Source organism: Lepidochelys kempii, chromosome 19 (assembly GCF_965140265.1).
Source record: "Lepidochelys kempii isolate rLepKem1 chromosome 19, rLepKem1.hap2, whole genome shotgun sequence".
Lineage (NCBI taxonomy): Eukaryota > Metazoa > Chordata > Testudines > Cheloniidae > Lepidochelys > Lepidochelys kempii.
Window position 1 is genome coordinate 3290801 of NC_133274.1, and position 70932 is coordinate 3361732.

Below are 70932 nucleotides of genomic sequence, written 5' to 3' on the forward strand. Positions count from 1 at the left end.
TGGTGTGTTTCTGGTTTATTAAATAAATTAAATAAATACCTGATTTATTTTTTAATATGTAGCCCAGGCCTTTAATCTCACTGCTGGTTAGTTCAGAATGCAAACCAGGGTCTCAAGGATTAAGAATAGCAGATGCTAACTACCACTTGGAAACTGGCATGTGTCCAGTCCATTTTTTCAGTACTTTAGACCCATCCGTCTAAACAGGACCCACACCTGCAAACCTTAATCTCATGAATAGTCCTTTTGAAATTGCAAGATAAACACGTACTTTGGATTATGGTTTAGTAAAATAGATACAGCACATGGAAGTAGCAGGACAAAGATTTGTATGAGTACTTCAGAGGCATCCACTCAAAAATACACTGTAAAGCAACTGTTCCCTATGCTACGGCTTGACAGTTAGCAAGTAATTGCTTGTGTGGTTATTAGCAATCAAACACCTTATTTTAGAAAGGGCCTTACGTTATTCAAGAAGTCACAATTACAGCTCACCCACTAAATTCGGTTTTAAAAGTTATGTCAATACTTATAGACAGGGCAAACCACAACTAGCGCCGAGTGCCTCATTAAGAGATAAACTACCTACTTTCACAGACCCCAAGCACTAAGGTGCATTGCCCTTGGCTGTTGAGGGGATTAAGTAGTTCATAAAGAATTCTGAAAATGGAAAGTGCTAAATATTATGAAATGGCACAAATCTAGAGAATGAGATTACACATAGAAACCCACAGGAAGCCTGAAATCAGTTGTTAAAGCAGCTTGAAGCCAGTGATGTGGGATAAAAAAAATCTAGTGTATAGAATGCAGTGCAGCTAATTTCTGTCTTACCTGCATACTTAAATTGAAGGTCTCCCCTCTACCAAAACTTTGTTTGCCCAAGTAAGATGTGTGGCCCTGTTCTATCTGGCTGGACAATGTGGTTTCACTGTACACCTTCTGGAACTTACAGTTTGTAACAGTACAAGAAATAAAAAAAAATCGGCAGGAAGATGTAAATTACACAAATGGAAGGGAATTTCTAAGCCAAGGAACAAATATATTCAACTTAATATTTAAATATTATAGTATTCCCAAATTGGGTTTTGTAATTAAAGTCATAACAAAATCTACAGAACATGTATTTGCCTACATATTACCTGTCTGGAAACCATTAACGTATTGGGATCACAAGCCAAATAAGAATTCTGGAACAAGTTACCTTTCCAAAAACGTATACTGCTGTTTGATGTCTAATAACCTAGGAGTTTAAGTCCAACTGGAGTCAGCATTGCCCCAGAGAGAGGACACTTCTTTATTAATAAACTTGGATTAGTTACCACGTTCCAGGAAATTTTAAGAGAACTATTTGCACTGTTTTCCTCTCATGAAATTAAAACAGGCTGGAAACCAAGGAGACTTGTTACCCCTGCAGTATTTGATGTAATCCAAGTACAGCTGAGTGTTTTTGTTTGTACCTGAGCCCTTCTCGATTATGCTTCTATCACTTTGTATATGTGGTTTTCCCCAGGGGGTTCTCCCTGCATCTGACTCAGAAGTGTCACCCCAACATAACAACATTGCTTTTATTTATTAGGTCTCCTGCCAGCAGTTACAGAATCAGACACTGGGGACTGCAAAGTTAAAATTGCAAGCATAAATCAGAACCAAGGCAAAAAATCCACAGAAGCAATAAAGCAAAATATAAATACGGTGTTCTGGAACTCTTTAATTCATTTATTTTTTTTAAATAAAGAGCTGGTTATGTATTTTCTTTTGGCCTAATCCAAGGATATCATTACTCTTTACCAATCTTAATTCCCCTCATACAAAAATTGATATTCAACCTTTAAAATAGAAGCCATTATTTTCTTTACAAAGTAAGTTGTGCTGCTGCTTGTTTTTTTAATAAGTACTGTACATCAGCTGCTCATGTCTATTCAACAAACGGACCACACGAAGTTCAATCGAAAGCAAACACACAAACACAAGGAAAAGAAAAAAACAAAGCAAACAGAGTGTCTCGTGAACATCTATGTACAGTTCAACAATTGCTTGAATAAGGAGGTACAAAAGGGGTTAGAAACTGAACACAAAAGCACTGGAGTCCCCAACAGTTTTCTTTCACAAATATTTTGAAGTGCAAATCACAAGCACAAGATATGTATTTCACTTTTTTATTGCTGTTCTGCTGTCTCGATTCCCCTCCCCAAAAGGATCAACCCATTCTTCTATTTGCACTAATTTTCTAAAAAGAAAACTTCATTTTTGCAGTGTTGAACACTTGAGCTTATAAAGGTTCAAGCTTTTCAATACTAAGTATCAGAGCATCTCAGACTTGCAAATATCAGAACACCCTCTCTGTCCTCCTCCAAGTTCTTTTGAGGTATGTTCTGCCCTCGGACACCCCTAGTTGTTCAGATATAAGCATAATGTAAACAAGCTCATTAAGCAACTGACAGTTAAATTGAAGTTATTCCATCTCCCACAGAACTGCAAGCACTTGGCAATGTTTCCAGTTGTACAAGGGACGTGTGCATATTCAGAAAGTCACAGGAGCTGTCTGAGTTGCTTACATGGGATTTGTACCTAACTATAAATCGTGATATGTATATGGGTTAACACCTATCTGCCCTGGGCAGTAAAACACACAGCACCCCGACATGCAGTTACTTCTTTATACTTCAGACGCGAAAAGGGTAGAAATACAGAATACTGAAGCCATGTTAAAGGTACAGTGCATAATCCAATATACATAACATGCGGGTAAATCTAACCCATTGAAATGTCTTGGAAATGGAAACATGGTTCAGAGGGCAAAGCAACTACAAAATTTATTTCATTTTTTTATTGGTTTAAAATCCAATGTGCATGGGGTGAGATAAGGGCAGAACATGATCTGCAAAGTTTTCAGTGGAGCACTTCACGAGCTATGAAGCTTTTGTGTAGTTATAAGTTGTTAAAACCAGGTCCTCATCGGTGTGTCTTCATTCACAGTTCTCTATGAACAGCCACCTTACAAATGAGTGCAAATCTTAAGGTCCATGTTACATTTCAAGTCTTAGTTAAAAAATGTTTACAGAGCAACAGGCAGTTTCTGTAAATGCCCCCACACACTCCCTTCAAATGGTTAAAATGGCACGTGCTAGGCCACAGCTACTAAAAGACATTTCAGCATTCCAGACCCAACTAAAACAGTAACAAAAAATAAATCCTTTGACCTTACAACAGCAGCAAGGTACGTTCACTTGTAATGCTGGTGAATGAACTGAGTTTCAAAGAGAACCTCAACCTAAGCACAGATGTGGAGAACATGTGGAAAGACACACAACAATGTGTGACCTAAACTGAAACCCAATTTTTATCCTTAATTAGGAGCTTTCTACACTACAAGACTGGGTGGGTTTCTCCCCTCTGGGATCATCCTTTCAATGAATACCAAGCGGAGTTCTGGGAATGGAGTCGAGGGGTGCTGACTTCGTGTCACCATGCAGGCACTTCTATAAAGGAATGTAGGCTTCTCACTTAGTGTTGATGTATTCCCTACTCTCTAACCCCCGCTTGAGAGTTGGGTATCCAACCAACCATGACCACCACCCAGCCTCCTGCCTCTGCCCTGTGCAAACAAACAGAAGCAGAGTTTGATACAAGGTGGAAAGGAGACTATGATCCAAACACTCAAGTCTTGAAAAGCACAACTGTTCTAGATTTAGGTTCTTCACACAATGTGGCACTGGTGGGCTCAACAGTTAGTTTGCATAGCATACGGATCTTTTAACTCATAACAAACATGGTGCCCAATGTGTGAAGGGGGGAAGAGTACAAATAATTTATTGTATTAGAATAGAGTGTGATGGTGAACGTGATCTAAATTGATTTTATGAACTACTAGCAAGGCAAGTTTAAATATCAGAAGGTATGAAATAAAATGTGCTTATAGCAATGGGTATTGGTGGAGCACAGGGGTTGCTAGGCTTTTAAAACTGGTTTGCTTTGGCAGTAAAATCATAAGAGCTGCTCCCCTTGTCAGTCCAGGAACTGGATGGACAAAGCATTCCTTCTCCTGAAGGAAATCTGTGGTGCATGCTTAAATATTAAACTGGGATAACCTGCCCATTTATTATAACTAGTGAGTAGCTACCGCAGCTTTCCGTGCAGAAGGGTCATTCCACAGAGCAAAAGGAGTTTAAAATACCATCAGCGTGTTACTGTTGGGGGGAGGGGCAGGGAGGGGAACCCCATGCTTTTTCCTTTTATGAGCACAAATCAGTAGGAAATTCCCAGTGACAGTAAAACGCATTTCATTCTTCAGAATGATGAACAATCTGGCAGCATTTCAGATTTTAAAATCCCCGTGCATGAAACCAATAACATCTGTGGTACGAAGAGCAGTAATACCTAGCAGCGGAAACTACCACGACAGTTTGAACATGCTGGAGTCGGGCAGGTAGTAATTTAGAAAACAAACAGCCTATAAAGATGTGATGGATATACACGACACATGGGAGATACACAAGAACATTACAAAAGAATACCCCAACGCTGCATGGACTGCAGTTAGTAATGCACTCATTGGACAGGAAATACTATAAATTTCTGGCATGAACATACAGTCTCAGGAAGTGCAGGGATGTAAACTGACAATGTTAATGACTTGTGAATTTTGGCAACAGACTTCGTATCATATAAAAATAATGCTTAGTAAAAAAAATCCCGATGTGTCCATCATTGTAGAAATTCAGAAAAAAAAACTAATCTGGAGATTTCTGTCCTCATGGGATGAATGCCCCCATTTGTCAGAAATGCAGTTTTAAATAACAAAATAGTGTGCTGGAAACAAAAACGGGTCAGCAGCTATTAAACTTGTCCTATATGAAAGTGCACGTCTTTCAATGGAGTTTAACCATTGTGAGGTTGTGATCTAACACCACCTGTAACTTTATGAATATAAAATTAACTCCTTCAGATGGAAAGATGGACCACCACCAAGACAAGATTCCTAGTTTTTTCCTTACAAGATAAAAACGTTGAAATTTTGCAGCATCGTAGTAAGGCACTCACCCAAGGAAAAGTCTGTGACTGTTGCTTCAAATGGCAGCAGCTAACTAGCTTTTAACATAAGGAAGACAGATTTCATCAGTTCTGAGCTAAGTGCTAGGGTGCCTTACGTTACATGGGGGGGGGAAATGTTAGTGTTAGAATTTTTCTATAAACTAGTTTTTTTCCTTCACCCATTAAAGCATCTTGTATCCTAAAATATTAGTTTATAAATCTAGTCTTCTGTTTAAGGCTCTAAAAATCCCCCCACCCCACCCCCAAAATACCAACCAGCATCTGTTTGGCAATGGAGGACCAATTCCTTTGTTTTGCAGTCAGAAGTCTATAGTGTATTGCGTTTTAAAATTAAAACCTGTTTCTGTTTTATCCCTTCTTTAAACACCTTCATTGGAGGTGGAGATTTGCAAAACCAGAAAAATAATCAGTCTCTTCCCATACTATGAAGGTGTCTGGTGTCTCTCCTGCACATGGTGTTGGTCTCCTGCCTCAAGCGACGCTGCCTGCCCTGCAGTGATTCTCATTGGAACAAACAAGGTGTCTCAATGCTTCCTTTTTTGTATGGCTCCTACAAATCTGAAAGCTTTCTTGAGTGAGGTAAGAAAAGTTAGGCTTTCAAGCAAAGTACATGGTACGTAAAGTGTCCTGATGAACTTGCACAGCCTTTGCCAGCGCCTGCGGGTCTCTGCCATTGCTCTGTCCAGATATATGGCTGCCCTCTCCGCTGAAAGTGCAAAACACACAATTGGATCATTTAGCGTGTGCACTGTGGGAGCGTTGAGAACCTGTCAAGGGGCGAGCCCACCTCATGCAGCACAGAAGCCCCCAGGGCAGAGCAGGAAGGCTGAGGTAACTCTGACAGGCCCCCAGGGCTGTCTAGATTCAGCTGGCAGCCACTCCAACCCTCCGAGCAGCCCAGGATCAGGATGGCACAAAGGAAGACTTAAAGCCATTTTAGCACCCCGTCCTGGGGCTGAGAGCTCTGTGCACAGCCCAGAACTGCTCCCTAGGTCTGCTGCAGAGCAAAAACAGTACAGCCCCAGTCTACATGTGCTAAGACCCAAAGACCAGCTGGCTGCCTGTCCTAGCACGGGCATGAACCTATTACCGCCGCACTCTTCTCCTGCCCCTCCCCACACTTCCTACCCTGGAGGGGTCCTCTAGAGCAGTGCCGCTCAAAGTGGTGGTCCACGGACCAGTGCTGGTCCACGAGCCATCGGCTGCCGGTCTTCGCACACGTTGGGGAAAAAAACTGCCGGTCCCCCACATCAGATAGTGGGGGAGCGCTGCTCGAGAGGACACCTGGCAGACAGCGAAGATGGTGCCATGCAGCCCGGGAGCGCCTCTGTGCAGCGGCACCACTCACCTGTCGTGCTCTTTGTCCACTAGGTGGTACCGTGCCCTGAATGCCACCAATCTGGCATAATATGCTGGTGCTGGGATGGAGACTGAGCGGGTGCAGCGCACGTAGGTGTGGCAGAGCTGGTACGTGAGGATCTGCAGCTCGTCTGCTGTAAACCGGTTGTCGTCCCAGAGGACGTAGTAATGGGAAGGTCTGCTCGTACCCTGGGAAGGAGGAGAGGGGGAGGAGTTGGAGATGCCATCTGAGTGTGTCTCGTGATCAGAGCCAGAAGTGGGCCGCTGAAAGGACATACACGTGCACTCCCACCCACCTGATCTAACTGGGACCCTGGCCAAAAGTCTGAGCAGGAGAGACAGATCCAAAGGCTGCACGGAAAGATGCTTTCTGCATGGGAACAAGCTGCAGAGCTGACAAAACAGCTGGGGAAGCAGATGCCCCAGTATCAGCTCTCTCTTTACAGACCTGGCAGAGCTTCTGTGTATCATCTTGCTAAAGAAGAGAAAGCAATGTAGACTAGGAGTTAGATCAAGCCAAGGGGAGTCGGGGCTCCTGTGTTCTGTCCCTGAGACTTCCAGTGTCTGGACCAAGGCAGTTAACCCTTTGTGGCTTAAGTTCAGCCCCATCTGTAATATTTGCTTCCCTACTCACGGGCTGGAGAGTCAGCAGTCTTCAGAGGCAGTGAAGTGCTTGGTGATGGTTGGGTGAAGAAAGCTAAATGCAAAGGACTAACTGCAGCTGGCCAGTCCTTCCCCACCACACAGAGCCAGTGCATTGGTGGCAAGTCATTGCCATGGTGCCCAGGCTGGAATAACCTCCTGACCCTTCGCAACGTAAGCTGTATGCTAGTGTGTTTGACCAGTGGCTCCTCCCAGCTCCTCAGTAGCCAGGAGCCTCCTGTCCTTGGAGCGAGAGAAAGGAAGCCAAAAAGCCTCCCTCGTGGAAGCACCGGCGAAGTTACTGCAGCCTGCAGCACGCTCAGCTGCCAATGCAGCATCAGAATATTCATGGCCCCCTACAAACAGCTGCAGAGCAGACTCACTCTGCTTCAGCGGCTGCTAGAATGGCACTTTGCCTGCCCAGGCTCCATGCAAGGATGGGTTTCCAGGTCCCTCCTGACAATTAGGAGCATCAGCGGGAATTCAGAGCCAGAGAACTCAGGTGAGCCTGGGAAGCACAGAACCCTAGCTGAGGAGTTTTCCGCAGGGCTGGCACTTTGGGCTGCCTGTTTCCCAGGACATCCTAGGAAGGAGAGAACTAGAAACTGCAGGTTACTGCAAACCAGCTGCTACACAGTATTCTGCCCCCTTGGATAAACTGAAACCCCAAAGGCCAAGGACAAAGCTAAGCAATTAAGAATGGAGCACCCTTTGCTGCCCAGGACAGGTAGCCTCTATGGACAGAGCTATTAAGCAAGTCTCCCCTGAGATGGGTAAGGACCTCCTCCCCTCTACAGAAATATCCCACAGCAACCCTGCTCAGCAAGTGGGGAGAGAACAGAACCACCTCACCCCCACCACTGCACCAGTTGAAGCCACAGGGGGTGAGGGGGATTTCAACAGATTTCTTCCCACTGGAATCTGGCCAGGCCCTAGCGTTAACGGCCATATGCCGGGGAAAGGGAGGTTGGAATCTTTAATGAGGAGGACTGGACAAGGCAGGGAGACTGTAGCTGATCAGCTAAGGATGCTGGGCAGAGTCAGCAAACAATCTCTCAGGCTCCGAAGAAGGAAGCCCTGGATGGTGTTGCCTCGCTCAGGCTTGGGACGCAGTACCTGAATGCCTGCATGACTGCACAGGTAGAAGTCAAACTCGAACGGGTGGGTGATGTTCGTATCCACAGTTGTTCCAGCCGGGATGTTCCCGCTCTTGCCAATCTGCAGAGATTGAACAGAGACCCAAGCATTATATTCTCTGGTTACCTGAAGCGGCACAGCTCCGGGTCTGTCCCATACACCCCACCCACGCCAGCTCTGTCCGAGATGTATACTCCCCCAAGCCCTCTGTGCAAAGTTAAATAGCTTCATGCCTGGCAGGTTCCCAGCATGACCACTCATCTCAGCAAGAGCCAGGGACCATTGCTCTCCATGAATCCACAACAGCAGGTTTCTTCCATAGCAGCTCCGCCCTGTAGGGGCCCTTGGCACACTCCCCTTTCCCAGTTACAGAACAGGTCTCTGCAGTGCCCCGACAGGTGCTTCCTGCGTCCCCACCCCTGGTGGGAAATGGGAGAAAATCAGGCCCTCTGCACAGGGAGCAGTGAGGGTGGCAGGCTTGCTAGTGCTCTCTGCACACACGACACTGGAGGATAGTGCAAGGGGTGACGAGGTGGAAGCAGATGGGGAAAGAAGTGCCCCAATGTCTGCACACTCCTACTGCAGAAATGGACTTCCAGTGGCCAAAAATTCTAGGGGCTCTGCAGAGAGCTTCAATCACCCCATACCCAGGCGTCTCTGTCATGCACCCACACACCTTCTTATGCCAAGGTCAACAAAAGCCTCCCTTTCCCATATCTTCCCTCCGATGGGCCCGCTGCCAACTTCGGTTTGGCTCCAAATGTGGGTTTCACTTAGGAACCCTACTAGCAATAGGAGGGTTACCTGATTTTTTTTTTAAGTTAACCTCTTCCCTATGTCCTCCCCCTCACGCCCCCCCGGCTGTTCAGAACCCCATCACCGCAGCCAGCGCCAGGGGATGAGAGCTAGGAAGAGAAACTGAAGTCCAGCTTTTTGCATCTTGCTGCTTGTATGTTGAGAACAGCAGGGATCAAACACGTTTCCACAGTCCCTCTCTCTTAACCCTCTAGGCGATTTTAACCCCTCAGGTGAGGAAATGCTGAAAAATATTTTCAATCTGACACTTGCTCTTTAAACATCATCCCTAGAGACTCACCTCCTAGGAGCACATCATGCAAGTGACCTGTGCCTGGCCTCTCAAGCCAGCACAAGAGACTTTGCTACTGCAGCCAGGGTGAGGGTTGCAGGTTCTCCTGTCAGGACTGCTCCGTTGGTTAACGCTACGCTTTCCATGCAGGTTCTGTTCAACAGGGCTGGTGACTAATCAATCATCCCCACCCCCAAGACTACCTCCCACGCCCAGCCTCGACATCCTCACCCTTTCGTTCTTATCCGCACAGAAGAGGCGGGTGTGGTGCCGTTTCTGGACAACTATGTACGTGATGCCGGGCTGATAATCCTTCTCCAGTTTGATGCAGGCGTCTCGGATTGCCAGCAGCTCATAGTGAAGAATCTAGAGGAGACCGTGTATCGAATGAGTGACAACACACAGCTCTTCCCCTCCACTCTTTGGACAGAGCCAACACAGGGACCACCGCACCTTTACATGGCAGTGCCGGCAAGGCAGCAGCTAGTTTGCCAAGGGGCAGCTCCTTTACTGTATATTATTGGCCTAGCTTCCCTGGCACTAGCCTTCTCCAACCCAAGCAGGGAGAGGGAGCTTGGAACTGTGCTGCCTTACAGCCAACGGCACTGAAGTAAGGAGCTCAGTGCATATGTATCTCATTCACAAGGACAGATATTAAAAAGTCCCAGCTCATATACTGTGATCATTTCCCCTACTCTTGTCAGCAAACATGTAACTAGGACTGTTGGCAACTAGACAACTGCAGGTCTCATTTTTCAAACTCGTTCTCTAGACTTCTTTCCGGTGTAATTCAGCAACCACAGTAGGGAAACCAGAGCTCCCTGGGTCCCTCTTCAGCAGCTCTGCCCACAAACACCATTTCAGAGGCTCCCTCAGATCCCCAGTGCACCCAGTGACATCTGTTGCCTTTAGACCAGTGTTTCTCAACGGCCGGTCTGTGGGCCGGCACCAGTCCCTGAGATCTCCCTGACACAGGTTAGGGAGACAGCAAGCCTGATCCTGGTATCAAAAAGGGGGAGAAATGCTGCTTTAGAAAATTATTTGGGGGTGGGGAGAGGTGAGAGAGGCACTGCTCCCTGCCCTTCTGGCAGCTGTGACTCCTCACTGAGGAGTGTGCACTGTGGACACCGAAAAACAAAGAGGCACCATCAGTCCCTGGGCACTTCTCTATGCAGAGTAGGTAACAGCAGCCATGCACTTGAGCTCTTCACTTCTACAGACCCAAGTTCAAATCCAGCCTCAGTCGACAGGCCAAAGCCAATACAATGACTTCATCCCAGCCTGTCTGTTCTGCTCTACAAAACCATCCCGCCGCTCTGCGTCTGAGCGGAGACTGACAGATGTCCAGCACGCCAAGCATCAGAGGCTACTCCAGTTACGATTGAGAAGAGCTGGCAGAGGTGCCCATGCAGAGCTTGCCCAGCGCCATGGCTAGCTCTAGCCAGAGCATTAGCTCTGCCCTTCCACACAGACAAAAAGAATATCACGCACGTAACAAACAACTAACCCTGGGCTGTGAAATCTGAATGAGGCAAGTCTGGAGCTCCTCCTCTGAGTGAGTGCCAGCAAATTAACAGGGAAGCGTATGCAAGACGCCCCAGTGTAACTGCAGTGCAAGCAGCAACCAGCCCCGCTGACAGGTTCCTTACCTGTGGGAGTTGCCCCTCTGGAACCCCATCCCGGTAGAAGATGATCCTGGTGGGTTTGAAGCGGGTGGACTTGTAGAACTGGATGAGCAGCTCCCTCACCATGTAGGACAGGTCCTCAATGATCTCCTGCCGAGGGCGCTGGACCCGTACCGTGGCACAGTAACGGCTTGGGTGGGCATCCATGCTGCCCACAACCTGCAGTGACAAAGCAGACGGGCCACGCCGAGCCATTACAATGAAAAGGGAGAGGGGGAAGGACATGCCTGGCTTGTCATGCTGCCTTAATAGGGACGCCCATGACCAAGTCCCCTTGGTCAGAGCACCATCCCCTACTCCTGGAGCTCAGGGATGGAAGGAGGAGTATACAGAGAACCTATATCCAAAAGGAACCACTTCCAACAACCAACAACTGTGATTCCCCGATGCTGGTCCACGTCAGTACTGGGATCTCAGATCACTGCTGCCTCCCCTCCTTCCCACCATGGAGCCAAGGCTGCAAAGCATTCTTCAGAGGGACATCAAGGCTGGCTGGACTGAACATGGGACTGGGAGACAAAGGTTCCTGAGCTTCCATCCCAGGCTTTGCTGCCAAAGCCATATAGCAAGGAGAACATGCCATTCCCAGGAAAAGAAGTTCACAGATCCTTGCTAGGCATGCGCACCTGACAGCTCTGTTTGCCTGTTGCATTAATAGAAATAAGGGAGTGGAACAGCATGGACTGTGTTCCACATGGCCCTCCACAAGTGAATTTACTATAGTCACCCTCTTATTCCCAGTTTAAATCAATGCAACAAAAAAAACCCTCTGCAGAACCATCAAGCCCTGCAGATGGCTAGTCTGAGGAACTCGGGAACTTCCTGCAGTAACCATCATCTCTTCCCTGGGCAGCCTTCCTCACCCTCCCTTACTGGGCCAAGCGTAAAGGGGACGTGTGTTGAGTCGGGCAGAGTTGCCCATTTCCATGCCTTTAAGTGCTGGAACAAAACCGCCCCCTCTGAATGTAGGTAAGGACACTTACCCACTTTTGTAAAGTGCTTTGAAACCCACTGAGGGAAGCTGCACAATGCTACATATTGTGTTATCGGGCCAGGGGACAATGATTTCCAGAAAGACAGACCCAGGCTCTCTATTGAAATGCTGCTGCGTCAGGCTACATTGAAATTCCTGTTTAATGAACATCTGAGAGCTCGACTCTAGTTAGGTCCTTATCCCATGCCCATCACCATGGTATCAGAGCATCCTGGCAGCATTCTGAGCTGTCCAGGAATGACCAAAGGAAGCACTTCTGCCCAATAACCAACTCTTAGCTGGATAAATATTTTTAAAAGGCATCTGCAGGCTTGGACTCTGCTAACCCTCGGTGAACGGTCATTGAATGCACCCACTCAAGCTCAGAACTACAGAGCATCTCAGAGAGCCAGCAAAATCTGCCTCCACTGCTTGCTGCTCTTCTGGTTCCTAAGGAAGTGACGTGGGTCTGAGTCACCCTTCACTTTCCCCAGTTGCTAGGCAGCAGTCCTGGCCTGGGGTTCCTGCGGGAGTGGCAGGGGATTCAGCAAGAACATGCTCTGAAAAGGAGACCTTGAAAATGTCAGGGGCAGGAAGGCCAAGAGCAGCCGCACTCGACACTAACGCAGCCCTGAGTCACTGGAGATGAGTTTGTAACTAGAGAACAAAGCTGTCCGGAAAGGGACAGGGGGGAGGCTGCCTTGCCATTTATGCTGGAACGATTCCCTCCCCCTATCGTGAGGGAGCAGCTTCCACGTCAAGACTTCTCACCCAAAGAGCTTTTGACCCTCTTTCCAAAGGCTCTGAGGCTGCACCACTTGGGTAGGGATCAGCAGCATCAATCAGCTGGAGCAGGAGGTGCAATGTCCAGCTGGAGAAGACGCACCCACACTATCTCTGATCAACCTAGTGGACTAAAAGACGCAGGGCTGTGGAGGCATGAAGAACCGCCCGAGTATGTACCGAGGCTTGCAGATGGGATCCTATGCAGGGTGGTTAGCCCATCCCGGCACTTCCACCTTAGCCCCATCACAGCTAGCGTGGGTATGTCTACCTGCCCTGGAAATTACACTTCCAGCCTCCGGCTCAGACCCTAAAGTAGCCAGTGTCAAGAGGCCACTACTGGAGATAGATGTTCATTGCTACACTAGAGCTTGTTTTGGGATTCATGCCTCCAACCCACCACATCCTGCTGAAACAGACTGAATCCAATTCAGGGCACATATCCCCCGCTGTCCCCCAGGTTGGGAGGGAACGGCAAGCGCAGAAGTAGGGAATTATTTGATGGGAAAGGGGTTCGTAGGCAGGATGTGTTTTCCAGCTAAGTCAAGGGATTAGATAAGACCATTAGAAACAACTGGACTGAGTGGTCTGCCCAACATCCACAGTGATTTCTTCTATTTCTTTTCTACTCTTCCAGGTCCTGCCTACAAATGCAAAGAAACGGCCAAAAGCACTTGTTGCCCCGCCTCCTCCTAATTAAGAAGAGGGAAGGCTCCCAAAGATGATTTCACATGCCAAGGAAAACCTGAGCTCTGAATCCTGGAGGGCAAAGGGTTTATGACGAACACCCTGACATGCTCAGTTACAAATAGCGCTGCTCGAACCCCACAGCTTCCTCAGCTGGAACAAACACTGGGTGGGCATTATGTTACAATCCTGAGAAAGGGGCAAGCTGCACTGTCAGATTATTTCATCTTCTCTTCGTACCAGGCCAGCCCTGGTTGCCTCGGCCTACCAGGGGTGACTAGCATGGCAGGGAGGGTGCCTTCCTTCAGGTCTTGCTCAAGGTCAAGCCACGCCCCAGGCGCTTTATTAAACACCGCTGACTCCTCAGCAGGTGGTAGAAAAGAGGGCTCTGCTCCTCTTCCACAGGCAATATCTTCCTAGCTTGCTGCGACTGAAATTCACTTCTCCAGCCACATAAGCCCTGCTTGTACTCGAGCGGCAGATCTGCAAGGCAAGCCCAGGGGTGAAATGAAGTGGGGCTGGTGATTCTGGGGAAGGGCGGCTCTTCCCTTTGTTAGTACAGTTAATGCACTGGGTACTTCATGGACAACTAAGTCAGCAGGACAAGCTCCCCGCCTTGAAGAGCTGATACACGGAGCTTCTCTGCCCCGCCGACATTCTGCATAGGAAAGTGGGATAGGGCGACTGCTCTGAACACGGATGGACTCCAGTTACCCTGGATGAAAAGCCACCTTTGGACATCTCCAGAGACCTAGTGCAGCAAGCTAGCAGGTCTCTGAAAGATCAGCTCGATTCTTCCATCCCAGCCCCGCAGGGAACAGCAGAGACCAGACTCATGTGTCACAGGGTCAAGAGGATGCACTGACCTTTAGTTCACACTCAGCTCAGGGTGGTACCAAGCCCAAACCGTTAACCAGCTGGCTGCCTGTGAAAAGACCGGGGAGGTCTGGGGCCAGGGTCTGAGTCCCAAAACCACCCCGAGCAACGCTCGCCCACCCCCCTCGTTGGCAGGCGGCCAAGCACTGGCCAGGGACGGTGGGACTGTGCTCCCCGCTAACACCTAGAAGCGGCCCTGCTCCGTATCGGCACGTGGGTGAAGCATCTTCCCTGGGGCTGTCGGTTCAGCACTGCTCACTCCACCAGCACTAGCACTGGCTGGCACTCGGCACACGGGCCCCAGCTGCTGGTGGCTGCCAGAGCTCATTCACCTCTCCCCCAGGCTGGGAGCTCAGTCAGGCGCCAAGCTGGCACCTGGGATTCCCCTGGAGAGCAGTCAGCAAGAGCCAGAGGCCCGGGGGCCGGAATGCTAGAACAATGTTGACAGTGGCAGCAGTGGGGGGGCAGGGAGAGGGCTGAATGCCATTGAACCAAACTGTAATGCTTTCGGTTGCTACTATTACCTCGATCCAGAGATGCTGCCACACACCCAGCACTCCTCGTTCGAGCCCCTGAAGAGGGGCCGAGATCTAGCAGGGCAGCGAGACCCCCGAGCAGCCCCATGTGCTGCATAGCAGTCACCCGGAGAATCCCACGGCCAGGGTACCAACCTTGGGGTTTATCCCCATGGGGCCGGGCACGGCCAGTCACTTGCTCAGAAATTCCACACAGATCCTCCCCAGGACTCAGCCCATTTCAGCACCGCCACCATCCAAGCAGTGACATTCGCAGGGAGCAGAGACAAGCCTGGCCTCTGTCTACATGCCTCAAGGATTCTGGGCAAGCCTGCTCTGGCTGGACGGCATGAAGGGTCCAGCCGAAGCGCACAGCCTCGGCTTCGTGCGGACGCCAACCCTCCCCCCAGGGCACCAGAGCGGGGATGCGCTCCCAACCAGAAAGGCAACTTACAGCCGTTATGGAAGGCTTCTTCCCATCCCCCGCTGGTGGGTGAGTGACATCTGCACCCAGGAAGATCACTGGCTGCTGAAAGACCGCCGAGCTGATTGGAGAGAGGAGACAGGGGAAAGGTTTGCCGCTATTCCAGTCAGAGTCACCGACTGCGCTGGGGTTACTCACATTCGCAGCCACTGAGCTATAGGGAGAGGGCAGACTGCGGTGAGGAAACCCCTCTCTGAATTAGTCTGAAAAGGTCTCAGCCACTGCCTTTTCCTGTGGTTTGCACTGATCTTTGCTCATGGCATTGCAACCTCTCTCTACCCTGGCTTGGGGCACCCGCCCCCCCAAAGTGTCACAAATCAGCCACATTTCTAAGCTGTTTGGGTTTAGATGCATCTTTGCACCAGATCCCGGGGTGAGCAAGGGCAAACTAACAAGAAATACCGTGACATGCCCAAACCAAACATTTAGGCCCCAATCTTGTAAACACTCAGGCATGTGGTTAGCTTGACACACTGGGTAAAGTTAAGCGTGTGTTTCACATGTATGAAGTCACATATCTGCTTAAGTCTTTGCGTAACTGGGGCCTTAGTCTGAGTCATTTATCTAAGTGACAGAGAAAAATACAGACTCAGGACCTGCCAGGAATAGGGATTCCTTTTCAGAACAGAAGGGGAGGGATAGCTCAGTGGTTTGAGCATTGGCCTGCTAAACCCAGGGTTGTGAGTTCAATCCTTGAGGGGGCCATTTAGGGATCTGGGGCAAAAATTGGGGATTGGCCCTGCTTTGAGCAGGGGGTTGGACTAGATGACCTCCTGAGGTCCCTTCCAACCCTGATAGTCTATGATTCTATGAACAGATCCTGTACTAACTTTCTTCACCAGCTGCACAAGCTGCCTATATTGCAGAGTGGGAATTCTTTATTCACATAGAACATGGCTTCAAAGTTCTCTCCTTTTGACTCTTAGGAGATTAGACTGGTGGCCACAGCCTAGCTAGTGGCATATGCAGCAGCACATAGCTCAGGTGTCTCGCAGGGGAGGACTGGTGGCAGAGCATTCTCAGGGAGGGGCTTTTCGCTTTGCAATTCATTTCCTTGCCTCAATTTGGAGCCTAGATTCAGTGACCTTCAGGATACTTTGCAAGACTTCTATTTTTCCCTGGGGGATAGGAAGGGAGGAGTTCGTTCTGGGGTGGGAAAGGTTTTTTTTGAGGCCTGATCTGTTCCAGTGCCTTTTTGACATGTTTCAATCAGTGCTGGTCACTTGCCTAGTGACTCTAGCAATGGGGGAGGGGGCGTGTCCATGGCCATTTCTGCAGTTGACTCAGTTTCCAGGTTCATATACAAGGCAGCACCTGGGCTATATTTCATTCCTGCCCCTCTCCCCCCCCGCATCCCAGAGACAGACAGGGGATTTTAACAGCCACTTGCCAAGCTCTCCTACTGGTAAGGCCAGACAGAGAGAGGCTGGCACAGCAGGCTCTGCTGGGGACCCTGGTTTGGTCCCTTGATCCCAGCCCCACAGGAACAGAGCAGAAGCGGCGTGCTGGGAAACACGAGGGAGGAAAGCCCTGCATTACTCTCCAGCAGCAGCTCCCCTCCTGACCTCTTCACCAGGGCAGAAAGGCCTAAGAGGGAAAGAGCCCACAGGGATAAAGGGGAGGGGAAGATGTGCAAGGCATGGGGGGCAAGCCCATCCCACTGTCGCTGGGGCCCAAGGCGGGCAGGGGACTCGTACATACCGCTGGTGAGGCACGAGGATGTTGTTGATCCCACCCAGCTTGACGTTGATTTTGAGGCAGAGGTTGGACAGGGTTTGCGGGGAGGTTTTCACCACGTTCTTGACCTGAACGCACTGCGTGGCCATCCCCAGGAGCGTGTCTCCGACACGCTTCACCTCCGCTGCCAGCAGAGAGGTAGAGTGTTAATACAGCAGCCGCCGCGTACACCGCAGCTCGGAAAGAAGGCACCTAAAGTACGTGCATTTACATGGAGAGCTGGGGCCCCGAGTCAGGACTCCTGGGATCTACTCCCAGCTCAAACAGAGAGACCTCGGGCAAGTCACTTCACTGCACCTCAGGGCGCCCATCTGCGGAGCAGGGATAATTCTTCCCCACCACAGCGTTAAACTGAGAGATTTAATGCCTGTACAGCACCAACGCTCACAGACTCTTCAAGCCTTATGGCCACAGGCTCTACGTGGCAGGCTTTGCATGCAGAGGCAGATCATGAGTGGGAAGACGGGACACAGATTAAAGGCTGTTCTAGGAGCAGCTCTCTTTACCCGTGTTCCCAGGCGGCTCTTAACAATCCTAGACGCTTTTCACCATTTCTATTGCTCCCTTTTGCATTTCATCTCCATCTGCAGGTCAGCTGTTGCTGCACTCCTGAATCCCATGCTTATTCATAGAGTCTAAGGCCAAAAGGGCCCATTAAGAACCACCTGTCTGACCTCCTGCATGGCAGAGGCCAGAGATCCCCACCCAGCGATTTCTGCATTGAGCCCATAACTTCTAGTGGAGCTACTGCACCTCTTTTAGAAAGACATTAATTTGGGATGTAAAGACGTCAAATGAGGGAGAATCCACATGCTCCTAAGTCAGTCATCCCAATGGCTAACACGCAGTCACGGCTGGGATACAAATGCTGCTGAGGGGATGTCCCAATCCCACAAGAAGCTGCTTTCATCGGAATCCTTCTCTTTTTAGCATGAAACATTTCTAACCAACATTGGCATGGATCTCCCCTCATCCTGGCTCCAGAGCACGAGATGGGAATCAGCAGCTTGCAAGATCAGTTCTCAAATCGGGAGCGGATGGTTTCTGGGCGGAGCAGCTGACACAAGAGACTAAAGAATTTCTATGACAGCCCTCCCCACATGGATGTACCATACACAGGTGTTTTCCCTGGCAAGATGACGATGATGAGCTGGAGCCCGGAGTAGGTATTTTTAAGGTGTCGGAACATTGGCTCCACGCTGTCCGCACCCTGTGCATATTTGCAGAAACATGGCTGGCCTTGGATCGGCATCCCTGCATCCTTCGAAATCTTGCGCAGCTGGTCTGTGAAGTTCCTGTGCCAAGAGGGAAAGGAGAAGTCAGTCCCTATGCACATGTGGTTTCTCCTAAACACGGAGCACAGAGCCGCTAGCAGCTGGCGTGTGCAGCATGGAACGGGAAAGGCGCCCATTCCATTCCCACTACTTAGCGGGATACTGTGACACTGCAGCCTGACCGATCCCAAGAGGAATGGAGAAAGGGAGTCACTCCCCAGCCCTCAATCAACATGCCTTGTGACCAAGCACAGAATGACTGACACGTGTAACAGCTGAGCAGATCCAGTTTGGCAAAGATCTTGCCCATGCTGTGAGGAATTTATTTTGACGGGTGAAGTTACAAGCAACTTTTATTCATATAACAGGAAAGTGAGGGTGAGCAGATTTGCCTTGCAGGCTGGTGGGTTTCCATAGTTTTGGGAGCACTGATGTGACTCATTCATGTGTTGCCAAACTCGGGAGAAGTTAGCGTTCTGCATGTGATCAGCTCATCCAGTGGCTTTAGGCATCTTCCGTTTGAAGCAGACACACTCAAAAGCCTGGACTGGAAGCTCAGGATGGCTACTCTCGACCTGCTCTTTAGAGAGGTCACAAAAGACAGAACTTCCCTTCGACTAGCTGCAACTCAAGTAGCCAAGTGTCCCCAATAAACCTATTCAGAAATACCCCAATTGTCCCACCCAGTAGCCGTGTCTCATCTATGACTAAACAGTGCAAGGAGTTTAAGTGCAAGTGAGGCCAGAGGCAAATACACAGGGGGGATGGGAGCAACACTACCCAGAAGAGGATTTGATTCATCTGTGGGTTTGCTGAGAGTTTAAGATCCAAAGTCAGGGGTAACATTGCCAGACACCAAGCAGCCTCTCCCACGCCTCAGCTCCTCTCCGTTGTTTAACAGAGGACAAAACCCAGGTTCATCTATAAAAGCCTTTCCCAAGGACAAGAGTTAAGTGGCTGTCAGTCAATGGATAGGCTGTTCGAGCCATCTGACTGCTCGGTAATACACCAGAGGTAGGGTACCATTGCCAGCATAGCCATGCATGAGACACATGCTCCTCCAACCACCACCACCAAAGGGTTGAACGCCCTTAAGAGTAAGGAAAGTTCTCTGCCTTTTAAATTTAAGTTTGCTTCTCCCATTTGAAGAGAAAGCCAGAAGCAGCCACCTTAGCCTCTTACTCTGTAGGGCACAGAGCAGACAAACCATGTTTAGTGTTTATGCGTGGGTGGAGACAGCAGAGGGAGCTCCTGGGAACCAGAATCAGAGTCTGAGATGTGGGAGGGTGCAGATCTAATAAAGGAAACCAAGACTCTATATTAAATTCCAGCGTAAATCTGAAACGGGGGAAATAAACTCATGTTTGCCAGACAGAGGGTGACAAAAACGTCATACATTTCCGGGCCTCTGAGGGGGTGTCAGTGGAGAACAACATTACACTTAAAAGAGCTTCCAGCTCTTTACACAAAGCTGCCGTTTAAAAAAGCCAAGCAGATGTTTCAGTATGGGGCACTCAGATGCCAGACTCATCTCAGCCCCTGCTCTTCCCCCAGCCCCCACTGCAGGCTGCCCAATTCCTTACTTCAGCACCTCCTCTCGACACTGCTTCTGGGGGGCAAAGCAGGCGATAGCCCAGACTTTGATCTCGATCCCGTTGTAGAACTGCTTCCCCCGCATATCCCACACACCCTGGTTGGGAGTGGCGATCGCTCGGTTCTGCAAGGCAAGTAATCGGACAGAGGTCACCCCCACAGAGTCCAACCTGCCTGGCAATTTCCTTGCTAAAAGCCCCTTTTTACATGGGAGATCAAACTGGGGAAGAGAGCAAGGTCATCTGGAGCGTAATGGAAGGTGCTCCCAGATCCCACAGCTGCGAGGGCCAGGAACATACCTGGATAAAATGATCCATGCAATCATGTTGCAACGATCGTTTCTCCACTCCCACCCCACTACATTCCTTGGATGCAGGACAACAATCTAACTGCAGAAATCCCTCAGACACCCCCCCACCCCCCCTTCACAGGCTGTGGGGTTTAAACGTGCTGCTCAGAGGCTTGGTATTGCTACACAGAATCTTCCCTCTTCAGATGACTGGTTCTAACCCAACCTGGGCTGGTCATGATCCAGAGCTGTCCCATCTGACTGCTGAGTGGCCCCATGTGATATGGCTTTGGTGGTCTCAGTATTGGCTCCAGTGGCCCACATGAAATGGGTTTGGGAGACCCACTGGGCACAAAAATAAATGTCAGATTTGAATCAAGATCTGCAGAGGTGAAAGGCCAAAGAATCCACCCGCTGGGCCACCCAGCCCCACATGCCCCTCCATGCCACTGGGCTCTACCCAGCCCTGATTAAAGCAGCATTAATGCCCAGTTAGGGAAATACTCTATTCCAAAAGAAGTTAATAGAAAAGAAAACTGCAGACCCAATCTGCACCTCTTAAAAGTCCCCGTTGCAAGAAATTCTCTGTCCTCCCTTAAATAGGGGCCCTCTCTTTAGATGATATAGGCTGGGACTATCAAAGGGATTTATTATTTAACTCCCCAAGTCTCCTGTGGAAATCCCAGCCTTCAGGCACAAACTGAACATTTGAGTCTGTTCTGTTTTGGGCAGAGAACTGCAGGCTGTTGAACTTCCCAAGCCCCAGATTGCAATGTAATGACGTCGCCTTCGGTATGAAAACAGACAGGTGTCTGAGCGACAACACACTCCGGCTTACCCGGCCTCCATACTGCAAGATTGGTGCTGGAAGGACCCTCCCCGTCACTTCTGTCATGTCGTCCTTCACCTTTATCCCAAACTCCTGTATGTACGGATCCAGGTTGTAACTGGCATTCTTCATCTGGGGGAAAGATACCACTTCAGTTCCTTATGCTGCTCAGTAAATGGTGTGGTCTCCTTGGCCAACGTATGGGCAAAGCAGTGGTGGCATGAAACCCGAGCAGTAGCTCAGAGCTGGTTTGCAGCCTTGGGCAATGACCAAACTGACCCATTAAGAGTAGAATGGGCAAAGCAGATGCTGCTAGTCAGAGATGCCTGCACTGTGAGGTGCAGGAAGGTGACGACTTCCATCCGGATCTGGGACAGGCTGAAGGTAACAGGCACCATTCTAATTCTCTGTTGACATCGACATGGCAGGGATTTTAAAATTAAGGGCCAAACTCTGCTCTCAAAACTGCCCCCCCCCAGTGGAGCTAACTCTGGGTTTACACCAGTGCAGCTGAGACCAGAGTTTATTCCTAAGAATTAAAGCTTCACAGCAGAGATTCAGAGTGTCAAGAAACCCGTAGTAAGTATACCAGTAGAAAAATCAAACATCTCTGGCTTCTGGAGCCCAGAAACCTATGTTAGAGTAACGTACTAACTACCAACCCCTCACCACCAGCCATCTGGGCAAAGAGGAGTCTCCAGTCTCCTAGTACTCCCTGATTTTCCCCAAGAGCTTCCCCAGGCAGCTGCAGAGCATTAGGGCAGCCGGATGAGTGCCATGAGTAGCATGTCCCCTGAAGGGCTGGCGAGAAGTTTTCCTAGTGGTAGAAGGTCCTACTGGATCCCATTAATGATCCCTGCCCCATGGGTTCTCAGGGGTCAGGTTTATTTCTCTAGTCTTTGATTCTAGTTTTCGCTCTAGCTCTTTGGGTTGGGATTCCGCCAATAGCAAGGTTCCTGCACTGTGCACGTCAAGTTTGCATGGCCACAGAGGGAGCTGACTTTATTTGTGAGAGTTTTTATTTGTATATAAATACATAGGCTTATGAAAGGGGACTTCTAGTACCGTATGGCATTAGACTAATCAGATCATTATCCTCACTACGCTCTCCTGAATGGCTCATAGCACTCCCCAGTAACAGCAGAATGGCCGATTGCATGCGCCATACAAGCGAGTGAAGCATGACTTACTACAGCAGTTCTGTAGTAAGTGTGACATATACCATGTGACAGTCAGCTGCCATGCGGCTCAGAGTCCCGCATGGTTCTTGGGGAGGATGCTCCTCTTCCCCCCCCCCCAAAACCTCCTCCCAGAGGACAGGGACAAGTGCCACATACCAGTCGACTGATTTCCTCTTGTCTATCCGGGGCAGATCTCGCTGTTGCTTTTATCATGGTTGACGTCTGATTGTCCGTTAGCTTCTTGATGCACCGCTGGCCTGCCACAATGTTACATACCTACAGGGTAGGGCAGAGAGCGGGAGGCAGCAGCCAGAAGCATGTTAGAAGACCTACATGGTTAGCTGCCTTGAGCACCTGTAACCTACCCGTTCTATGTGGTGCTCTGGCCCCCTCTAGTGGTATCTGGGCCACAGACAGAAGTTGATGAGCCTGTCACAGCCCTATATGGAACAGAGCCACGGGTTCAATTCCTGCACCAGGAGACTTTGCTGGGAGGAGCTCTCTCAGTAACACTGCTCTGCTGAGGTACTCTGCAGTCCTTGCTTCCTGAAAGCAGCTCCCTTTAGACCCAATCGGGGGGCTCCCCTTAGCCTCAGCCCCTCCTGCTCTCTCCCTGCGGCGCACAGCGGTTTACTGTCCAGAGGGCTGTAATGCTCTGGTCTAATGTTGGTGGTTAGGCTTGGCATGCGGGTGCTGATGACACACAGGAGGTCAGACTAGATCTGGTGGTCTTCTCTGGCCACACACTCTAGGACATGGGCCAGGTTCTTTTGCTTCTTTGAGGTGCAAAACATTCACTCCCTGCTCACCGTGCATCTCTGCAAGCCAGCCAGTGCACCGAGGGGTTGGTACCTTCACTTCCAAGTTACCAGTTCAAGTCCAGCCCAGGTTGGACTAAGGGGGAAGGACGGCAGATTGACGAGCACATTGCAGTCTCCCCACCCCTCCCAAACAACAGTCACATGGAACTGGTCTCCCTGTGGGCAGCCTCAGCAGAGGCCAAGGAGCAAGGAGGCTGGGAGAAAACTTTAGGCCTTGGCAGCCCCGTTTAGTAGTGACTTCGAACTCACCTCCAAGGGCAGATATGTGTGCTTCTGTTCCTGGCCGACCTGCAGACATGGCAGGTGGGGGTATTTCAGCTGCAGGTTGTATTTCTGCTTGAAGTACTGAGCCACTGTACACTCCACTGTCTGGCCACTCTCCAGCTGCAGGGGGAACCTGGCAGATGAGGGGGATGCTCAGGATGCATCAACTTAAACAAGAAATCCTACACACTTCCCAAACCAGAGCACATACTCTTCTGCTTGGTGTGAGGGAACAGAGCAGCGTCCAAAGCACCTGCGCATGCAGGGCACACATACCCCAATTACAAATGAGGGAGAGAGAAAGCAAAGAGATGGCTGCACAGCAAGTCTGCACAGGAATATCCTGACCCTTGGGTTGCTCTGAGGTCCACAGATCAAGCACTGATTTCACAAGCTAATCAGGGAAATCATTTTCTTACAGAACACACTGCACATAATATTGCTGGGTACACAAATTGATGGCTACAGGGATTTATATTCGCTCGGTTGCCCTCTGCAGCAGCACAGCTGGGCTCAAGAGGAAAGTCACCAATTTATCCCTTCTTGCAACAGGACAGTGGCTCTTGAAGTGCTAAAGGGGTATGGGGAGGTGTGACACTTCAGAACCAGCGGAGAATTAACTCGTGCTGCTAAGCTGCACAGAATTAAATGATGCTGCCTGACCAATGGCAGGAATCCAGGACACACAAACTCCACCTGCACCAGTCGTTTCCCAACTCCATAAAGAGCTTCTGGAGAACCCGGAGACACCCCGACATTCTTAATGGGGTCATAATTAGAAAGCCAAACAAGCTACAAATGCCCCTGAGGAGACATCACATTATTTCACTACTGACTGTGCCCAAGACTTCCTTGGTCAAAATTTCAAATGAAAGTCCCTGGAAGGGGTTTTGGAATTAAGGATACTAAAGGAACAGGGGGAGGCAGATGGGAGCACTCAGTGCTGGGGAAGTAAAGCACTCTGAATTGCACTCTACAGCGGGTGCAGAAGGAACGCATGCAGCAATGCTTGGCCCAGGAGGCAAGTGTCCAGAAAGGGATTCCCTGAGCTAAAAGGGAGGCACAGGAGAGATCTGCTGGGGAACAAACTCCAACCCCTCCAAGGAGCCACTGCCTGCACTTGGATCTGTTCTTCCCACATATTTACCTGGGATGTTTCCAATTTACTGGTGAGCCCAACAAGTTTCAGAAACAGCCCCATGGCATCAGAACTATAACAAGGGCTGGCCCAAAAATGCTAATTATTTTTCAGAGGCAATCGTGAAATAAGTGTTTTTCCCACCAATGTTTCCAATGTTTTTTAAGTTTTGGTTTTCAAACATCATTCCGGTGAACAGATTTCAGTTTTCGAAAACCACAAAGATCTACCCAAATAAATCAGTTTATATTTTCATCACAAAATGTTTAAACAAAAATATTTTGAGCAGCTCTAGCTACAGTGCAGGGGACACCCTGGAGAAAGTGGCAACCAAAAGGCTGGTACAATTCCCATTTAACACATCACACACAGAAACCTGGACCAGCCACAGCTCATTCACTGCCAATTCCCAATCCACAGCTCCCACATCCGAGGATCTGTAGCAATCCTGGACTTCTGCAAGTGTCTCCTGGTGCATTTTACAGGTTACCGGGGAGTCCTAGAAAGGCTCTTTGAGGAAGGAACTGTCTCTACTTGTGTGCAACTCCCTCGCATGCTTATGGGCACACACAAATAATTTAAGGGATTAATTTACCTCCTGATTAAACCTTCTGTTCTCCAGTGTCTATTTTTGACCAAGTACAAAGCCGAATTCAAAGAGATGCAAACTGGGCAGGTTGACAGCGAGTTAACTCATGCAGTCTGCTGCATGCCTCCTAACATCATAAGAACCTCCTCTCAGCTCCCACTCCTCCTCTGCATCCTGCTCCTGTCATTTATAGCACACTACATGCAGCCATGTAAGTCCCTCTGTGCAGCACATCTGCAGAGAACTGAACACCAGAGCTCCCTTTACCGTCACATGCTATAGAGTTTGCCTTTTGTATCTCACTAATGCTACCAGCAGCTGCTAAATAACTAAGAGAATGGCTCAGATTTTTCCAAGGGCATTCCCCCCCGCCTTACGTCTGGTGACTGGCTGGTCGCCTGGTAACATTACACACTCGGTATTTCCTCTTCATCTGCCCACAGTGGGTCACCTCTACTTTCAAACCTAATGCAAGAGAGAGAGACAGCAAATCTCTGATCAATGTCAGGAACTCCACCAAGCATTTCACTGACCAGCTTCCTGTCTACTCCACATGTGCTTTAATTAAATCGTTAACCCTTTGGAGACTTGGCCTATCTACAAACATGCCCTCTGAAGTACATGTTTGTCTGCCAATGAGGAAGATGCCAGGGTGCTAAGGGTTAAAGAGTGCATCTGCAAAACCCTCATCAATCCTCCCTGTTTTACAGATGGCGGGGGAAGGGTTAAAGTGAATTCCCCAAGTTTGCAAGGCGATTGAGGCAGAGCTGGGATTAGAACCCAGGTCTCCCATGTTCCAGGTCAGAGTCTTCACCATAAGGCTATAGTAGGCAGAAAGTTGCTCTGTACCCTGGGATCTCAACACCCTCCCATCCACCCACAGGACATGAGACACTGCACACGCCCTTGCCGCCAGAGTGCCCCATCTCTTTACCTTTGATCTCCTTGGTGAAGCGCACCCTCTGCGAGTCCGTCAGGGGCTTTGGCTGCTCGTCGATGTTCCGGATATCCAGCACTTCGCACATGAACTCAATCACGGGCTGGGCTTTGTAGAAGGCGGTCGCCGACACTGCAGGGAAGGAGAGTGCGAGACGTGGAGATCTTTCCCTCTCTCTTTCAAGAGTACTAGGCACTCCCTGAGAGCAGGCGACATCTTGGGCCCTGCCCTAAGTCAACACTGAGTCATCACAACCTAGCACACGTTTTCCCCATGCTGCTGTGGTCAGTCTAGTGTCTATCATCCCAAGCAAATGGGCTTCCAGAGATGCCCCGGGGAGACAATTTGACAGCCTAACAAATCTTCTAGTGACCTACCTGAGAGTAGGACCAGACTCTCCACCTCCTTGCGCCACCCTACCCAGCCCTGCATCCACTGGACAAAACACGGAGTTGTGGAGACACATCACTTCTAATGAGAAGGGCAGCGCCAGTCAGGAGTGGGGCCCCACTGTGCTAGGCAGTGTCTGAACACCCACAAACCCACCCCTTGTCCCAAAGGGACAGTCAAAAGATTTGGCCTCTTCTAGTGCAGATCCTCGGCACTGGCTGCAGTACGAAGCGAAGCGTCAGACAGAAGCTGCATTTAGCATCCTCCTGGCCCTCACCTAGCTGTGCCCCTATTGAAGTCTCCTGGGAAGCGCCCACCAACTCAACGGGTTCAGTTAGGCCCGCACTGAGCCCTTCTGAAATGCCCACCCTCACCGCACAGTCCTTCCCACTGTAATCAGCAGATATTATGACACCCCTGTAACTAGTGCCTTGGGATACACGTCTCCGCCAGAGCCTCAGAGCCTGCAGACCTGGGTTTGCACTACAGCCCTAAAACCCGCTGTGCGGACGTTGCAGCTCAGCTTGGAGCTCAGGCTCTGAACCCCACCCGGCACCCCGGCTTCACAGCCCGAGCCACAACGTCCGCGTGGCTGATTTCAGCGCCACAGTGCAAGCCCCAGGAGCCTGTGGACCCAGGCTCTGAGACTCATTGCCGCTCCCTGCATAGATGCACCCTAAAAATGAATCCCACTTTGGCAGGCGAGCAGTGCCGACGTGCCTGAGTGGGACACATGGGGGGGGGGAGGGTGTACGTTAGCAGGTGAAGCTGGAGTCTGCCAGCACTGAAGGTGACTTACCGTCAATGTTGAGCATCATCTTCCACATGGCAGGCCTGACCGACTGGTGGAACCCAAACCAAACCTCCCTGCCTCCTCCTAGAGGGTGGTAGTAACCTTCAGGAGGGGAGAAAAAGGAACGGCCCACAGGGGTGTACCTGCAAACCAGGGAAACAAGGCTCATGTTATTCAAAGCAATGTCAGCAACTGACTGTGCAGAAACAGGGACTGCAAGTCAGCCTGCATGCCCACGGCAATGGCTTAAAAACTCTAACTTAGCCACCTACATCCATGTGGGTGCACCAAACTGAAATCCCATTACTTGTATCGTGGGAGTACCTAGGAGTCCCAGTTATGGGCCAGGACCCCACTGCGCTAGGCACTGTACCAAGAGAACAAAAAGAATGGTCCCTGCCCCAAATTGATTATGATCTACCTAAGCCACCAAGATTGGGGGCGCTCAGCCCCTCAGAAGACAAGTCAAGCCTGAAGTTAGGAGGCTAAATTCAGACCGCTGAGAAAAGCTAGGCTTTGGACATTCAAGTTTGGAAATTCCAGCCTCCCCAAACATCTCTGCCTCCTCACAGGGCTACGGCGAGGGCTAGCTAATGGATGTGCCGTGCCTAGAGAATGAGCACTGCGATGCTGACCCTTAGCATCTGCCCCCATCACTCAGCAGGGGGAAAGCACAAGGATGCAAAGCAGTAGACAGTTCTCTTTGAAACGTACCCACCAGACTCCTCAATCCCTCGCGTGCAAGGGCTGTCCTTGCAGCACTGAAGGCAGAGTGACGGCACAGGCCACCAACCCACATGCAAACCCCAGCAACCATAGAATCATAGAATATCAGGGTTGGAAGGGACCCCAGAAGGTCATCTAGTCCAACCCCCTGCTCGAAGCAGGACCAATTCCCAGTTAAATCATCCCACACCACAGTGAGACTGAAGGATCCCAGCCCACAGGAGACCAGGCTGTGCCCGGGCAGAGAACAGGAGAGACCGAGGTGCACCGGTGCCCAGGGAATTGCATTCATCGCTACCACACACACGCGCCATTCGCTCGTTTTGCAAGGCAGCAGATGTGTAACTGTTACCCGTGACCTGCCCTGGGAGATCTCAGCTCCTCTTGGCAACACTCCCAATGTCTCTCCAGCACACGCAGTTCCACTCCGATGAACGCTCGATTACGCCAGCTTTCCTCCGGACTCTGCTGCTCCTGCCCCGGACACATCACCCCATCCCAAGCGCCCAGGGGAGCAGATTACCTCATTGAGGCCAGATGTCTCATGGCAACATCTAGTGCCTGGACAGATTCCAGTGGGACGGGGATCTGCCCGCTCACCAGGGCCTCGTGGAGCATCCGCCAGCTCACAATCGCCATCCACTTGATGGAGACCTTAAATATCCTGTCTTTGCCTTCCCCTGGGATCGTTACCTCAAAGTCAACCTGAGGCAGGAGGGGAAGAGAGAGACATCATTAGAACACTGCTAGCCAGACTGCAGCAACATCTTCCCCTTCCAGCTGCATCACCTCTTTCCACCCACACCTCTTCCCCTTCAGGGCATGGAACTTTCTACCTTGAAAAAATCATAGCTAAGAAAAGCAGCACGGTCCAACAGACACAGCAGGGACCCCGAGTCCTGGGTCCACATTCCAGCTCTAGCACTGACCGGATGCATGACCTTGGGCAGTTGCTCTTGGCCTCCAATTTCCCCTCCCAGCCTTTGCGGGTAATCTGTTTAGACTATAAGCTCTACAGGGCAGGGATCACCTCCTGTACACAGCCTGATACAGCAGGACCCTGACGTGGCTGGTACCTCTAGCCACTAGTCTAGGCAATCTCTAGGAAGCACGCTTGGTTGACACTGCTAGGTAGTAACATAACACAAACCACCACCTCTGTGTCTTAGTCTCCTCATCAGCAAAATGACACAATGACACTTCCCTTGTATCATGAGCAGTCAGCCGCAAATATCTGCTCTGAGCTCACCCACTGGCCCCAGGAACTTAGAGCCCACGCATCCCCACATCTCTACCCATGGGCCGAACTTCTTGGCCACAGACTTGGGGAACAGGACCCCTCTCCCCATCCCCAAGCTCCTTTTGTTTTGTTTTCTAGACCCAGAACCACGCCCCCATTCAATCCTTCTGCATACTGTGCTCCCAGGAAGCACTGAGCACCGCTGGCTGGGCCACCCCCAGGAGGTTCTGCTCCCCGCTCTCACCCGTTCGTTTCCGATTGGCAGGGCAGTGACGGTGTAGATATTCTTTTTCCCGTCATACACCGGCTTCCGATCTCCAAAGATCTGAGGTTTGAAGTGCTGCACCATGTATTCCACAACCTCCCTACAGAGAACAGGGTGGCAAGAGAAAGGAAGAAGAAAAGGAGAGAAAAGCAAAGCTAACTGGATCATTTATTTGGCTGGTTGACTCCCAGCTTAGCCTCTCGGGACAGAGCAGGTCATATAAAAATTACTGTAACCTGGGCCATCTCCAGATCGGATAGCAGGACCTCAGGCAGGTCAGAAACAATACAGACAACCCTTCAGCCCCCAGATGAATGGGTGTGCGCCTTGCCCGGTATCTTGAAAAATCAGTGATGGTGTAACAGGGTTACAAGGCACATGGGAATGTGCACCTGTGCACTCGGAGCGGGTGGCAGCCCCGGGGAGCGTGCCACAAGGGCAGGGGAGAACGACAAGTGTCTACACAGACACAAGCTGCCAAATGGCCTGGGAACAATAGCAGCATCTGCTCACTGGTCTCCCAAGTTCTGAATTAAATATGCTGCTGGGGTCGGGCGGAGTAGGGGAGCAAGAACTTACACTGGCCCAGGATCTGGGGCTTTCTATTTTTAAGTCTGCATCTGTTGCCAAAATATCCCAGCTGCTCCGAGAGACCGGGGACAGTATTACGGTCCAATATCTCCTGAGCCATCAGGGCCAGGAACAAATGCTGAGCAGCACAGGAAAGCTGGGACTGTACAGGTCTGCGTGTCAGCTTGTGGGTCAGCCATCTGCGTAGCTAGAAGAATGCCCACATCACTCGGCTCAGGAAGGCTTGGGGCACATTGGACTGAGAGTGTACTAGCTCCATCCAAGAAGAAATACAGCTGTAGCTGGTATGTTCTCAGTGTCTAGAGCGAGCATGGATGCCATTAGACAGCCGTGCTAGTAGAATTCACTTTGCTGCCCCGGGCGGGCGCAGCACCACTCCGGAACAAAGCAATCCATGTGTCACAAGCCACACTGCAATTAGAGAGGAGTAAAACAATCACGGTGCAATCTGGAGCGCTTTGCATCTTGTTGCACATTCAAACCTGACCCTGTTTTCACACTGAATGGGACAGTGTTTGAAAAATTGGTTCTGCTGGGGAAAGGCGACGTTTCATGTTCTCACAGCCAGATCACATTATCCACTGAACTTCACAAAGGTGGCAAAAAGCTACAGGAGATTTTGCAAAGAGGTCCCAGAAGTTTCACGTGGTCTTGGGCACAAGCAGGAACAGCAGAAACTTCTCCACATTCTGTTCTACATCCCAGCGTGGGGAGGGAACAGAGATCACAGAAGCTTCATTCTGGTGCATCCCTGCACCACACACCTCCCGGAAAGGGAACAGCGTTCACGACCGCTGCTTCTGTACAAAGAAACTGAGTCAGGAAAGAGTTCTGAATCCTTTAATACTTGCCTTACCTGTTGACTCTGCGTGGACATTTATCGGGCTTGATATCCACTTCATAGTGATACACGTCAATCTTAGGAATGTCCACTTCAAAATAGTTGGCCAAGAGCTTGATAGGCTTCCCTACGGTTCCTATCCCAGGCCGACGTGGTGCTTGAAATACCTGCTGCAAGGGTGGCAGGTAAGTGCCTGCAGCTAGGGAACAAGAGACATTTGGAAGGTCAGAAGATCTGGAGAGACCACAATAAATAAGCAGCCAGGAACTGTGAAGCTGGAATTCCACAGAGAGCTTTTGGGGACAAGAGCCAGAGAAGCAGCACTCAATAGAGCTTCTAGTTATCAGATGACATGTTTGTTTTTTCTAATGCGTTATTTCTCCTTTGTTTCAGTCTCGCTGCAGTCCTGATGTGGTGCGGAGACGCGATTGCAAATAATTTTTTACAGAAGTTTACTAGGTTACAGCGTTGCAAGAGGTGCTTACAACTTCAGAACTAGGATCAGAGCAGCTAGAGATGGAAGAGGCTTCACCTGTTCTCTGCAAGTGCCAAGCCCAGTCAATGTATCAGATTATAACACTGACTTCTTCCCTTCTGTGGTGCCTTTCACCCATGCATCTGGAGCAGCTTGCACACAGGAAAACCGCCCACACAGTAGGCAAATATCCCCATTTTGCGAATGGGGAAACTGAGGCACCAAGGGGTAGCAACTTGTCCAGGATCACACAAGATGGTGACAGAACTGAGGCTGGAATCCTGGCTCCCAGCCATGTGCCCTGATCACAAGTACACTTAAAACATGAACCGCTGCTCAGACGTACAGAGCGAGAACCCAGGGTAGCACTCAGTTAACTCGGGGGCGAGAGGACCGGTTGTGCCCAATGCCTATTTTAAAAAGAGCCTGAAAGCAGCCAGTAATTTTCCCAAGCTGCATACTGATCTTTTCCACGCTGCACAGAAGAACTCATCATTATACTCAAGTAGCCAGCACTAGTAACAAAAAGCCCTCCTGGCACTACTTCTGGAAGATGGAACACTCTTCGGTGTTTGGAAGGTCAAGTGCAACCCTGCATTTCTGCCAAGAACCTTCTCTTTCCACAAGCCGCGGCACTGGCGACGAGCTGAGTGTTTGAGGCAGATGGGCATGTGGGATTACGGACATCTGACATTTAGATAAACTACAAAACTGGAAGGGCTGATACTTCACCACCCACCCCATCCTAATTTCCAGCGGGAAATTCTCCTGTTGGAATCTTTCCCTGAACCTCTCCGGTGATCCCATTCCATCAGATGGCACTCGCCGACACAGAAATGTAGAGAAGGCCAAACGCTGGCCTGCCTCTAGGGCATGTCTGCTCAGCTGCACGGAAGTGATGGTAAAGTTAAACATGATCCATGCTGGGCTATGACAAATGGAATGCTTTGTTATAAGGACAGCCCTATAAATAGACTCTGGTCCTGTCAACTCCCAAGCCAGGCACCGCGGCACAGAGGCAAAAGCCTTGATGGTTGTTAGAATGAGATGGAGGGAGACACTGTTTAGCATACCCTCCAGAAGTGGGCCCCATAAATAAATCCATCTTTGGCATCAGTATAAAGCTAGCAAGGGGCCTGCCTCTGGCAATGACAGAGGCCTGCTAGCGGAGCAGCATGCAAGCTTCAGGCTTTGCATCTGAAAGTTGTGTGGTCTCATGAGTAATTAAGTGGATGGATTAAATAAAAACAATCCCACGAGCTTTCAAGCCGGCCATCTGCACCCTGTTTCGCAGCAGGAGGACGTCACTGCAAGGGTTGAGGGACCACTGTGACTTCTGCACAAAACAAAGACCCTCTCCCACAGCCTGAAAGCAAACGGAACTTTTATCAGTCGGCCTCAGCACTGAATGCCAGTGCCCCAGAGAGGCGTCTTTATACACTCTCCAGACAAAGAGCAACAGATTTCAGCACCCTGCCACAGCAGAGATACTGCCCCAAGCTACATATGGAGATGGAAGGCATGGCAGGAACAGGTCTTTCAGAGACGGCCTGAAAACAGAAAGCCAGCTACCATTCCCTCCCCGCTCCCACCAGCCCAAACCGTAGTTTGCTTTGCCATGCATGTGGATTATCAAAGGCATTTGGCTTGTGGGGGTCCAGCAAAGGGCTAAGTGTATTGCTAGCAAGGAGCACCATGACGACAGACCTCTTCACAGAGCACGCACAGGCCACGGATACGCAAGGTCCCCCCATTACGTCCCATCGTCCCCACCCCCGCGTCAGCGTGCCTGAGTCAGGCTAGAAGAACCCACTGTAGGAGGGAAGATGGTCCATTCTCCCCCTTAGCTTCGCCACTTACATGGCCACCGAGAGGGATCTATCAGCAGCAACTGTGGTGGGGAATGTGTTTGACTTAGACACTTGCCACACGGGAAGCAGATAGGGACAGGAGCTTGGAGGCCCCTGAATAGATTTATACTTAAACGTTAGTAAAGCCTCTCCTTTCCCCAGCTCTCACATGAAGCCTAGATGCACAAGTGGCTGGATCCAAGTCAGTAAGCTCTGCAGGCCAGGGGCTGTCTCTCCACGTGTGTTTGTAAAGCACCTAGCACAATGGGGATCTTTGGGCACTGCTGTAACAAACACTATTAGCAGAAAGAAAAGGAGGACTAGTGGCACCTTAGAGACTAACCAATTTATTTATGCAACAATGCATCCGATGAAGTGAGCTGTAGCTCACGAAAGCTTATGCTCAAATAAATGGGTTAGTCTCTAAGGTGCCACAAGTCCTCCTTTTCTTTTTGCGAATACAGACTAACACGGCTGCTACTCTGAAACCTGTCACTATTAGCAAAAGTAATAGACTCAGACAACACTATCCTCTCGCCTGACCTCCTGCATGTTGCAGGCCACAGAATCTCACCAACCCACTCCTGTAATAGACCCGGAACCTCTGGCTGAGTTACTGAAGTCCTCCAATCATGATTTAATAATACTGATAACAACTAGAGATAAATACCAGTAATTACTGACAACTGTTCTTCAAGTTTTGAATGGTCAAGAGACATGGATGTTAGAGGATTAAGGGCAAATCCCCCTCCTTGTCTGGGTAAGGGGTTTGCCTCTGGGGAAAGAACTGCAGCAGCGGGAATGCAGAATAGTTACCAGCCACATTCATTGCTTTGATCCACTCCCACCCCTCACCCAGTAGCCTCAGGTGGAAGATAGAGGATGTTTTATAGCAAAAGAAAAGGAGATTGTCTCTCTCCGTGTCACATGTCGGGGTTTCAGAGTACAGGGCATTGGCAACATTTTACAGGTGAAAAGAGAAAAACTAAAGATATTTTAGTCCAGGCACGTTCCTCTCTTTAGGTTTTCAAATCACCAGGTTGAATATTTACTTGGGATCAAACATTTAACCCCTTGCCTGCTCCTGTGAACCGAGTTTGGGGGTGGATTCCCAGCCAGGTCACAGAGAGTTCAGTGTCAGAGTCACAGTGGAGAAAGCCTCATTGGCAATCCCCAGGGTAGCTCCCCACAGCACAACCAGCTATTGTCCCCTCCGAGCAGAGAGGAATCTGACGAGCCCCAATCTCCCAGAACCCTGTCCCCAGCCTGATTTACAAGCAAGAAGCACACACAATGGGGAAGGAACCCCGCTCTGGCAGACAGACACAAGAGGCTGGCCTGTGCTCCGAGGAACAGAAATGAGGGTCATTCTGGGAACTATTATTTAATAGCACCTAACAGCATGCTGGGCACTTGGCAGGACTCAAAGACAGACTCCAACAAACTCACAGTCTCAAAAGCAACCCCACTTTCCATTTATTTGCTCAGCATGACCATGTCTAATAATAAAGGCTAAAGCAACTATTCCACAGCCCTTCGCACACCCATGGTATACTGTGTCCATCATCTTGAGTATACAGACTTCCTGCATCAGACACAGAACTTAATCCATCTTGCCTAAGGCTTTACAGAGTCCACTGGGAAACTGGGATTAGAACCCAGGCAATCCCAATTTTAGTTCTTGTATTCAAAACTATGGCTCTCCGCAGCAGGCCTGTAGCGAAGCTGTTCCTTACACAGGTGGGAAGGACAAGCAAATTAGGGTCTCAAGTGACAATGCGCAGAAGATAAACACTCCTTAGCAGCTAATAGGAGGGGTGTGGCGGGGCTGTGTTAGGAGAAGGTATTAACCAGATGAGCCGCACTCCCCAGTGAAAAAACCAAGACATGCAAGTTTACTGTATAATGGATGAAACTACTGGCATAGATTTCCTGGCCATGATACAACATGACTAGCTAGCTCAACCTTCCGCAGCTCAGGGGCTACTTACTGTTCAGCTGACACTCTGATTTTGCTAGTTTTTTTACCTTGAGGTTTGTATCTTCTCCACTAGACGCTAGGTAAGAACGCAGCCACAAGCAGTAACTCTGCGTGGCAGAAAAAATCACATTTAGGCATATTTTTGCAACAATTACATTCTGATTTATTTGGATGCTGCCAACCTGGTACCTAGTGGAGAAGTTTAAAGGTGGTTTGAAGGTAAAGCACTTTGCCCTACATCTTCCCATGGGTTTCCAGTCACTGCTAGAAAGGAGCTATTTGGGAAAAGCAGGAAATCTCTTATGTAGAGAAATCATTAAAAAGGCAACAGTGGGTATAAAAAGAACCTCCTTCCTACCCCAAAGCCTCTACCAGCCAAAAAAGGAATTTAATAAAAATCTAAAAATAATGCCACCCCTCCCAGACTAAATCCCAGCTCCAAGCAGCATTTTAACCCCATAGAAGGAGAAGCACTAGGGACCCCATGAAGTTCACAATGGACTTTGCTATTGCTGTTGACTTTACACGGACAGTGCCCAGATACTCTAATGATGGGGAGGTAGTATGAAACCCTAGAAGAAAAGTGTGGTTTCTAAGCTAATGGCATCCCTGCACTCTGGTGCAGTTATAAAATATTACATGAAATAATGTCAACAACAGATATCACCCACCCCCCGCAAGAGGCTGCAGCCACAGATCCTGCCCACTCCTCTCACTGCCTTCCCACTTGGCTAACCTTCACCCAGCAGCCTCAACCCCCTGCTTCCCTATCTGTTTCCTGCAGTCTGGTCACGTCTGTAGCCAGCTGGGCCAGGTGTAAGGGACTGTGTTGCACTGGCTGGTCAGAGCTCTCAACTTGCATGATCCACTGGTGTCTATGTCAACTGGTCACAGAGAGCTGGAGCCGCCGTTCCAATTCCAGATCTGTAGGACATGGTGCTCTTAGCTCCAGTCTCTGCCCCCTACCCCTTCGCTCATATTCACTGACAGCCAGTCTCAGGTTCTACTTAAATCCAAATTTCAATTCCAGGCTGAAAATAGCAGCAGCAGAATAAGTAGGCAGAGCAATCTGAATTTCAAATTCACTTCTCAAATGTGCAATGGAATCTAATTTTTCAATTGCACACATCTTTACAAATGGTTTGATTTTAAAAAAAACAACATGCCAACGCGCTCCATAACTCTAACAAGGGCCCTTTCCTTTCCAGGTACTCACATGCTAAATTATCATTTTAATCTTAAGGGATCAACAACACCTTTGCAAATACTGTACTAAATACACTTTGCATTTTCATCCAAGCAACTTAAACTTTACAAATCACGTCGCATGAGGAAAGTATTTCCGTTTTACAGGCAGAAACCTGTGGCTCAGAGAAGTCTGGTGAATGAGCAGTAGAACAAGAAATAGAACCCAGGAATCCTACTCCCATACAGCAGGGCAAGTGCTGTAATCGGTTAAGGTCCCTGCAATTGCTGACTTTTGCAAACAAAAGTTACATCTTCTGTATTTTCCACAGTATGCATCCGATGAAGTGAGCTGTAGCTCACGAAAGCTTATGCTCAAATAAATTTGTTAGCCTCTAAGGTGCCACAAGTACTCCTTTTCTTTTTGCGAATACAGACTAACACGGCTGTTACTCTGAAACCTGTGGACAATGAAGCCCGACAGTTCCATCGAATCTGATTTTAAACTCACACTTCCCTGCTCTCTTACTTTCACCATGCTCTGTTAACAACTCTTGCAAAACTTCCAGGAGGGGGGAGGGGGATTCTCCTGCAGTTCCCTTCCAGAAAATTATTAAACTGTGCTGAAGCATTTCTTTAAAAAGTACATGCCATAGTTTGCAATTCCTAATATGCATCTCTGGCAATCCATTTGATACCAATGATAATCTCGGCAGGGAAAGGACATAACTTCCTCTGACTAACACTTTACCTTCCTTTTGCACTTGTCATCTGAGGATCTCAGGGCCTTTTACAACCATGAATCAAGCCCCACCAACCTCTTCCCATGAGGCAGGCATTACCTTAATTTTATATACAGGAAAACTGAGGCACAGAACTGGAAGTGACTTGCAAAATGCCACTCTACAAGTCAGTGGCAGAGCTGCAAAAAAGACTCAGGAATCTTGACCCCCCACTTGGTAAGGCAACTCCCATCTTTTCATATGCTGTGTATATATATCTCCCTACTGTATTTTCCACTCCATGCATCTGATGAAGTGGGTTTTAGCCCACGAAAGCCTATGCCCAAATACATTTGTTAGTCTCTAAAGTGCCACAAGGATTCCTCGTTGTTTTTGCTGATACAGACTAACACGGCTACCACTCAAACTTGTCTCCAAGTGTAACAGAGCCGTGGTCCGCGGACTCCTGGAGATCCGCAGACTATGTCTAGGGGTTCCACGCAATGCTGTTGTTACCACAGAACAGTTGTTTTCAACGTGTGGTTCACTGACCCCTGAGGGTCCACCGACTATGTCTAAGATTTCCAAAGGGGTCCCACCTCCATTCAAAATTTTTAGGGATCCACAAATGACAGAAGGGTGAGAACCACTGTTATAGAGTGACCCCAAAGTCAATCCATGTCATGGTTCTGAGAGAGAAACTCCCTGGATGAAAGCAACTTTTGAAAGTGCAGGCCCAGAGATACAGATGGGCAACATATGCATTGCTTGGAATCCCGACAACAAACCAATTTCTAAGGTGACGAGAGCTATTGAGAAGTCTGTCCTACAGGGGAGGAAAGAGCAAAAGCAGGGCTTCACATCCACAAGGGAGCCAAAGCAAATGGCCAGGCAACACACGCTGCATCAGATCCCACACGGCGCTGCTGGTGCAGCTCTGGTTCAGACATTTGCAGAACAAAATGAAATGAACACACTGCAGCTGTGAACATGGGACAAAAGAACCAAAATGTTATCTATTCCCAGGCACCACACTTTCCAGCATCTTCCTTCCCTCCCATTTCCCCACTGGCCACCTGTGATCCACTCTGCCAGTTACCCAATCCGCAGCTGCCACTGAAGTTAATGATAGCTGTTGCTTTTGTGTTAAAAGCAAACCTTGCACCTCTGTAGAAGAGGAGCCTTTCCAGAGCCTTCTCAATACAAAGAAAAAGCAATGCAAGAGCTAAAAATGGCTCTCAAAGCTCCCATGGTGTCAGGGCACTGCAACCCTAATGCCATACAGACTGGCTGATAAATAAGACTCTGCATTTACAAAGCCTTTCATCCAAGGACCTCAAAATGCTTTATGAACATTAAGCCTCATAATTAATTAAGACTGTGAATTAATACCACAGATTAAGCAGTTAGTTCTGACAACAGGATTTGGCTCAAGAATTATAGCTTGAACCACTAAGCAACAGTGACTGCAACAAAATTAAGTTCGACATCGTTGCTAGAGAGATGGTACCCAAAAATTAGCACTGTGACCAGTTGGAAAGGAGGGATTTCATAAGAGGAGAAAGCTAGGCTACGAGACTCTTCTGGCGGATGTGAGGAAGTTCAAATCCTTGGACCTGGTCTACACGACCAACTGATGTCGGTATAACTACATCACTCAGGGGTGTGGAAAGTCCATGCCCAAGTGACTGGGAGTCTGAAAACTTAAATTCTGCTCCCAGTGCTGGCACTGAGCTGTGGTGTGACTGTTGGCAAGTCATCTCCCACCCCAAGCTGTGCCACTTTGGCAAAATGGGGATAATTATTTTCCTTTCCAAAGTACTTTGAGATCTACAGGTGAAAAGCTGCTGTCATTTATTGTATTTGTTCAGTGCCTAGCATCATAACTAGTGAACTGTTATTCTACCCCATGGCAGGCAGAGTGTCAGCTGGAAATTCAGGGGTTTAAAGTGGAATACGAAGAGCAAATTGCCAGACAGCTACTTTTACACCTGCTAGCTAGACAGGGCCCACGAGCAGGGTCTGAGGGCACCACCCGGGGAGGAATCCCAGTATTACCCAGGCTTGGAGCAACCTCCAGCATAAACAAACCCAGGTCTAGATGAAGAGAACTCCATTAAACCAGTAGCTAAGGCATCTCTGGCCAGCAACAGTATTTGGGCACGAATATTTGTGCACTTGGTGGGCCATACACCTTGGGACAGGCTGAGCACCTGCAGCCTGCACTAGCTTCATTTTCACGTGCGCATGTGTGTCATCTGCTCACAGGATTTACACTTGCTACAAACCATCACCGTGCAAGTATGCAGGACTCTTGAACAAGATGCAAAACACTTCTCTTCCCCCCACCTTCACCCCCGGAAGAGGCACAGCAAATACAAATGGTTAAGACGAGCCATGAAGGGGGCATATGCATGGGAAGGAGGCAGCAACGGAATGTGTAAGTTTTGCCCTGGAAGAGAGAAGCTTGTTAGGAGTGACCCGTCTGCCTGGAGACAGGGGGTTCTCCCCGCATACCTCAACTCTCCATGGTAAAACTGCATAAACTCCCATTTTGTCATGTAAATGAGAGCGCTGAGGCACAGTAGTTTTGCTGGAGTACAATGCATTCAGTGAGCAGTATGAAATCTGCCTGCCATTATAAATTCAGCAGACTGGGAGGAATTGCAGACTTTAACACACAAAAGCAGGGCCCCAGAGCCATTAAGATAGAGGTGCGATGGGAGAGCTCTGATCACTTCGCACCAGAACCCCCCCCATGCTATGTACTTTCACACATGAAAAAACAGCCCCTCGTGAACTAACCAGCTCTTTTAGGAAGGGTTGTGTGTGTATGGGGTGCAACAGGAGTCAAGGTAAAAATCCACTTGGGGTTATTAGTGCTGAAAGACGCTTTGTTTATATATTTAGCGGAACAGCTGGCAAACACAACCAATTGACCAACAGCTGCCTGATGGGTGAGAACCTGTAATGTTTAGGAGGGCATGAAATTAACATGTCAATTTAAATCCTCTCCAAATGCTCTATTCAAAAAAAAAAAAAAAAAAAAAGACGGGCCACTGGAATTGGACAGACACACAAAAAGAAGTTTCTTTACACAGCAGAGTTTGTATAATAATCTCCCCTCACACACCTCACGCACACACCCTGTTCTTAAAAAATAAAGTTAGGAATCTGAGAAAATTATAAATGGGTTTTGAGGAAAAACCGGTTGCTTTACAAAAGCCTTGAGGGGACACATTTGGCTGTCACCAAGTGGCGTGTTAATAAACAGAGAAAGGCCATTAATCACCACTACCCCACGCTCACTTTAAACACCCTGAAAGATCTTCCACCCTGAATCAGTTCAATGAAACCTCTCATAAAAAGCCAGAGAGCAAGTGACAACACCAGATGAAGGACGATATATTCAGGTGGGGGGAGTTAACAGCCTGCACAGAATGAGATGGTCGTCTATTAACTTTGAGGGGACAAGGGCTGTATTTCTCTTTTGCACAGAGCCAAGCAAAATTACAAGAAAATATGGACATCTATTCCCAGGACATTGCTACTAATTAAATACAAGTCTTCTTCCTGCATTACCCAAACTAAGATCTCGGAACCTGCTGGACAATGCGTCCCATTAACACATTTGCTGGGTGAGGAGGATTTGCTCAGACCTCCTTGTCAGTTTAGCAGCTCACACACAAAAAAAGTCACAGCAGAAACACAGCTTCATCCACAGTCCCCTCACGTTCATTCTCAAGCCTATGATCAAAATTTAACTCTGGGAGAGAATCATCAGCACCTGTTTTCTTGAGTGTCTTGTTTTCCCTAATGCAGCAAATAGACTTAAAATAGCAAAATTTAATATCAGCTACTACTAAATAGCTAATTACAACTATGCAGTTTCATTTGCTGTAAAAGGCTGCACACCAGATGCAAAGAGGTTTCTGTGCTCTTAGGTTCACTTGAAGAGATTTTAATTTAAAAAGGTGGAAGATAAATTTCCCTATTGTTTCAGGATTAAGGATTTTCTCTTTCCAAACTAAATAAAAGCCTGTTGCCACCACTCCTGTCTGGTCTACCCTGGTGAGTGCACATTCATAGATGCCAAGGCCAGAAGGAACCATTGTGATCATCTAGTCGGACCTCCTGTATAAAACAGGCCAAGGAACTCCCACGCAATACTTAGAGAAGATCTTTTAAAAAAACATCCAACCTTGATCTGAAAATTATCGATGATGGAGAATCCACCACAACCCTTGGTAAATTGTTCCAATAATTACTCATTATTAAAAATGTGTGCCTTATTTCCAGTTTAAAACTAATTAATAGTGGGTTATACACTTCCCACCTCCAAGCTAACATTTTTAAATGCACAGAGGAAGACTTATTTGATACAGGGGACAGAAGAAAAATATATTCAGAGGTAGATTTATTAAAAACACTTTCCTTTACCTAATCTCTGCAGATTTGTACTCACTAACATTAATTCTCTATCACACAAGTTACTTTAACAGCAATTAGGTTAATACTGGCTGTAGTGGCTTTTTGGTTCAACACTAAACTGAGTATAATTAGAATATGACCACATGGCAGGCAGAGAGCTCAGACTGAAAACACTGATTCAAAGCATTAAATCTGTCAGCATGCTCCAGGGCCAGCCTTCTGGGGGAAAAACTGAATTGTCCAGCCACCCAAGTATTGCTTCTGGCCCGGGTCTTGGTAGCTGTGTCCAAGAAACGTGAAGAAATAGGCACTAATCTGTTTTACTATGGTATTTACTTCTGAAAGCAATTTAGCTCTTTGTAGACACTGCACAGAGAGCCTTAAACTGTAAAGCACATTGTTACGCAGTGTCAGGATCTCAGCTTTTAACTGGGAAATCAGAAGTGTCTAAATTGGAACTGCCAAATTAAAAACATCACCCACCCTTTGTCTGCACAGATCTGCATCTTGTCTGCACTAGCGTGGTTGCAAACTTCTGAGAGACACCCTAGACTCTTGCCAAGCTCTGTTCACAACTGGGAAACTCCTTGAGAGTCACTGGGTTTTGCAAATTAGCAATTTAGTGAGTGAAACGGAAAGCAAATGTACCATAAGATGTACTAGGCTCATTTAATTTGAGTTTAGGTTTAAAATTTCGAAGACTACTAGAAAACATAATGCAAGTGTATTTTGCACAAATCCCTCTTAGTAATATGAGACCTCAATACAGCACCTGCTAATAAAAACCAAGCTGGGGAGATACCACCAATTTTTTGGGGTGGATTTTAAGGAGGTTGTAATGAAACGAAATCTGCTGAATGATTTTATGACACCTGCCAAGTTAACTTAAAAAGAGATAATGGTTTTGTGACATGACAGATGAGTACAAGAAGCTGCAACTCCAGCCCTGTTCCCTTGTGCTCCCCATCTGTTTGTTACATCCATCTGTCATCTCTGGTCTAAAGTTGGAAACCCTTTTGGACAGAGGTCATCTGTGTGTTATGTTTGTACAGCTCCCAGCACTTGGCTGTTAAGTGCCATCACACTACCAATAAAATAATAATGATTATAGGCTCCAAGCAAAGTAACAATTCCATTATTTGCAATCGTGCAGAGGATTAATGTCTGGAATGAGTCTAGGAAAATGTCTCACTCTTCGCCTCCATTACTTTGCTTCCACCCCTCAAAGCACAGCACCCGCCTTACAAGTCTGGGAAGGGTCACCGAGATAAAATAGTCCCTCAAATACCTGGTCCATCTCCAGCCTCCTGTACAGCAGTGGAAGCAGACCCTGGTCTCTTGGCTCCAGAGTTTGTGCACAGCAGTCAAGTTTTTAAGATGTTTTAAAAGCACACTCTCCAGATAGCCACACACTTAACCCAATCCCAGACTATGATGCCTCACGCCACATAGCCAGAAGCCACATTTGCTGCTAGCAACTAGGAAAAAGCTTTGCTGTGCTCCTTGAAATATGGAGAACCATGAAGCACGGGAGTTTTCGGGAGCAGGGAAGGTGGGAAAGTTAGAGCCGTGACATTTATAAAACAGAAGCCCCACCACAGCGACAGGCTTTGCGGATTTCCAAGGCTGGCTCTTTTAACATCTGCTGAGGTGGAAACTGAATTCATTAAAGTCACTTTCACTTGTGAATTAGTCTAGGATCTGATTCCTGTCCTCCACAGATAGTAGCGTACTGCAGAACACAGGCTGATTACACTGTAACAAATAGAAAATATAGGAATTGCCAGACTGAATCAGATCCGGAGTCCATCTGGTCCAGTATCCTGTCTGACTGTGACCCAGTACCAGCTGCTTCAGCGAGAAGTACAGGAAACCCTGCAGTAGGCAGTACGGGACTATATATGGAAATATGTATTTGCTCACTGTATGGAAAAGGCCAGCAGTGTTTTGGAACGCTGGCTGCTTGCAAGATTCTCACAATATCTTCAATGTGGGTTGCTAATCCAGTCTTTTCAGTCATGGATCAGGAGTGTCAGATCTCTGCCTTCTCAGTGTCTAGAAGAGGCAAGAGATGCCCTTGCTACTATCGCTTGTTCCAGCCGCATTTTACACATATAGTCATCTAGAACTTCTACACAGAAGCCACTAAGCTGCAGATACATGGAACTGCAAACATTCGGACACTTGATTACTGTGTTCAAAAACACAGGACTAGGCAAAGAGACACTATTTCCTCCTTTTTAAGGATTCTACTGTAGTAGCATACAAAGTTACTCCCTATCAATGGAGCAGGCCCAAAGACTGGGATCTAAATGCCAGTTTCCTCCATGCTAAAATGATTTAAGTGTATGCACACAGCAGTGATTTACCAAAAAATTACTCTACAAACCATACAAGAGCATCCTTGCAGGATAATTTCAGTATGCTTATTTTCCTGATTTCTTTTAACATCTGCCATTTTAATCATTAGTCTCACATTTGCTTTTGTAGGTGTTGTAGCTACACAACAGAAAGCATTTAGAGATAAATCACATGTTATGTCTTGAGGCAAGGTGCTTCTCCCGCCTTTGTTGCATGAAATAATCCTGTCTAAGAAACACAGTAAATACCCAGACATGAATTCGTGTTTCCTGAAGATAAAAAAATCCTTTAGAATGAAACAGCTGCAGGTTTTTGTGGAGGTTAACACACAAAGACAACAGTTAATCTTAACGGTATTTAGGAAGTTTGTAAGGGATATAGAAGGTGCCAACTACAGGAGAGTGGGTTTAGTAGTTAAAACCACCATGCATGTATGTTTAGTTTCCTTTTTCCCCAAAACTTCCTTTCTTAACTGCATGTAATTTAAAAGCAGAAAGGGCTGAGTTCTTCTCTGCTGTCTTTCCACTCATTCTTATGTTCCACATATCTATATTAAGTTTTTCCATACACTGTACTATCGAATCAAAGATCAGGATTATGGTACTATTTGATGCAAGGTTTATCTGGCTGCTTAGGCTATAGCCAAAGAGGGAGAGTGGGGTGAAAGGGAGCTGAACTGAGAAGGGAGTGTACAGAATTTTCTTCTATTGATACATGTTACATTGAAATTGTTTATTTTGTGCATGCACCTAGAAGTTCGATGTACTTTATTGCAAACATACAAATAATTTTCAGTACAGATATTTTCCCCCATCTCCTTTGCTGTGGTGTTTGCTCAAATGTTCATGATGAGCCTAACTGGATTAATGAAAAGCAAAACAGTTCTTCTCCGTGTCATTACACAAGATTTTCAGGGACAGACAAGGTGGCCTTTGCGTACAGAACCCAGTTATGGATTTCAGAGCCATTCTATGAGCGAAGAGTAGCAGATCTTACAAGCAGAAACAATGGGAGGCAGTCAAGAGAGCCTCTTGGCGGATCTGTTAGATTTATGGGTTAGACACAGCCACACTCACACTAGACACTGAGGACGTGTGTCCCACACTGGGCCTTTTCTGTCACTGGCGTCTCAGCTGCTGGGGATGGCACGGTCAGGGATGCTCAGCCATAGCTGCTCTACGAGCAGTGTCCAGAGCCTAGATTAGTGGCGCATGCCCCACGGTGCACTGTTCTAGCCCACAGCTTCTGGACTGGGTGAAAACTGTAGCAAGTTCATGCACATTGGGTGTGATCCTGGCTAGGTGCTGAGTGGACTTAATCCCTATTGGCTTCTCGAGTGGGTGAGGTTGCCAAGAACTACATTGACTCTCAGACACCCTTTTTGCTCCAATAGCAGCCACACCACCTGCAAATTAAGTTTTTCACAAGTGTGTGGTGGAAAGGAAAAATAAAGGCCACCACCCTAGAGTAGCAGCCTGCTGTAATTTATGCAGAGTTCCCGCAGCTTCCTGCAATAACTGATGAGTAACTGACCAGAACGAATAAGGTGCTGCATTCCCATGATCCAGCCATTCACAGCAGGGTCTTTAAATGTGGAGTCTAGTCCACCAACACACTTCCCCCACTCAGAGGGCTTGAACCCGATACAGTAGAGTGCTAGGCATGCAAAGATGAACAATATAATGCAATTCTAATCTGATGCATACTTTTCCATCTTAGGATCTCAAAGCTACTTTAGCTTCACTGTGCAAGGGAAGAGGGCATCATTATCCTTATCGATAAGAAATCAGAGGCACAGAGAGATTAAGTGTTCACCCAAGGTCACACAGCACAACATCGGTAGGAACAGGAACCCAGGAGTCCTGGTTCCCAGCTTCCTACTTTAACCACGAGGTCACACTAGTCAGAATGCTAATAAGCCAGTGTTAAGTATTAGCTTCTAGTTATCAATGTACAGATGAGCTATTTCCCCATGACACTGAAAACACCCACGTTATAACTGAGGCTTTGATGCGTTCAAGTTAAATTAATTTACTTCAGAATTAAGCCAATCCCGTTTTAACTGGCGCCAAACTCATCAATTTAGTTTTAAGAGCCTAACAGAAGCCGATGATCTAGCATCGCGACTGATTTCTTCTCTCCACCCACCACCCTTTATTTTACACAGTAATATTCTGTAGGAAATTAAAGTCACGCATTTGAGATCAAATAAAAACATCCATGGAACCCACATGAAGAAGAATTAAATGATCTACTGCTACAAAAGCGGCAGTCTAATGACATTTGGAGGGGTTTTGCAGGGGAGGGGCAAACCAAGAAAAGGACAGTCTCAGAAGCCTTGTTAGCCGCTCACATTGCTTCTCCCCAGCACACCCAGTTAAACACCGTTGAGGGCACTAGAATGAATCTCTTTAGCAACAGTCGCTGCCTCCCCTCTCCAGCTGTCAGGCGTGCAAAGGAAGCCCAGACTTCACGCATGCCCCAAGCACAGAGACAGAAACCACTTCATTCTGTCACAAGAAAACGGCCGCCACTGGCCCTTGTGTCCAAACAAGAGCGCGCCAGCACTCCTGCTCCAAGGCCGAGCACCGTCTGCTGCCTTTCGCCCTAAGACTCTCCTGCAGGCATTAGGTGGGGGAGGAGGAGGATGGGTAGAAATGGGGGATTCTTCCTCCCCTCCCTATCCTGGAAAGATAAGCCATTTGCTGGGGTTTGAGATATAAAAGGAGTCTTTGGCAGTCCAGGACCTTAGCAGCAGGATTCATCTATACACAACATGCTCTGCAGGGACATGCACCTGCTGCTCAACTCAACAGCCCCTTATCCTGCCCCTTGCAGCTGCCTCAGTCCCCCAGGCTCCCTCCCCCTAGTCAGCCTCTTGCAGGAGCTTGCTGCCTCCCACCACCATCCTGATGGGGCTTGCGGCTCCTTTACCCAACAGTCCCCTTCCTCTGCAACCATCCCCTTGCACAACCCTGGTTCAGTTGCCAATCCACCCCGAAAAGCCCTCTCTGCTCCATGCAGCACCTACCCCATCTTCTTCACTAGGGGGCAGCCCAAGAAAGCTCCCCTTTTCCATACTTCCCCTCCCTGAAGCTGCTGGATTCACTCATTTTTTTAAAGGGTCTTCTCCTTTCCACAACCCCCATCCCGCAGCCCCCTCAATAACCCATTACATCCCGTCCTATGCAACACTCAGCCCCCTCAAGGCCTCTCCCTTACAACACTTCCCATTTCCCCATCCTTCCTTGACACCCCCTGGTAGCAGCCCTGTCTTCCCCCTTCCCACCGAGCCCCCATTTTACAATACACAGCACCGAACAAACACCAACGCAGAGCCTTCCGGGCCCCAACTTCACAGGACCCGCCACTCCCAGATCACACAGCCCTCAACTCAAGAGCCCCCTTACACCTCCAGTGCACCAGCAGCCCCTCTCTCCCAGTGCCTCTCCACTGCACAGCCTTCCTGGACCCCACATAGCAGACCCCAACCCTACAAATGCTAGCCCCCATCCCTCTTGAATCCCACCCATTGCACATGCCCCTCGATAATTTACAGCCTCCCCTCCCCATTGCACAGCCCTCCCAGGCCCCACATTGCAGACCTCCTGCCCCTACACTGCATCAACCACTTCTCCATCCTTTTGCACGGCCTCTCCCTCAACTGCAGCCCTTAACTACACATTGCACCAACCCCCCATCTCTTTTCACACCCTCACTGTACAGCCCCCTCCCCCACAAAACAAAGTCTCCCCATCCTCTATGCACAGCTCCCCCACTTCCTTCTCTCCACTGCAGCCCCATAACCCCATATTGCACAAACTCCCCTTCTCCTTTTGTAACCCCACTGCACTGTCTTCCTTGGCAGCACACCACATACCCCCTTCCCCATATTGCACCAATTTCCCTCTCCCCTTTTGTGCAGCCGCTCCCCCACTGCAGCCCCTTATCCCCACACTGCACTCCCCCACTACACAACCCCCATGCCTCTTCCCCACCGCACCACATCCCCAATTCCTCCCCCATCGCAGCTCCCACACATTGCACCAGCTCCCCTGCCCCTGCCTCTTTGCACCCCCCTGCCTGAGCCCCCCTGCCCCACGGCACCCCCCGCCCAAGCCCCCCTGCCCCACGGCACAGCTCCCTTGCCCCCGCGGCACCCCGCCCGCCCGAGCCCCCCTGCCCCACGGCACCCCCCTGCCCGAGCCCCCCTGCCCCACGGCACCTGCCCCACGGCACCCCCCCGCCCGAGCCCCCCTGCCCCACAGCACCCCGCCCGCCCGAGCCCCCCTGCCCCACGGCACCCCCCGCCCGAGCCCCCCGCCTCACGGCACCTGCCCCACGGCACCCCCCCGCCCGAGCCCCCCTGCCCCACGGCACCCCCCGCCCGAGCCCCCCGCCTCACGGCACCTGCCCCACGGCACCCCCCCGCCCGAGCCCCCCTGCCCCACAGCACCCCCCCGCACAGCCCCACAGCACAGCCCCCCTGCACCTCCCCGCCCGAGCCCCCCTGCCCCACGGCACCCCCCCGCCCGAGCCCCCCTGCCCCACGGCACAGCTCCCTTGCCCCCGCGGCACCCCGCCCGCCCGAGCCCCCCTGCCCCACGGCACCCCCCGCCCGAGCCCCCCGCCTCACGGCACCTGCCCCACGGCACCCCCCCGCCCGAGCCCCCCTGCCCCACAGCACCCCCCCGCACAGCCCCACAGCACAGCCCCCCTGCACCCCCCCGCCCGAGCCCCCCTGCCCCACGGCACCCCCCCGCCCGAGCCCCCCTGCCCCACGGCACAGCTCCCTTGCCCCCGCGGCACCCCGCCCGCCCGAGCCCCCCTACCCCACGGCACCCCCCCGCCCGAGCCCCCCGCCTCACGGCACCTGCCCCACGGCACCCCCCCGCCCGAGCCCCCCTGCCCCACGGCACCTGCCCCACAGCACCCCCCCGCCCGAGCCCCCCTGCCCCACGGCACCTGCCCCACGGCACCCCCCCGCCCGAGCCCCCCTGCCCCACGGCACCCCCCCGCACAGCCCCACAGCACAGCCCCCCTGCACCACCCCGCCCGAGCCCCCCTGCCCCACGGCACCCCCCCGCCCGAGCCCCCCTGCCCCACGGCACAGCTCCCTTGCCCCCGCGGCACCCCGCCCGCCCGAGCCCCCCTACCCCACGGCACCCCCCCGCCCGAGCCCCCGCCTCACGGCACCTGCCCCACGGCACCCCCCCGCCCGAGCCCCCCTGCCCCACAGCACCCCCCCGCACAGCCCCACAGCACAGCCCCCCTGCACCCCCCCGCCCGAGCCCCCCTGCCCCACGGCACCCCCCCGCCCGAGCCCCCCTGCCCCACGGCACCCCCCCGCACAGCCCCACAGCACAGCCCCCTGCACCCCCCCGCCCGAGCCCCCCTGCCCCACGGCACCCCCCCGCCCGAGCCCCCCTGCCCCACGGCACCCCCCCGCACAGCCCCACAGCACAGCCCCCCTGCACCCCCCCGCCCGAGCCCCCCTGCCCCACGGCACCCCCCCGCACAGCCCCACAGCACAGCCCCCCTGCACCCCCCCGCCCGAGCCCCCCTGCCCCACGGCACCCCCCCGCACAGCCCCACAGCACAGCCCCCCTGCACCCCCCCGCCCGAGCCCCCCTGCCCCACGGCACAGCCCCCCTGCACCTGCCCCTTGGCGCCCCCCTGCCCCGGTACCTGCTCCCGAGGGTCCTGCTTCCATCCCATCCACGCGGGCACGGCTCCGAGCTGGGCGGACGGGGGGGGCGAGCGCGGCTCCCTCCGCCTCCCGCTGCTGCTGCGGCCGCCGCAGCCCCTGGGCAGCCTCCTGCTCCTCCCCGCCTGGGCCCCAGTGCGCAGGCGCGACCGCCCGGCCAACCAGCGCCGGCGCGAGCGACTCGGCCCGGCCCCAGCGCCCACAAAGGCGGCGGAGCGGGGGCAGCGCCCCCTAGCGGGGCGGGGCGGCAGCTCCCTGCGGGCCCACAGCGCGTCCGCACAGCGCCGCCATCTTGGATCCACAGCGAGGCTGGGCGGGTTCCCTCGCCGCTGCTCTAGGAGTGTCCTGTCTGTGCGGGGGGGGCTGGGGAGGGAGCGCCGGGTGTGCAAAGGGGGGAGTAGGGGAGGGCGTGCCGGGTGTGCAATGGGGGAGTAGGGGAGGGTGTGCAAAGGGGGGAATAGGGGAGGGAGCGCCAGGTGTGCAATGGGAGGGCGTGTCAGGTGTGCAATGGCAGCTGGGGAGGGAGTGCCGGGTGTGCAATGGGAGGGAGTGCCGGGTGTGCAATGGCGGCTGGGGAGGGAGTGCCGGGTGTGCAGTGGGGGGCTAGGGGAGGGAGTGCCGGGTGTGCAATGGGAGGGCGTGTCAGGTGTGCAATGGCAGCTGGGGAGGGAGTGCCGGGTGTGCAATGGGAGGGAGTGCCGAGTGTGCAATGGCGGCTGGGGAGGGAGTGCCGGGTGTGCAGTGGGGGGCTAGGGGAGGGAGTGCCGGGTGTGCAATGGGAGGGCGTGTCAGGTGTGCAATGGCAGCTGGGGAGGGAGTGCCGGGTGTGCAATGGCGGCTGGGGAGGGAGTGCCGGGTGTGCAGTGGGGGGCTAGGGGAGGGAGTGCCGGGTGTGCAATGGGAGGGCGTGTCAGGTGTGCAATGGCAGCTGGGGAGGGAGTGCCGGGTGTGCAATGGGAGGGAGTGCCGGGTGTGCAATGGCGGCTGGGGAGGGAGTGCCGGGTGTGCAGTGGGGGGCTAGGGGAGGGAGTGCCGGGTGTGCAATGGGAGGGCGTGTCAGGTGTGCAATGGCAGCTGGGGAGGGAGTGCCGGGTGTGCAATGGGAGGGAGTGCCGGGTGTGCAATGGCGGCTGGGGAGGGAGTGCCTGGTGTGCAAAGGGGGGAATAGGGGAGGGAGCGCCAGGTGTGCAATGGGAGGGCGTGTCAGGTGTGCAATGGTGGCTGGGGAGGGAGTGCCGGGTGTGCAATGGGAGGGAGTGCCGGGTGTGCAATGGGAGGGAGTGCCGGGTGTGCAATGGCGGCTGGGGAGGGAGTGCCGGGTGTGCAGTGGGGGGCTAGGGGAGGGAGCACCAGGTGTGCAATGGGAGGGCGTGCCAGGTGTGCAATGGCAGCTGGGGAGGGAGTGCCAGGTGTGCAGGGCTGACATAGTGCCAACTCCACTCATGCAATTTACACACAGACCGGCAGTCAAGAATATATCCAATGCCACAACAGGAATGAAGCTGAACTATTCCTTTGAAGTATAAAAATGCCTTTTTCCAAATTGAATCTGACAATTAAAATTTGGCCCATAACTTATATTTGGGTAAAAAAAAGTTCTTAAAAACCCGAAGATCAATAGAGATGTTTCTACAATTCTGTTTTAATGCCAGTAAAATAGTTGTTTGAAATAAATAAGCATTCTCCTGCAGTGTCACAAACCTTAGCATGGCTGCACGGTGAGGATGAAATTGACTTCATGATCCAAGCAGAGAGGAAAGCAGAAAGTTAAACAAAGAGCATAAACCCTGACAAGGAAATGGGGCTTCTAAAATCCTTCCACATTTAATAATCTAGTGGGGTTAGTAATTTGAGCACTGATCCTCATGTACGTGCTGAACTTAGATACTCCCATGCAGAACTTAAGCGTGTCTATGTGTTTGCAGGATCAGAGCCATAGCTAAAGAAATTTTACAATATAAGATTTTTAAGTTATCAGTATCCGTTTAACACTCCGCTATTGCCAAATACAAATTCCACATACACCAATTGCCATTTAGCTTGAGAGGGAGGAAGAGAAACAGCCCGAAAGGTCACCTCTCCTCCTTCCCCACCGTGTCCCTGCAAGTCCTGCCTATCTGAAAACCGGCACTTTCGGAGTCTCCAAGCAGCACCGGCGAGGCTTCATCACACTCTAGTGATCGTCTTTGCTCTAGCGGGAAGGCCAGACAGAATGTAACACAGAATCAAAAATGGAACGAAGGTAGATGCAGTACAGGGAAATTCTGAATCTAGGAGGATGTGGAAGAACTTTACAATAACTTTGGGTAATATATTGCCCAAGATGGCACAAGGGGTTGTACTAAACAGGATGTCTGGTAAGCACTTTCCTTGGTCTCACTCTACCTTTCGTTAAAGCATCATCAGATAAAAAGGAAATGCTTTAATAACTAAGATGTCCTTCAGGGCTGTCGGCTGAGCCGGGCTCGAGCAGTTTGGGGTTCCTAGCAGGTTCGTGGCGAGACACATTTGGCAGGGTATTTTTTGGAGTCATTTTTCTCTGGTAGGCTAATGAGAGAACAGTAGGGGACAATTTTATTTAATAGCAACTTTTATTGTTTTAAGTTTGCTCCTTTGTGAACCTTGTTGGCAAATGGGAATGATAGGTTGGTTGGTTTGACATCAGGGGCGTTCGTTAGTGCTGTGTTAGAAGCACCCCCTTGTGGTTATGTGTAATGTGTAAGGATCGCTACGAAGCCATGGAAGGGAAATGGGATCTGAGAATGTAGGGGTCAGTGAAAGTGTTCAGTTTACCTGCACAGTAGAGCTCCCACCTTTACCCTGTTCCTAGAGCTCAGGGCATAACCTTCTGCTGGTTTGTAGGGTCTTTTACTAGTGAAAGAGCCTTACACATATATCCTTAACCTCAAATAAATTTGTTAGTCTCTAAGGTGCCACAAGTACTCCTTTTCTTTTTATCCTTAACCTCTGTTAACAATCACTAAAACAGAATGCACACACTAAGCATACAATGCTCACCACTCCCAGTAAGGCAGACAAACTTTTCCTGGTGGCCAGTTAGGATCAGGTCATCCAGGGACTCCAGCTTCTGCACGATATAGTTGGCAGGGTGTTGAGATCTGGCAGCTCTGATCTTGGGCTGTGTCCTGGAGTGGGTTCCAATTAACTTCCTTTTGGACCCATTTATATAGTGAAACATGAGTTCTGCTTAGCTATACTTTAACCAATTATTTAACTAAAATATTATAAAGTAATTCTTTGACCAATCCTAACATATTGCAAAACAATTCTTTACCCACTCATACCCCACCACCTTAGTTAATTTAAATCTTGCAAAATTAGTTATGCAGACAGAAACCAAAGAACCAGACAGAAACCATACAGGTAAACAATAGAGAAGTACGGACCTTAAAGGCCAGAAGCTGGGAATGGGCAACAGGGAATGGCTCACTTGATGATCACCTGTTCATTCCCTCTGGGGCAACTGGCACTGGCTGTTGTCGGAAGACAGGATACTCGGCTAATGGACCTTTGGTCTGACCCAGTATGGCCGTTCTTATGTAAGAAAAAACTATAAAGAAGTAGAGATTTCACAACCACAACTGTTGATAAGTGATTCCTTGCCAGACAGAAAGCTGTCAAACAAAGTTTTCTTTAAACATCTTTAGATCTGTTATCTGGTGGTGGTGGTGGGTACTATTGGAATAAGAGTGCCTTCTTTATAGCGTGCTATTTCATTGTTTGAATGTAGTTTAGATGGAATGTGAGGATGTGACTTTCCGCTTCTTGGCTCCTGCTGTCCTAATGTGGCTGCAGAAGAAGCCTCAGACCTTACATTCACCATCAGCATAGCAGGAGTTTACAACAGTAACTCCTGATAGCATTGCTGGGAGCTACCCATATCCACGGAAGAAGGTCACGGTGCCCTTGGATTTCTGAGGCAGACCTGGATGCTGAATGCTCCTTGGCCCCTGGAGGTTGAATGTGGCAGAGAGCAAACTGAAGCCTGAAGCATTTAGTTGTTCGATAACAGCCATGTCTAAATGATCTGCCTTGGGGGTCAGGTGCATTTTTCACTTGCCTCACGTGCAGGCATTTCCTGCTCTCTCGGGTGGTATTAGCAAGTGCACATAGAGCAGTTATTTATAAACTCTGGGCCAGGTCCATCCCTGCTGTCATTATTGACTTAGTCACTCTGAGGGGAGTGTGACCCTCTGGGTTGATGTTGGTGACACTGATTTTTCTTTTCTTTTTTGGAACTAGTTGTTTTCCCCATTGTCCTGCTGCAAGGGCTTGTAGAGGGCAGAAATAATGAGCAACACTTTGACTACAAAGTGTGAACTTTACAAAATCATCTCACAAGGATGATCTGTGTGAACACTTCAGGAACGGCTCCCTTTCACTAGAAGACAGCCTACATTTTCGAGCCCTCATCTTGCAATCTGATGCATACAGCTAGACCATCATGCCTATCCCCTCAATACCAGAGGATCAGATTGGCTGACCAGGGCCTTAACATTATTACTGGAAACAGAACCTTTATATTGCTGTAGTCAATGCATAGTGGCATCAGCCAGATCAGGGCCTGTTGTGCTAGACTCCTCTCTGAAAGCATGACAGATTAACCCAGGTGTGACTAAAAAAGTAACCGTCACATCCCAGTTTTCGTTCACAGTCAGTTCTCAGATGATCATTTTAATGAGCAGAAGCTAACTGAATAGAAAATGCCATTGCAAATCTGGTGAGTTAGAGCTAGGGACTGGGCAGCAGGACTCCTGGGTTCGATTCTTAGCTCAACTACTGACTTTGAAATACACCTTTGTGCCTCCGTTTCACCCCCTGGAATCTACACCCGAATACTTTGCTACAAGCATTACCAGGGCAGAGAATGGTGAGGTTTAATTACTTGTAAAGCATGCTGAGATCCCCAAATGGGAGAGGCAAATTCTTATCGTCAGTGAGGCACAAACTTCAGTAACTCACGTAGTTCTGAAACAGAACATCTTATTCTCATGGAGTTAGGTCAGTTCAGCAGCATTGGTGTCTTGCTTAGCATTAGTATTTTTTAAATAACGACCAAACAAAAAGTCTGCCTGACATTTCTGAGGACACGCACACAAAAACACCAGTGTCTTCAAGCAGGGGGTTAACAATGACCACAGAATTCAAATGACCCACTTCCATTTATGCTTCAAACTTGAAAGCCCAGGGCTCCTCATAGAGCAAAGGAGATTGACTGTGGCATCATTCTAACCCCATTTATTGTTGACATTCCCACAAGAGGCTGTACCAGAAGCTTTGGCAACATATTTAATTGAACCACACATTGTACATGCTAATCAATGTAAATTACACTATTATGGGGATGCTATTTGGTAATATAAACAGTGCTATGTGTATCAGACACGTGACCCACTCTGCTAAATCCTAGAACTGGTGTTCAATCCCCCTGCAGGAGAGGATTCTAGAGTTGGCAGATCCACTTTTCCTGACCTGCACAATTAGCTCCTTGTTGAGCAGCAGCACCTCCTAGACTAGTTATTCAGACCCCACCAACACAGCAGTGGAGGAGCTGTAGTTTAAATAAGACTAGGATACCAGCGATGATGAGGGTTAATACCAACTCAAGTCATTTTTGTTTGGCTGTTGCAATACCAATAGTGGGTCAAAAAAAGAACAGGAGGACTTGTGGCACCTTAGAGACTAACCAATTTATTTGAGCATCCGATGAAGTGAGCTGTAGCTCACGAAAGCTCATGCTCAAATAAATTGGTTAGTCTCTAAGGTGCCACAAGTCCTCCTGTTCTTTTTTCGAATACAGACTAACACGGCTGTTACTCTGAAACCTGGAAATAGTGGGTCAAACGTTCAGCTGATGTTTCATTCATTTTGGGTTGTCCACAAAGTAGTGTAAATCTGGGGCACGAGCACTAGTGTTAAGTGGTAAAACAGAAGGGCAAGAAACAATGGAAATAGGCATCGCCCCCAGGAATGGATAAATCTGAAAGGATTTAATCATCCCCAGCAAGCAGACTTAAAATGGACGTTCCTCTGAAGGATAATCGTGCCAGACAGAGCTGCCTTAGCCGACGGCAGCAGTGACACCAGCATCATTGGCAGGAAGGTTTCAGTTGACTAGACATGGTGTTAAGTCGGGTTTGTGTCACAAGTTCTCAGGTACCCTTTCTGCTTCCTATGTCAGTCATACCCAAGCAGATACAGTGAACACAAAGGGGCCTGCTAGAATTCTCTGCACATTTGCGATGCTTGCATCTCACAAACCTGGTGCTGCTCAAATGACAAGAGCTGGGCTGGGCTGTAAATTCTAACTTCAAGATGGACCAAAAATCCATTGTGGAACAGAGCCAGCAACAGGGTCATAGGCCCAGAACCTCAAAGATAATTAGATGCCAAAAACACAGGGAGTTCAGTACCTAAATACCTTTGAAGATCAAGGCGTGAGCTTCCTTGGATGCACTGTTTACTCTCACTGCATTTCCAGACATTACAACGACCAGTTTCGTAACATGATGATACTTAGGCTGTAGTGTAGCCATAGCTTAAGTCAACATAAGTTATGTTGCTCAGGGGGTGTGAAGTAGCCACCTCCTGAATGACATAATTTATGCTGATTTAAGCACCAGCGTGTACAGCGTTACGTCAACAGGAGAGCCTCTCCTGCTGACAGAGTCCACCGCTCATTGGGGTGGATTAATTTACGGGGAAGCTCTCTGTAGCCATAGCCCTAGTGTACAGGCCTGACAAACTGTTAGACCCCCATGCACTGCTCCCGTTGCCCACTGGCACTTTCAGAAGCACTGAAGTCATGCTAGGCATTAAGTGACATCACCTTTCCCTGCTAGGCAGGCAACTCCATCAGCAAATGCTTCCCCCATCTTTGTGTTTTGCCTTTAACTGGCTTAGATAATTTAAAGCCCCTGAACAGTTCCTCCTCTTGCTCAATACATGCAGAAAGAAATTGGAGATGCAGGAAGAAGAAGGTTATTAAAGATACAAGTTATTTTAAACAATCAAGTGTACTGAATTTCTGTTTATAGTTGTGGTTGTTTTTCCCTTTGCACCGGGCCCAACTATTTTTGCCCTGGTCACCTACTTGTACTGCGGAAGTATGCAATTATTAAAAGGAAACAATCCCTCACTTTCTTATTCAGTTTTGATTAGCTCCTGTACTTACTCTAATTTGTGCCTGTATAATGCAGAAATTGCCATACTGGATATGACAAGTGATCCATTTAGTTCAGATTGCATCAATGGCCAATACCAGATATTTCAGGAAATAGTGTAAAAAATGCCACTAGGGACAATTATGGAATACCATAGGGGACATTTCTTCCCAAATCTTGTCAGTTAATAGTTGGCTAAGGCCCTGAAGCTAGGGTGACTAGATGTCCTGATATTTAGTTGTCTGTCCCGTGTCCCGACCGATGTACGGTCAGGACACCATTTGTCCTGATATTTTGCTTTGGCAGCACTCCGGATTTTTTTTTTTTTTTTTTGTGCTTGGGGTGGCAAAAAACCTAGAGCTGGCCCGGGGGAGGGTTGGGGGGTGAGTGAGCCTGTGGCTGCCCTCCCATGTGTCCCGATATATTGTTCTGGTCATCTGGTCACCCTACCTGAAGCAGGAAGGTTTATTTACCTTCTTAAATATAACTGGGATATTATCAGTACAAGCATCTAATCTTTGTTTAAATCCTGATCTTGTGGGCTCAATATCCTGTGGCAATGAGTTCCACAGTTTCAGTTACATGTTATGTAAGTTTTAATTTACAATTTAAATAATTTAAGAAAGACGTTTGTTTACAAGCAACAATAACTGTTGCTGATTCTGTACACTGCATTTTTATTATATACCAACAAGGAAAAAAACAGAACATTTGGCACAAGAATGCCAATTTTTTATTTTTTTGGACACATGAACACAAAATATCCCTGCAGGCTAAAAAAAATACATTGCAAATTGTACACGACCAGCATCTTATCGCAACATGGGGCTGCTAACCCACCCATAACCGTTTAGAAAGAGTACCTCGTATTGCTATAGACATACATCCAGTCCAAATTTAATAAAATACAATTTTAAACATTACAAGTCTAACAATATAGAAACAAAAATTACATCATAAGTCAAAATGAACAAATGCAAACATTTTACATTGAAGTTTCAGCCTCTAGACATAGAAATATCATGAAAATGTCAATAGCAAGGTATAAGAAAATCTGTGATATTACAAGATCTTTCCTCAAATTTCACAAGGAAAAAACCTTGCAGTTGAAACAGTATTGATACAATGCCCTCCAAACTCTGCTTTCTTAAAATGAAAGTAGAGCTACTCCCTTGCTATTGAGCAAGAAAAATCCTACAGCACATCCACAAAGGGAGTTGGGGCGGGGGGTGGGGTGGGGTGGGGGGGGAGAGAGAGAAATGTTGTTAAACACTATCTGAACAAGATGATGCCTTTGCCCATGTGTCGGGCAAGACTTTTGATATCGATAAATAAGCTCTGAAATTTGTCTGGAACAAGATACGTACTGCGCGGGCTGGTCTACACTTGAAACGCTACAGCGGCACCGCAGCCGTCTTTCTGTACAGACGCTCCCTATGCTGGCGAAAGAACGCTTCCCAATCCGCCTAGTGCTGTCGACAGGTCAGCTGAACTACGTCCTGCAGGGGTGTCGATTTTTCACAGCTCCGAGTGATGCGGTGAAACCGACCTCATTTTCTAGTGCAGACCAGGCCGAAGAAGCATGGTTGCCTGTCGATCACAGCCTTTTATGCCCTTTGGATGCACCCACAGGCACTACACTAAACTGTAGAACTTACAGTAAGAATAAATAAGTTGTTCCCGTCTGACTGTGAGACAGGCCAACTGGTTCCTTCTAGAGCTTGTTCAGAATCCAACCGTTTACAAAGAAAGCAGAACTGGTTCAAAAGTGGGGTTTCTGCTAATCTTTACTGTCAACTGCCCCTGCCCCCAACTCATTAAACTTTGCTACATTTAAAATCTTCCACACCACATAGCTAAACAGTGGCCAACAGGCTTTATTTATAAAAAACCAAACACCCTAAGAACTACAGCTACAGAATGCACATCTTCCCATTGATTGACACATGCATAACGATTCAGTCAGTCCCAAGGGGTAATTGAGATCATCGAGCTGCACCTCACCACTCAGCTTTCAGAACTGTATACAATAATATTGCTGCAACTTTGATCTTGCAGTTCTAACCTCCCAAAAGACGCACCCTTCAATGACAATTCTAAATCTAGAATGCTCTTCGGTTCTCTCTACCTCTCCAAGTGACAACACTGTACCCTTACCTGTATTTTATTCCTGTGATGTTCTAACACAGGACTGAGTTAGAAAGTTCTTGCCACGCTTCCCAGAGCTAATAAGGTCTAATAATCTGTACAGTTTGAGGTTAAATATTCAGGCTAATTGCAGGCAAGCAGATAAGAGGCTCTCATTTCATTCAATCTGAACTAGGAGTGCTTGGCACTGGACAACTATCTGGTGGTAAAAATTAAATCTCAGTCTTATCCACCCTTGACTAATCAGTCACATTCTTGCCTAGTGCATGAACCCACAGTGATCTTTGATCCTATAAGCTAAAGGGTGCTCAATTTCTCTTCAAGGTGCCAAAATTCACCATAGATTGGGTCAAAGTTCATTCTAAAAGGTTTTTTTGTATTCTCCCTGAACAAGTATTAAGAAAAGCAGCCGTCTAGCTGAAGCAGCAGTCAGTCTCCCACCCACATGTCCTGATTATTATCCAAGTGAGGTATTCTTTAAAAAAAGTTTAACAAATTAAAAAGAACCTTATCTAAACCTGTCCACACTATATGCCAGGAGCAGAGCTTGCTCCAGTCCCATTTTCCAACAGAAAAAGTTTAAACTAATTTTAATGAGGCATACTACTCTGAAAGTAGGTTATAGAAACTGTCTTGAAGACAAACTTCAGCTTATTCAGGTATAACTGAAAAGACAGCATTTAAAAATGTAAACTTTATTTTATGTACAAGCTTATTTAGAAGACTGAAGGAAAAAACAGCATTTCATATTGCTGAGCTTTTGAGAGGGCTGGTTTCCAAGCTTAGGAACCACACACAACTTAGCAGCAAACCCCACACCAATGGCAGAGACCACAGTGCAATAGCTGGTGACTTTTCAAACTTATCTTAGCTTCTGCAGTGGTGCAACGTTAGCTATGCTGAATCTCAGAGTAAGATTTTAGTCTCTGTTAACTCATGTTAACACTAAAAGAAACCTATTCTCAATGTACTAGGTTTGTGAGTTCCAAAAGTATTAAGTGAAGCCAAGTCCCTCTTCCTTTTTATACATTTTAGCTGAAAAAAGCCAAGCAAATAAAAACAACTAATTCCTTGTCCGGGACAGAATATATTTGATTTAAACTTTTTAAACATGCTGTTAAATGCAATTGTGAGAGCAACCTAGATTTCCAGGGGGGAAGGGGGAAAAAAAAAGGGATTAAAATGCTGGTACCAGGCTTCAGGTTGCTACGGTCACACAATACACTTAGAACTGTACAGATTGGCGAGCCTTTCCGACATATAACACCCAATTTCCAAGCTTATAAAAAAAAGTGGTAGACAGGACACCAACAGTGAATATAAAACAGTTAAAAATAATTGTTAAAAAAACCCATGGAAGTGCGTCTTTTCTGATTAGTTTCAGAAACTGCCAAATTGTGTGTTCAGAAAATTACACAAGAAGGTTGGTTAAACTCATGCACAATCCTCAGCTAGAATTTTACACTGTCAGGGGGGCTTAAAAAAAATTTATTGCCAAAGTTAAACCTTCTATGAGAAAAGTTTTAAAATCACTTAGATTTATCAAACCACACAGCAGCATAAAGTGGGCACTTTTGTAAAAGTTTGAAAAATATCTAAAAGCTAATTTTTTTAAAATATTTTATCATTTTTAGAAGGGGAAATGGTTCAGTACTTGTTACCATATCACGGCAGTATTATTTGTAACCATCATAATTACAACCTGCTGCCAGGCATCACTCTCTGGTTATGTTACACATTCACAGAACAAGAACCACCTAGCTGAATCCGTAGTATAGTGCAATTGCTTTGCAGCCCAAGTCTGCAGAGATTAAAAAGATAACTAGTAAAACTGACAAAAACCTGCAATACCTGTGAAAGTTAATGTTTGTTAAAAGGCATTTACAGTAGTGAAATCTAAAATCTCCATTAAAAAAAATATCTATGGCCCCACACAATAGAATGGTTACACTGAATTGGAGTAACATGTTTCGCCATAATATGCATACTTACTAAGCAGTGCATGAAGACAGGGAATTCGTCATCTTGATAAACTAGTGGGATGAGGAGATAACTTAAAAACCATAGCTAGCAAAATATTCAATAAAAATCTTTCATGCCAAGTCTTTTAAAAATTTCAGGACGATCGGCCTTTTGCGCTTTGAGGTAAAAATTCAGTCCAATGCATCAGAAAAGACAGTTCATGAATTTCTATTACTTAAAACAACAAAACAAATGGCTCAATTGTGTTGGTGCATCAGACTTTGCTGTGAAGTGTAGATTCAGTGCGACTGTTCAGAGCTGCTGGTAGTACACTGTCTGAAATAGACTGAGACCTAGCTATAAGCAGTAGGCGTTCAAAACATTTCAGGACTGCGTGGGTTGCCGGTTCTGCCTCGTCTTCCCAGATGGACTCAGGCAAAATACATTGTATGCTGGGTATCATGATGGATCTGCACTGCCTTTGCCAGAGCCTGGGGATCCCGGCCATTGCTCTGTCCCGACACGTGGCTGCCTTCAGCACTGTAAAGATGCAGACACATTTAAAGGGCTATGTACAATGGGACAAAAACGAACACACTTAAACCGTTCATTACTCAAGGTTCTGTACCTGCTATCTCTGACTACAGAGATAGTGCTCCAGGACCAGACTTACTTAGGCCAGTAGCTGATCATGAGTTATCCACATACAGATTAGTGCAGAGAGGAATCTTCCATTAGTATAGTTTACTTAAGTCTTTAGACCACATTCCATTTTAGTCCAACAATCATCACTTCTACAGCACCTTTCATCCAAGGATTTCAAAGTGCTTCACCAACATTAATTCCTACCAACACGTGTGAGCTAAGTATCTCCTTTGTAATGATGGGAAAACAGAGGTGAAGTGACTTGCCCAAAGCCTGAGGGAGTCCATAGTAAACCTGGGTTAGAGGCATTCCTGGCATTTGGACCTATATGTCTTCTGGCCAATGCTGCTTCAAATACACCACCTGAAAAGTACTAAGGGATCTTTAGTGAACAAGAGTCGCCAGAAACTCAGTTTCAGGACTCCTCCCAAGTGCACAAGGAGCTGGAGAGGAGGAAAACCTAACTTCCTGCTACAGTGCTTTAGCTGCAGTAACTCGAATAAAAACCCATTCAAGGGCAAAGGGAGGTAGAACAGTTGAAGTTACATTTTCAAACTTACATAAAGAAAAATATTAATTTTTTCCATAATGAATAAGATTGGGGAAAAAAAAGCTCACACTGTGCTAACGGAAAGTGTAATGATCTAAAAAAACCACACAAGTGTGTTGCTGTAATAAGTAAAGACTCTTCTGACCTCAGCTTCAGTTCTTCCCATGGCTGTTAACCATCCAATTAAACAAACAAAAAAAAAAATAGAAATGCATAAGAACTAACCACCAAATTTGATAGTTTGGCTTTATGAGGCATATCCAGGCTACTGAGAAAGGCTACATTTTTTTTAATGACTTTTAGTGACTTTGCTGTCAGACTGACAATCCTGGAGAGCTACATCTGCTATATCTGCCCAGGGCAGACACAGAGCACTGCACAGCTCTGCCAAATTTCCTGCCCCTGAACTGGAAGGATCCCAGTTAACAAGAAGAGCGACGCTGTCTCCATGCCCCAATCAATTCTTAGCCTCTCAACACGGTCAGACATTGCTGTTTGAGGTAGGACTAGACTGAGAACTCACCAAATTGTTTCACACAGAAGGCCAGTTCAAATCAGTGATTGGTATCAAGGGAAAGGAAGAAGAGTTATCAAGATTTTATTCTTCACTTACAAGTAAAACAGATCTTTTTAGACATGTTGAACAGTCTACTATAAAAAGAGACAGAAGCCTCTCACTCCTTACCTATCATGATCCTTGTCTACAAGATGATATCTTGCCCTAAATGCTACCAGCCTGGCATAGTATGCAGGAGCTGGAATGGAGACGGATCTTGTACAGCGGACATACGTGTGACACAGCTGGTAGGTTAGCAGCTGCAATTCATCTGCAGTGAAACAGTTGTCATCCCACAAGACCTGATAGTGAGATGGGCGGCTGGTACCCTGGTGAAGGAGGCAAATACTTGTTTAACTGGATTATATCCATCTAAGGCAGATGGAGCTCTAGAGACTTCTTGAATCAGTATCATTCAACCGAAACTGAGAAGCAGTTTCTAGAGAGATTTATATTCAAGTGATATATCAGAATCTTAGCACCGATTCATCATGTGTTAAATAAAACTGATAGACCTGCAAGTCTGCTCAAACTGTAAACAGGTGATGATGTCATCCGTGAGTGACGACAGCTCCCAATGGAGATTTTGCTCCCAACAGCACAAGTCTGGCGCAGACTGAAGATTACCTGAATTCCTGCATGGCTACAGAGGTAAAAATCAAATTCAGAGGGATGCGTGATGGTGCTGTCCACAGTAGTGCCTGCTGGTACATTACCACTTTTACCCACCTGTTTGGAAAAAGATTGTAATTAGTACATTTACTTCTGCAGGTGTCCCTTATGCAGCCCTGCCAGGACGGACTTACTTTAAGTTTCTGGTGAATGTAGCGCTTATGAAAGTGAGGAAATACTAAGCTCTTTTCCACACTAAGGATTAAACAAAGGTCGCAACATGGTGCGTCATTTTCTGGGAACCTTGCTATAAGCTCCTCTATGTGCCTAACCTCCTAGACTTGAGCAGTGTTAACAGTAAAAATGTGGTTCCCATGCCAGTCAGTATATATTTAAAACAGGGCTGTTGGTAGCACCATTATAACTATCGGTGGGAGTAGGCCTAAAACTGGATAATCCAGGCACAACACAAGCTTTCACTGAAAGTTTAATTTGAATATAAAGTTCCCAACGCCACCCCTGCTCAGACCCTTTCACTGGGACCTGCAATACACATACATTCTTAAATCCAGGAACTTTCCTGAGAAGAGATGGCAGTTTTGTGAAATGAACAAGACTCACGCATATTTAGAGACAAAGTAGGCAAGTTTTCAGACCCCCAATTTGGTGCCAAGGATCACCCTGCCACAAGATCCTGATTTGCTTAGAAACACTGCTTACTGTAGAGTAGAATCATTCCACTACTCTGGTAAGTAAACTGGACATCATCCCCAGCCAGCTGTTCTCGCATTTCTACACAATTCCTTCACTTATGTATGCAACAACATTACTTGCCCTTTCAGTTTTGTCAGCACAGAAGAGTCTAGTGTGATGCCTTTTCTGCACAACAATGTAGGTTATTCCTGGTCTATAATCTTCTTCCAAACTGATACAAGCCTTCCGGATTGCAATCAATTCTGGCCAAGCTACCTAGAAGTACAAGTGATGAATTCAGTATGCAGGACAGTATTCTCATTGGTTTCTCTGAACAGATGCAATTTCACAACAGTACAGTTCAAAGCACAATTAATTGTGTGCATGCCTGAGGGGGAAAGCAAAAGGAAAATTTAAAATGTTGCTTATATGAAGATTGATAAAAAATAAATCCTTGTCCTTCAGGTTTGATTAAGCCTCATTCTTACATTAAATAGGATTTAAAAAAAAACAACAACTGAGTTTAAGGTATGAATTGATCAACTAAGTTACCTTACATTTACATTCACCCCAAAAGGATCCAATAGTGTATTTCTCTAGCTATAAAACAGCCTCAATAACAGAGCCGTCTTTGGGGTGGAGGGCAGCAGCCTATTAGCTACAATATTTCACTCACAATGGAGAGGAGGAGAACTTTAACCTTGAGTAACCCAGAGCAAACCCAGCTCCTCCAGAAAGCAGGATTGGATTTTTAGCACCCGCATGGAGCAGACAAGACCTCTTGTCGAGAGTCTCTCACCCTAAAGACTTCCAGATCTGATCACCTACACTCAGTCTACCTTTCCCCAAGTGTTATACAAAGGGCTGTCTTGATGTTCACAAGATTCAAGCCTCTGGTTCTACAGGGTCTAGGTGTTTCAAAACTGAAGCTTAGCACCATCAAGCCACTCTCTGAGGAGAAATGTTCGTAAGAATCTTCATCTAAACAGCTGATGTAGATAAAGGTGAGCTCAGGCTGCCATGCGTGCCAGGGTGCCATCCATTAAGCAGTCTCCCCCTCCAGTAGGGGTTCATTTGCCAATACCATTTAGATTCTCAATGGCAAGACTTCATTCAGCCCCAAAGAAATGTCATTAAAAAATACCTGTTTCATCTGTCCCTCTGAAACTCCTCCTCTGTAGTAAATGATCCGTGTGGGCTTGAAGCGAGTAGATTTGTAGAACTGGATCAGCAGCTCTCGTACCATGTTAGTCAGGTCCTGGATCACTTCCTGACTGTACAGTAACTCCTGGGAAGTCTCCTGACGGGAGGTTTGCACACGCACTGTAGCACAGTAGCGGCTAGGGTGGCCATCCATGCTGCCTACCACAGCAGCAATAGATGGCTTCTTTCCATCCCCAGCAGGAGGGTGAGTGACATCTGCTCCCAGGAAGATCACTGGTTGCTGGAACACAGAGGGCCTGTTCAATTTAAAGAAGGCTTAGTCAAAAGCAAGGAAGGAAAAGAGTTAAATGTAGCAAGTCATCTAACAAGGAAAGATTAGACAAGTAGATCTGAAATATCCTTAACAACTGAAAACTTGCCAGGTATTTTTTACAGGAGAGTCCCTGCCCCCAAACAGCTTGCAATCTAGAGAGAACAGACAAAGGAAGTGAAAAGGGAAGTGCCAAAAAAGAAAAAAAAAAGGGTGGGGGGGAGAGAAGAGGTGCAGATGGCTGAAAGTTAAAGTTTAATCTGCCACAATTCACTCACCTCCCCACTTTCTCTCACTTATTAGAAGAGCACTACAAGAAGGGAAGAACTAGTGAGTACAGGCCTCCCAGAAGTAGGGTATTTAAGGAGATACTTAGATGGGAAGGTGGAAGGATAAGGACACAGAAGCAGGAATAGAGAGACATAAAGGGAGTGGGGGTTATTCAGGGAGGTTAGTGGAAATGAGCAACAGAACAGGCTTTACAGTTTACTACAAAGCTAAGTGAGGTCTGTGATAAAGACAACAGGTGTCTGATCAGGAATCACAGCCAGTTTGACTACGTGCTCCGTATGTAACAAAGCAGCAAGAAAAATAGGTTTCTTGCTAGAGGACAATTTTGGATGTAGTCATCCATCAAACTGTAGGTCTAGATAGTTTACTACACATCACTGGTTCTAGACCAGGGGTGGCCAACCTGTGGCTCTTCAGACGTGAATATGAGGCCATCCTTGTATAGGCTGGAGCTACAGGTGCCAACTTTCCAATGTGCTGAGGGGTGCTCACTGCTCTACCCCTGGCTCTGCCCCCACTCCACCCCTTTCCACCCCCTTCCCTGAGCCTGCTATGCCCTTGCTCCTCACCCTCCTGCATGCCTCGACACAGCTGATCGGGAGGTGTGGGGAGGCACTGATCGGCAGGGCTGCCAGTGGGCAGGAGGTGCTGGGAGCAGGGGGGAGCTAATGGGGGGCTGCTGACGTATTACTGTGGCTCTTTGACAAGGCACATTGATAAATTCTGGCACTTTCTCAGGCTCAGGTTGGCCACCCCTGTTATAGAGGAAGAAGGGGAAACATGTCGTCACAAGATGGGTGACCATTCCCAATGCAATTCAGAAAATGGTCATGTGCTAACAGAAGACCAACACTGATGGGACTTGAGAATTTTAGAGCTCTCCCATCTTTTCATTTTATTTTACTCCAGCCTTTGTCTCCTGTCCAGCCACATTGCTGGACAAGTCTGACCCCCAAGGCAGGCTTTGTCCTAAGGCACAATGTATAAACACAGCATGTTGTGCGGCTTCAGTTCTAAAACAGAAGGCATCATCGCTTGTCCCATTTAATACACAAGCATCTACAGCTACAGAAGATTTCTAACCCACCCATTGTTTGGAACGGTACCGTTCTAGTTACTAAAAAGCAGACCAAAATAATCATTAGGCCTTCATTAAAGCTTTAAATTTGATCTAACCTTTGATGAGGTACAAGAACATTGTTGATCCCTCCAAGCTTTGCATTTATCTTCAGACAAAGATTGGACAGAGTTTGGGGTGAGGTTTTTACCACATTCTTCACCTGAACACACTGCGTGGCCATTCCTAAGAGAGTGTCACCAACACGCTTAACCTCAGCTGCAACAGAAAAGCAAGGTGATTCTGATTATCAGAAGCATCAATGCTCCCCTACCTCCCCCTTGTAAGACATCTGAAAAGTAGGTCAAGGGTCTAAAGATTCAACAGTGAATGAGTCCACTCTTTGTAACTATATCTGTACAATTATGAAGTAAAGAGATATTAACCAACCTCTAGAAAACCCATCACAGAAAAAGGCATTGCTACTCCTTACCCATCTCATCATTATGCACCTTTAAGTACAGATGATGTACAGTGAGTTAACTTTATAATCTCCTTTCCATACCATACACAGGTGTCTTTCCAGGAAGAATCACTACTATGAGCTGCAGTCCAACATAGGTCAACTTCAAGTGTTTGAACATCGGCTCCACACTGTCTGCACCTTGTGCGTATTTACAGAAACATGGCTGGCCTTGGATTGGCATTCCCGCATCCTTGGAGATCTTGCGTAGCTGGTCTGTGAAACTCCTATAAAACAAACGAAGTATTAGAGCTTTTGGCAAATCAGTCCACACAGTTTCAGTCATTTCAGTCCTCTGGGCACGTTATCTTCTACTCCAGTGATCCTCAAACTTTTGTACTGGTGACCCCTTTCATACAGCAAGCCTATGAGTGCGACCCCCCCCCTTATAAATTAAAAACACTTTTTTATATATTTAAACACCATTATAAATGCTGGAGGCAAAGCGGGGTTTGGGTGGGAGGCTAACAGCTCACGACCCCCCACATAATAACCTCATGACCCCCAGTTTGAGAACCCCTGCTCTACACTATTCCATTGCATGGTCAGTTTTATACTGCTAAAATTCTCTTTAATATTATACCCAACTTAGACCTTCACTAGCACAGTTCCAGTTTTGACTCAAGAGAAACTTTTCAGGTCTTCACACTGCAATTGTTCAAGTGTCCTCTCAGCCACATGAGTTACATGAGCACAATCATAGAAACCTGAACCAGCCATAGATGGTTCACCAAGGACAGGTGCCTTTGGCATATCTGAAGAAATTTGGCTTAACAATAATGGGGCTTATCCTGAAGTCCTTACACACAGGTAACTCTCTGAAGTCAACAGGAGTTTTGCATGCAGACAATCACATTTGAGTCCCACATTAACAAAAGCCACAGTTTATTTGGTGGGACTTTCCTATTTTTATCATATCACTACACCCACCACTAAAACTCAGTGATTGTTAAACTGTTGGATAGTATTGCTTTAAGACGGGAAATTACTTCTGTAAACTGAAACTGCAGCAAGATGTTAAATAGCAACTTAATGCAATAATTACAGTTAGAATTAAAATGCACATACAGGAAATTCAGTTATTGTTCCAAAATCAGCTAACCCTGCGTCATTGCACACAGAACCTATAAGAACATGAAATATATAATGCACACCCAGGTCAAGGAATTATTGGCGCAAGGAGATTGCTGCAGGTACCATAATAAGTGCATTAATGGAGATTTAATGCCTCAAACAGACTTGTCTGTACCAAGCAAAAGAGAGAGAATTCAACATTACCAAAGGAGCAGACTCATTAAACATTTAGTTGTGTTCATTTTGTATACTACAGAAGTAGGTAAATAGTTGTCTTAAATCCCCCCCAACATGACCAACTCCACTGGGCCCTTATATTGCACAGATCTCATAATGAGCAGAAATACTCCAGCACATACATTTAAAGTAGCCATGGTATGAAACCACTGCAATACTCATAATACAGTTAGTCAAGCAAGGTTCTCCAGATACTCAGCTTCCTTGCTTTTGCAGATTTAAGCCAGTCCTCTCTAACAATCCAATCTGAAACAGTTTGACATTTATAGTAATCTCCCTTCCCTCCTGAATCCCTAAAATGAAGCACCAAAACCCTCAAAAATTTAGTATTCTATGTAATATTAACAGAGAAAACAAAGGACAATGTCTTATTCTATGTTATGTAAAGTGTCACACATATTTACGGTACTAAACATTTAACAGTCTGGTTTAGCTACACAATGTTAATAATGAGTTTCATTTATATCTAAAAATAAAGAAATTTGAACTCTGTAAGAAGTGAGTTCAGTAGAACGTTACACAAACACTGAATAGCTCAATAAGTACATCCCGCTCTCTGCACTACTACAGTGCTTTACAACATGAAGGATATTCTAACTTGGACTCTCTGGCATCAAGAGTATACCGTCTGAAAGCCTATATGGATAATGAACCAAGATGGTACTTAGAACTTTTGGAGGAGACGGAAGGAGTTTGGTACATGTTGACTGGGAAGCTGTTCAAGAATGAGGAGCAAGTGAAAAGCAAGTCAGGAAAACAAAGGGACCAACAGTCAGAAGAGAAACATAGGCCAAATGCAGGCAGTGGGAGGAAAAAAGCAGAGCCATATAGACAGTTGCCTTCTCCAAAGATAGCATTTCAGTGGCTATATGAGCACCTTAATCCTTTTCCTAGTTTAACAGTTTACAAAAGTTAACCAAATCAGGTTACAGACTTGGTTATTCCCCACCTTCAAGTTGCAAATACTTAAGCTACTACAGGGAAGGATTTCCTGCTTTTACTGCGTTAGATGTGTTCACATCAAGTTATCATAGAAATGAAGGACTAGAATAGACCTCAATAGGTCATCTAGTCCAGTTCCCTGCACTAAGGCAGGGCTAAATATTATCTAGACCATCCTAGTGGATGTTTTATCATATCATGTTATATAGCATGTTATATCATAACTGCTGGTAGTACAAAGATACTCACTTGAGCAAGTCTTCTCTGCATTGTTTTTGAGGTGCAAAGCAGGCAACAGCCCAAACTTTAATCTCAATGCCAGCATAGAACTGTTTCCCTCTCATGTCCCAAACACCCTGGTTTGGTGTAGCTACTGTCTTGTTCTAGATAAAGTCAAAGACAAAAGACAACTTAAAAATTAAAAACTATGCTCAGGTTGATAAGGCAGTCAGTAGTATTCTCTATAGGTTTGTGTACAAGTGAACTTTTAAATTACAAAATACCGGCTAACGCTTCACGAGTCTGTTTCTTACAACAAGCTATTTTACAACAGATACCAAGAACTCACCCGGCCTCCATACTGCAGCATCGGTGCTGGCAATACTCTGCCTGTTAACTCTGTCATTTCGTTATGGACCACAATGCCAAACTCCTTCAGATATGGATCCGGTCCACCTACCATACTGTTACTCTTCACCTGGAGATCAGGAGAACCTCATCATACCCACACACAGTATTTCAGGTGGCTGTTATTAGCACAAGCAGTACAGAGTGGCTCAAGCCATATCCCCTGATGTCAGCGGTCCCCAAACTGTGGGGCACGTGGAGGAATGTCCAGGGGTGTGTGGCAGAGGCTGGGAGTGCCACCCAGCTCTGCTCTGCCCCTGGCCTCAGCTGTGGCCCCTGCTCCCGGCTGCAGCCTGGCCATGACTCCACTCCTGGCACGTGGAGGTGGGACGCGGACACATTCTATTACTGCTAAGGGGAGGGTGAGAGCCGAAAAGTTTGAGGACCACTGGCTTACACTAAAAGGGAAAAAAAAACTTCAGCTTCTTCTGTTCTTGGCTAGTCTGCTTATACAGAGGAACCTAAAAGGGATCAGAAATTCTATGGATTTTGGTACAATTTTTCAAATGGAAACCATTTGAAAGATATACACAAAACCCATCTATAGTGAAAAAATGTGACACACGCAACTTGAAAATTTTGTATCAGAAAAAATGTTTGAAGGGGAAGGGAAAAATCTTCTGACTATTTTCTATAAAGTTGAACCACAGCTACTCACAAGTCTGCTGATTTCTTCCTGTCTGTCTGGTGCCGACCTTGCAGTTGCCTTTATCATAGTTGATGTCTGATTGTCTGTTAGCTTTTTGATACATCGTTGGCCTGCCACAATGTTACATACCTACACAGCAACGGAATTAGAGATGGCTTATCGCCTCTGAAACAAGGGGTGTAAGTCACAATGCAGTGCCAGTTAAAAGTTATCAGACT

General features: G+C 48.0%; 2 protein-coding genes across 7 annotated transcripts in view; both read right to left on the minus strand.

The window, feature by feature from the left end:
- Nucleotides 1-1684: 1684 nt before the first annotated feature.
- Nucleotides 1685-49621, minus strand: LOC140900526 (protein argonaute-1). 3 transcript variants are annotated; one of them, XM_073317939.1, is made up of 19 exons: nt 49472-49621; nt 30794-30977; nt 29326-29446; nt 28365-28546; nt 27122-27258; nt 25930-26064; nt 25373-25460; nt 23254-23401; nt 22340-22459; nt 21012-21134; nt 19875-20008; nt 18128-18312; nt 16982-17141; nt 15251-15341; nt 10927-11121; nt 9509-9643; nt 8170-8271; nt 6401-6600; nt 1685-5758 (listed from the first exon to the last, which is right to left on the minus strand). In XM_073317939.1, the coding sequence occupies exons 1-19, from the start codon at nt 49494-49496 to the stop codon at nt 5650-5652; spliced, it is 2574 nt and encodes an 857-aa protein (XP_073174040.1). In that variant the 5' UTR covers nt 49497-49621; the 3' UTR covers nt 1685-5649. The 3 variants fall into 3 exon arrangements, with proteins under 3 accessions (XP_073174040.1, XP_073174042.1, XP_073174041.1); XM_073317941.1 differs by lacking the exon at nt 49472-49621 and adding an exon at nt 29926-30348 and having other exon boundaries at nt 30794-30851; XM_073317940.1 differs by lacking the exon at nt 49472-49621 and having other exon boundaries at nt 30789-30905.
- A 7682-nt stretch (nt 49622-57303) lies between these two features.
- The window catches only part of LOC140900577 (protein argonaute-4), a 24277-nt gene continuing 10648 nt past the window's right edge, over nt 57304-70932 (minus strand). For 2 of the 4 annotated variants that reach the window (XM_073318081.1, XM_073318080.1), the window contains 10 exons: nt 70724-70843; nt 70007-70135; nt 69688-69821; nt 67228-67412; nt 66782-66941; nt 64985-65300; nt 63982-64116; nt 63163-63264; nt 62665-62864; nt 57304-61324 (listed from right to left, as the gene is read on the minus strand). In XM_073318081.1, coding sequence (XP_073174182.1) covers nt 61216-61324; nt 62665-62864; nt 63163-63264; nt 63982-64116; nt 64985-65300; nt 66782-66941; nt 67228-67412; nt 69688-69821; nt 70007-70135; nt 70724-70843 — 1590 coding nt within the window. In that variant the 3' untranslated portion in view covers nt 57304-61215. Of the gene's footprint in view, nt 61325-62664; nt 62865-63050; nt 63265-63981; nt 64117-64984; nt 65301-66781; nt 66942-67227; nt 67413-69687; nt 69822-70006; nt 70136-70723; nt 70844-70932 lie in introns of those variants that run through there. The other 2 variants (XM_073318082.1, XM_073318083.1) reach the window with 2 other exon arrangements.

Excerpts from the sequence above, each read along its gene's own strand:
- LOC140900526 (XM_073317939.1), bottom strand. The coding sequence starts at position 49,496 with ATGGAAGCAGGACCCTCGGGAGCAG. Across the intron at positions 30,978-49,471 it reads AGCAGGACCCTCGGGAGCAG|CTGCAGGCACTTACCTGCCA; the intron begins GTACCGGGGCAG and ends CTTGTTCCCTAG. Across the intron at positions 8,272-9,508 it reads GTGCGGATAAGAACGAAAGG|ATTGGCAAGAGCGGGAACAT; the intron begins GTGAGGATGTCG and ends CAATCTCTGCAG.